Here is a 72,089-nt window from a genome sequence, read left to right as displayed (position 1 = left end):
TTATTAAAGGAATTAGAGCAGTGAAATACAAATTAATGCATTTATCGTCTAGAGGAGACCATTTTTCAGATAGCCAGACACATTTCTCCTACAATAAATTTTAGGTTTCTAGCAGTGAGGATTATGTTCAATGTAATTTTTAAGAATGTGTCTTTCTAAAACGATGTAACTGGCCGCAAACTAGTTCTGGGTGAAGCTTACTAATTATTAATGAACTTATGAAATTCAAACTACTTAGCAGTAATTAAAGCTCCCCATTAAATAGAAAAGAAAAATATTTAAATCCAGCTTTCTCATTCAGTTCTTTCCACCAAGCTAGAATGAGGATTCAATCTCAAATTGATGTTTCAAACCATAGAATTAAATGCCTGACTTCAAAATAACTCTATAAGTTAAGTTGAAATAATATAAATACAACAGCTGATAGTAATTTAAGACTGGCTTATGTCAAAGGATTGCATTTCTACTGAGTTAATTCAATGGTGTGAACTTTCAAATAATTTTTTTTCAATCTTAGGTTTAAAACCATAGGATTCTATAGTACCCAATGCTAGCTGGCTGCAGTTCTCACTAGTTTTTTTAAAAACTGAAATCGTTTGGTCATGTAACCCAATGAGAAGTCAAAAGCTTCAAAGGCAAAAGTCTACAAAGGCACTACGTTTCATTTCATAACTTATTTCTCCAATCCAAAAAAAGCCATCACCTAGTATTTATGGGACACTATCACTACTGCAATATAATACAGGAAAAACCATAACACCAGTGATGCTACGGCATACATCTACAGGCCAATAAAAGCTTTTAAGTGTAAAATCTATACAGCAGCCCCCCTTTATCTGTGGGGGATTTGTTCCAAGACTCCCAGTGGATGCGGGAAACCGCAGATAGTACGGAACCCTATATATACTACGTTTTTTCCTGTACATTCATACCGATGATAAAGTTTAACTTGTAAATTAGGCACAGTAAGAGATTAACAACAATAATAAAATAAAACAATCATAACAATATACTGTAATAAGTTATGTGAATGTGGTTTTTCTCTCTCTCTGATAAGAGATGAGTGGATACACTGGACAAAGGGATGATTCACATCCCAAGTGGGACAAGCTGAGATTTCATTACAGTGTGCAATTTAAAACTTATGAATTCTTTACTTCTGAAATTTAGCATTTAGTATTTTTGAATTATGGTTGACCACAGGTAACTGACACCGTGCAAAGTGAAACCACCGATACTGTAGTAGACCCTGATAGTGGGCTCTGCGTTCAACTTCTGATTTAAACAGTTTCAATTTAGCACAACATTGTTTAAAGTCACTTTTAAGATGAGTTTAAATTAAGTCAAGAAGTATGTGCTTCTGTATTTCAGTATACATTTCACAAGGATGACCTCCTGAGCTCTCACCTACAGAACTTAGAGTAAGACTAAACTGCAGCTACAAATAACTGGTGCAGGAAATCAGAATATTTTACATTCAGATTTTAAATCCAAAATGTGCATTCTGGTTCTTAAATTCAAGGTTTGGAAAGAAATGCCTACAACAAAAATAGTTTTCCTTGTAAGCAGCTAAGATTCTTCAAGTGTTGAAACACAAGACTCAGCTTTAGGTACAATCTCATGCTAGTTCAGCACAAATAGACACATTTTGAAGGTTTGAAATGAAATTACCTCAGTCACTCCACCAGAATGCAACTATGCATTTGCAAAGCTGTTCTGAAGCTACTCCAAATTAAACCGAACTGAAAAGGAGAGATCCTGTATGAAGTAAGCATGCTGTGTAAAATACTTGTTTCACACTGGCCCCCAAGTTAAAAAAAAAAAAAAAAAAAAGTTACATGTCATGACTAGTATTTATTTTGCAAGAATATCAAGAGATGTCTACATAGACAAATGGAGAGACCAACATCACAGACTTCAGGCATCCCATTTTCACAACCTTGAGTTATTAATTTCAGTCGTTATGAAAGTTAGATGAGTTAAGATACAAGGAAAATGCTTAGCACAGTTGGCTTGGCTCATAGCACACACGTAATACTCATTAACAAGTACTAGCTATCTGCGAAAATTTTCAAACACCATCTACAATTAACCACAAATTCCTCTTCAGGCTCGACCTCACGGACAGCAAATTAATGGAGGTGTAAAAAAAAAAAAAAAACACCACTTTTAAACTACCCATCTTGAAGGTACAATAGGTACAATAACAGTCTCTTTTCAGAAATTGAATTGGGCTGTCATGAACACAAATTCAGAACCTAATTAAAAAGCTGGAAAACTTAGCATTCTCTTTAGGCCGGGAGCCAACTAAATCAGGGACAGTTAAAGGTCAAAGGCATCCAAGCCGGTAGCGATTTGCTCCCCTTACACGGTCCCTGCCTCCCACAGAAAACAGGGGACTGAACCAAAGGCGGGCGCGGCCAAAGTGCCAGCGAGGGCACGCCAGGTTAGACATCGCTCTAGGGGGTTCCTTCCAGCAATAAAGACGCTTCTGCCTTGGGCCAAGGGACTCAAAGGCGAGCTGGGATCTCCAGAGTCCTCGCCCCCTGACGGCCTCCCCAACCGCGGGAGCGCACCCTCGGCCCACGAGACCTCTGCCACGCGTGCCCGCCGCGAGAGGCGTGCCTCTCCGCCTTCGGTTCCCCGCCCCCCAGGCCCTGGGCCCGGAGGATGCCGCCCAGGCCCGCAACCCCCCACCCCGACCCCCGCGCCCACGGCCCGGGCAGGATACTGAACACGGTCCGCTCCCAGGGCTCCAGCATGTAGAGCGCCGTGACCAGCAGGTACTGGTAGTACAGCCAGGACATTTGTTTCCAGGCCCGCGCCAGCGCCATCCCGGCCGCGTGCCTCCTGCGTGGCAGCCGAATGTCAGTCTGTCCGGCAGGCCCCGGGATGGTGTCCCAGTGCCCCGACCGCCAGGCCCGCCCGCCAGCCCGCGCCCATTGGCCCGCGCCGCGCGCGCGTCACCCGTGGGCACGCCCAGCCCGGAGACCGCCCGGGCAGCCGGCCCGAGCCCCGCCCGGCCGGAGCTCATTGGCCAGACCGCGGCCTGGCGTCGTCCCCGCCCCCTCCACACTTCCCCCGCCCCGGCCGCGCCCACGCGAGCCGGAGAACTGTCCCCGCGAGAGCACCCGCCGCGCGCAGCACGCCCCGCCCTGCCGCCGCCGGCCGTTGGTGAGCGGGGCGTTGGTGCCCGCTGGGGACCACCCAGGCTGGCCCAGAAACGCTGGTGGAGGAGGTGTCCGTGGAAACCCTGTGATGCCGCAGGCATCCTGCTGGGCAGAGGGATGACAGGAGTGAACAGGAACGCGTGAGGTACCTATCCTCGTGCAGTTTGCAATCTACCGGGGGAGACACGTATTAATGACACGAATTCAAGTAAAGCTGTGATGGGTCCAGAGAGGGAGAATAAGGTGCTCAGAGAGGGTGGACAGGAGAATGTCACCTAGTCAGGGAGGTCAAGGAAAGGCGTCTCTGAAGTGATGCACACGCTGCCTCCTTCCTCCCTCCTTCCCTCCCTCACCCACGCGCGAGCACACAAACACCACACACGAGTCGACCAACATACCCTATACACTCCTTAACCTAAAGACATAAGAGAGATTACCATGAATACGTCTATATGCCCACCTCTTTTAGTGGCTCTACGGACTACGTAAGGTCAAGGCCAGGAGAACGGTACTGATCTGGTGGGTTCTGCAGATGCGCGGATGCTGGAGACCCGTCTGTGGGCTGATAACTCCTGGACATGCATTCTGGAATGTCCAGATTTTCCCACTGGCAAGTGGGCCAGCAACATTGCACTCACCTTCAGGAATGAGATGCATGATTAGCATGTGAAATGACACGACTAAATGGCCTGCTGTTTAAATGTTAAAAGGTTTCTAGGTTAAACAGCTTACTGCTTAAACTTTAAAACTTGCATGGGTGGGACGGCTGGTTTGCTCAGTGGTTAGCGCGCAGTGCTCATAACCCCAGGGTGGTGGGTTGGATTCCCACATGAGCCAGTGAGCTGTGCCCTCCACAATTAGATTGCAAACAACGACTTGACATGGAGCTGATGAGTCCTGGAAAAACACACTGTTCCCCAATATTCCCCCCACAAAATGTGGGGAGGGGGAACTGTCATGATTGATGTTTTATTTATTGCTTTAGAAATATCAAGTGCTGTTCATGAGTTAAACGTTGGGTATAGAAAGCCAGACTAAGATCTGCCTTTATAAGTACCCAGTCTACTGGGGAAGTGAGGCAAGTTAACTGATTTCAATAAGATGTGGTAAAAGGTATTTTTACGTTATATGTAGGATGCCACAATAGTTTAGAGAAAATCAGATTGGGGTTGTAAAAGGCTTCTGGAAAATGATCTTAAATTGAATGTTGAAGGAAAAGTAGAAATGGCAGAATGAGTGGGGTAGGGGTGGGAGGGACACAGATATTCCAAGCACAGGAGCATGAAGGCCTAATGCATTTAAAGGGCTGGAAGAACTTCCTCACGGCTGAAGCAAAAAGAAGGTAAAGAAGGTGTAGACAGGGGTGGCCAGTTAGCTCAGTTGGTTAGAGCGCGGTGCTGGGAGCACCAAGGTTGCCAGTTTGATCCCCACATGGGCCACTGTGAGCTGCGCCCTCCTTAAAAAAACAAAAGAATGTGTAGGCAGTAGCAAGAGGGGGGGCTAGATAGTAAAGAGGGACCGTGTCCTAAAGAACCTTGTGTGAGGAGCTAAGGAATTTTTAACTTGACATCCAGAAGTTAAAAGAGCCCATGGCTTCATAAGATTTGCTTTTTGGACAAGACTTGGGGATAGGCAGTAGCCTGGAGGCTACTGAGGAAAACAGGATCCGGTAGAAGATATGACACAGGTAGAACCTGTCAATGGGACATGTATAACCCACACTTACTCAAGGCCTCCTCACCCTTGAGAGATCCAGGTACACTTGGCCCTCCCACTTCTGAATCTTACTGTGTGAGGCTTCTCCCTGTCGCTGTTCCTCACTGAGCTATCTCTGTTCAGATCTGTTCAGGAACAGGCAAGCTCTGTTCCTTTATATTCAAGAACTTCAAGTACCTGAGCACTTGGTGATACTTAGTTAAGTTAACCCAAGATTGGAAGCATCACGCACAGCTACCCTGCTGTCCCTGGGCAGCTCACTGGGCCGTTCCTACCACACAGTCCTCCCCACGGTACACGGCCCCCACTGTCCACTGCGTCTCTTTGGGAGAGCAGTCCTACCAATCTGCATCCCTCAGCTGCTCTGGGATTCTAGTGAACAAAAATCCATCTTGCTAGACTTGGCAACTGACTGAAAAAATGGTGGGGGAAAGAGGCTGGGATCTTGGATCATGACAATATTCACAAAGAATCCAGGGGGAAAAGTCTGGCTGAAAAGATATGAATTCGGTTAGGAAAAGGCTGAGTTTGAGGTACCTGAGGGACATTTAAGTGGCGGTGTCCAGAGGACAGTTGGTCATAGGGGTCTAGAATTTAGAAGAGAAAGCTGAACAGAAGCCAAAGGCATGAATTTTCAATAAGCCCCTGATAATTGAAGCCCGATTGCAGATGAGGTCGCCTCAGGAAAGCACAGAGTGGGCAGAGTACAGAACAAACCCAGAGACTCTGGCCTTTAAGCGATGAGAGTCTAAAGGGAGCCAGTAAAGCGCACTCAGAAGGAACTGAGATTTGATCGCAAAGAGGAGAGAGATGTTATGGGAGAAGCCAAGGGAGGAAGGAATGGCCAGCAGATCAAATGGATCAGGGAGGACAAGCAAGAGGAAGGGAAGTGCTAGTTTGTCTCGTCCACCTGAGGCTCAAGTGATGACGCACTCACTGGGGCGTGATAAGGACAGAAACTCGATTCAAGAGCGAGTGGGAAGTAAGAAGAGACTTATCTTTGCCGGAAGCTTGCCTTTGAAGGGAAAGAGAGAGAGGATGGTAGCAAGGGTTTTTATTTGGTTTGGTTTTCGGATGGGAAAGATGTGATCAAGTTTATGGGCTTAGAGTAAAGATACGGGTGAAAATGGCGCCATGGGGGATCAGGCCTTAATAAACAGGAGCCAGTAGCTCTTTTCCTAAGAAGGGGAGGATGGAAACGTGGGAATCAGATGGACAAAAACACGGAAGAGTAAGTTAAAGAACTCCCTGCTTTACAGCCTCAGTTTCCTTAGTGAAAAAGAAAGGCCTCTCTAAAGTTAGGCTTTCTGTTGAGAATGAGCAAGATGTTGAGGTAGAGGGTTTGAAAAGGACACAGGGTAGTGAGAGAAGCTCCCTGAAGCTGCTGTAGGTGTTGTCAGACAGAAAAATTCTATACTTTTCACCAGCAATCCACAAGGACCCATAGGTAGAACTGGAGAGGATGAATTAAGGGGCTTGCTCCAAAGTGGAGTCTTGCTGGCTGAGTACAAGGGAGACACAAAGAAGCAAGGAGGTTGATTGGAAGAGAAAAACTGAAATAAGGGCTGTGAGAACTGGGTCAGAGAAGGAAGTAAATGCTAGAACAGAGAAAATGGGGCAGTCAAGAGCTGTGTGAGGTTGGAAACTAGGAGTAGATGAGTGGGAGAGCTTCCATCCTGGAGGATGTAACCACGGATGTGTGTCTGAAGTTCAAGATGACAGCAATGTGCCAGACCTACGCAATGACATGCATAGGTTGTGACCATGGAACAGGCAGCCAAAGTAGAGTGGAAGGAAAGTAAAAGACAGGCTGACCACTCGAAAGCTGAAATTGTCCAGGAGGATGGCAAGACGAGCAGCTGAGAGGAAAAGTCTGCAGATCAAATGTCAGCATCTTCAGGGAACGTGGGGAAAAGCTTAGGAGAGAAGAGGAACAGAGAGGGGTAAAGCCCAGAGGTGTGTGGTTTTGGTTAGGAGGCCACAACGGGGAGCAAGAAGAAGGCCAACCCCACTCACCCCCAGTCCTTTGGTTGGGGGGTGGGAGGGTAGGTTATTTCTCAGGGGAGGGGAATGAGGTGAAGTGTTCACAAAAAGATTGGCAGTAGAGGAAAAAGAGAGTCTGGCACAAGATAGGGTTGGCAGGGAGGGCTCAGTGCAAGGATATGTCTGGAAGAAGGAAATCCCAGAGCAGAGTGAGAAGGTGGGATGTTGGTACCTGAGGGAGGTAGTGCAGATGGCAATGCGGGCCAGGCTGACCTCCAGGTCTCGCTCAGACGGGCATCAGGATGGACACCAGCAGTTGGTGTCTAGGGCTAAGGGGCGACCGCTGATTGCAGTCCAATCCACAAGCCAGGACCTTTGCTCATTCTCAGTCTTTTAATTACATGTTATAAGAAGTAATTTCGTGCTTCAGCAACGCTGAGCCCTGGGGTAGCAGGTCATGCGGGTGATGGAAGTAACCTATAGCCCAGGCCTGACCTCAGGCCTCTGTCCAGGGAGGAGAACGGGAGTAGGAAAGCATGTCAGCCCAAGCATTCCAGCTTCTGAAAAGCGGTTGGGTAAAAGCTGGTGGCACAATTCGTTCTGAGTCAGGTGTGAAAGAAAACAGTGCACACTGCAGAATCTTTGAAAGAGACACACACGGGTGGCCAATGGCTCGATTGGTTAAGAGTGCAAGCTCTTAACAACAAGGTCACCGGTTCGATTCCCACATGGGCCAGTTAGCTGAGCCCTCTATAACTAGATTGAACACAACAAGCTGCCACTGAGCTGCCAGAGGGGCGGCCAGATGGCTCAGTTGGTTAGAGCACAAGCTCTAGGATGGCTTAGTTGGTTAGAGCGCGAGCTCTCAACAACAAGGTTGCTGTTTCAATTCCTGCATGGGATAGTGGGCTGCGCCCCCTGCAACTAAGATTGAAAACGGCAACTGGACTTGGAGCTGAGCTGCGCCTTCCACAACCGGATTGAAGGACAACTTAGAGCTGATGGGCCCTGGAGAAATACACTGTTCCCCAATAAAAAAATTTTTTTCTATAAAACACACACATCCATGCCCAACCATGTAGCTGTACTCACAACTAAGATCAGGGCCTGCCTTACATGTAATAAAAATAACTTAATTCAGCCAGCATTTATTAAGAATCTAGTTTCTATATATTTTTAGATTTGTGTGAAAATTAATGGTTCTTAGTTGAGTATGACAAATGAACATTTGTATTTGCAAATTTGTGTGTGTTTTTTATACCACACCAGCAGTTTCAGAGCTTCTTTTTTTTTTTTTTTCATAAATTTATTTATTTATTAGTTTCAGGTGTACAAAACAAGGTAATACTTAGACGTTCATCATCCATATCCCTCACACTGTGAACCCCCCTCCCCCCATCCACCATCCCTCCGACCCCACACCGAACCATCACATTATATATATAAAATTATAGTTGGCATTCATTAATGTCCAGCCTCTGGTGTCCAATGCCATGATCAGGTATCCACAGCATCCCTGAGGTGGTCTCCCCAACAGGACGCATGCCCATCGGATACCCAACAAAATCTCCACAACATTATAGAATACCTTCCCCAAATTAATTTTCAAAAACAACAACAAAAAAAAAAAAAAAAAAAAAACAAACAAACAAAAAAAAACCCCGAGGCCATCTTGTGGTCGCTGAAGAAAGAAATGAAAGAAGACATAAATAGATGGAAACACATTCCATGTTCATGGATAGGAAGAATTAATATAGTTAAAATGTCCATACTGCCTAAGGCAATATACATATTCAACGCAATTCCTATCAAACTACCAATGACGTTTTTCACAGAAATAGAACATATAATCCTAAAATTTATATGGGACCATAAAAGACCCCGGATAGCCTCAGCAATCTTGAGAAATAAGAACAAAGTGGGAGGTATAACGATACCTGATTTCAAACTATACTATAAGGCTACAGTAATCAAAACAACATGGTACTGGCATAAAAATAGATACATAGACCAATGGAACAGAATAGAGAGTCCAGACGTAAATTCATGCCTATATGCCCATCTAATCTACGACAATGGAAGCAAGAATGTACGATGGGGTAAAGACAGTCTGTTCAATAAGTGGTGTTGGGAAACCTGGACAGACACATGCAAGAAAATGAAGCTGGACCACCTCCTTACACCATATACAAAAACAAATTCAAAATGGCTTAAAGACTTAAATGTAAGATCTGAAACCATAAAATATCTAGAAGAAAATATAGGAAGAAACTTCATGGACATTACCCGGAGTAAGATCTTCACTGATATATCCCCTCGCGCGAGCGAAGTAAGAGAAAATATAAACATGTGGGATTACATCAAACTAAAAAGTTTCTTCACAGCAAAGGAAACCATCAATAAAACAAAAAGGGATCCTACTGTATGGGAAAAGATATTTGCCAATGATATATCTGATAAGGGATTAATATCACAAATCTATAAAAAACTTACTCAACTCAACTCCAAAAAAACAAACAACCCAATTAAAAAATGGGCAGAGGACTTGGGGAGACATTTCTCTAAAAAGGACATACAGAAGGCAAGAAGACATATGAAGAAATGCTCAACCTCACTAACCATCAGAGAAATGCAAATAAAAACCACAATGAGATACCACCTCACTCCAGTCAAAATGGCTATTATCAATAAATCAACAAACAACAAATGCTGGCGCGGATGTGGAGAAAAGGGAACGCTAGTGCACTATTGGTGGGACTGCAGATTAGTGCAGCCACTATGGAAAACAGTATGGAGGTATCTCAGGAATCTGAAAATGGAACTACCCTATGATCCAGTAATTCCACTCCTAGGCATCTACCCGGAGAAATCCAAAACTCCAATTCAAAAATCTGTATGCACTCCTATGTTTATTGCAGCACTTTATACAATAGCCAAGATATGGAAACAACCGAAATGCCCATCGGTAGATGACTGGATTAAGAAGCTGTGGTACATTTATACAATGGAGTATTACGCAGCCATAAAGAAGAAAGAAATCTTATCATTTGCAGCAACATGGATGGATCTAGAGAACATTATGTTAAGTGAAATAAGTCAGAAAGAGAAAGACAAGTACCATATGATCTCACTTATATATGGAATCTAAAGAAAAGACTATGCGAATGAACTAATCAGAGACAGTTTTGGGGACGCGGAGAAAAAACCGACAGAGCTTCTCTTAACTGCCCAACTTCTATGCAGTTCTCTCTCCCTCCGTGCTCATGGGTGGGCCCCCTCCTGCTTGCCCTCTCGGTTGCTCTGTCAATACCCTCCCCCATGCCTTAAGAGTTCTCTCTAATCTGTAAGGCTACTCCCTCCCCTTAGACGGAATGTCCCCCTTTTCACAGCGCCTCAAGAGTCTTCTCTCTCTCCCCCCACACTTCTCTGTACTCTCCAACCATTCTCGGCCATTCTTTCTGCCCCTCTTTTCCCCTTCAAATCCTTTTCAGAATAAAAGCTTTTTTTAAAAAAAAAAAATTGTCAAGCTGTCTTCCTTTGCTGTTAAGCACCTACAGTTGTGGGTGCCACCTCCTCTCTTCCAGAACCTTAACACCGGGTCCCGCCCACCCCTCCAAAATATAGGAAGTCTGGGTTCTTTCTCTACACCCTACTGAAACCACCTACTCGTTTCCCACTTTCAGTGGAGTTTAATCACTCCCTGTTCTCACTCAGCCTTTCGACAGCATTTGACACTGCTGAATAGTACACCTTCTAAAAATTCTCATCTTGGTTTCCACCACTCTGCATGCCCCAGCCTTCTCTTGAGACTTCTCACTACTCTTACTTTCTTCCCCATCCCGAAAGCCTTGCTGGCCCCTCTCTCTCTCCAGTCACACCTGTTTCCTCAGTTGTCTCATCCCTTCCTTTGGATCCCAGATGTCACTTCAAGTGTTTATTCTAACTGCTGGCAGAATATATCTAAACACAATTAAAAGAACAATAAAGGTTCTCATTACCATAATTGTCTAGTCCTTCCCAGCTTTCAAATTTTAAAGTGCTTTTCATCCATCATCTCATCTCCTCAGAAAGAGCAAGTACAACCCCTATTTAATAACTATGGACACTGGAGTTCAGAGACATAGTCAAGTCCAAACTAATCCTGCACCCAAAACTCACTTTTCTTATCTCTGTTGACGAACAAAAGTACCTTGATCTCCAGGCCAGAAACCTTGTGCAAGTTTTAACTCTCCTCCCTCCCCCTGATTTCTGTCCCTGAGTGATATAGAGGCATTCTTCCCAGTATCTCAGGTTTGCCATCTTTGGTAGGTAGGTTTGCACACAAATATATCTCTTATCAAGACAATGAGCTGGCTATTGTCACCCAAACTTGGCTTACTTGCTACCATTAGCTATTGCTGTTGGTTAACCCTGAAAACTTTCACCCTGAAAATACTTTTGGCAGATGAGAAAAGAATGACAGGTTTTCAAAAAAAAACTATCCCATGTTGTTTGCCTCTTTTCAGTTAAAATGACCTAGTAGTTCACCAATCCATTCAACACCCACTGTTGTGTGCTCACAATATGCCAGCTGGCTAGTAACGGGTTACAGGAAGACCAGTGCAGCATATCTTCTGCCCTCAGAGGTTATGGTCTGCTAAGAAACATGTCTGTGTGTCCCATGGAAAGAATGTTATAATGCGCTTTAAAACTGTAGTGAGTGCTTCCTTTTGCCAGGGGCTGTGGAAATGGTAGGGCCAGTCACACGGAGTCAGCCCTTAAAGGGTTAATGGCCCAGAAGAGCCATGAATACACATATCAGCAACCAAACATGGGTTTCATCCTGCCCACAAGGTTTTCAGGATATTCCTGGGCCAGTAACCATAGCAACCTCCAGTTCTAGGCCCAGCCCCTCCTTAAGGGGCTCAACTGGTCCAGGAGCAATGAAGGGACCATTTGTGAATGAAAGTAGAAAAACAAGGTGAGAAGCAGAGGCTCTGGGGACAGCATGAGTGAAAGCTGATTCCCAAGGTAGAGGAGCTGCTAGTCTGGTGGCCTGGTGTGGGGAGGTATGGGGTCACTCCAGGCTAGCCAATGTGCGAATCAACTAAGGAAAACCCTCCAAACATATTGTACGATGTCTCAAAGCACAGTAAATGCTTGGTAAAAATGTGCATTTTTTAATATAGAAAATACAGAATCGCACCAAGAAGAAAATAGAATAACTACCAACATTTCCTTCATAAATAATGTATTCAAATGGATTGTTGCTGTGAAATAAGGACAATTCAGCAAATGTGTGTGCTTCCACATGGGGGTAGAATCAACTTTGGAGTTTCCCTCAGCAATGTTATGTGTAAAGGTACCTACGCCCTAACACTTGGTTAAAAGATGGCTAAATGTGGCAAGTCATTAGAGTCAAAACAAAGGAGCTACAAGAATTCCTTCATCCCTACACACATTTAGCAGATCCTTATTGAACCCTTACTACCTGCCAGGCAGAGGCCTGCTTTGTAATACTCCCATTTTGTTTGGCACCAGGTTACTGCCAGCGACTGCCGAGAATGCCAAGGAGCAGATGAGGGGCCTCTGGGACATGATGTCAGCTGACATGGCGTCCAGATGTCAGTGTTCTCTGATTTCCCAGAAGATGAGCAGCAGCAAGACGGGAGCTTTCCCCACCAAACAAGTTCCTACTGTCAGCACCATCAGTCCCCACTCTAACCTCAGGTGTACACGGAACTGAAAACCTGCTCCCCCTTGCAAAAGACGTGTGAGCGCGTGTGCAGGCGTGCACACACACACACACACACACACAGTCCACAGATCCGGGGGACTGACTAGAAGGGTGGAATGATCTTGCCTTCTCGCAAGAATTTTTAAAAAAAGAGTTCATTCAAATACCCAGGACAACCAAAAAGGGAGGCCGAGGGAAGGAAATCCAGACTGTGAAAGATGACGACTGGGGAGCTTGAGGCTTGAGAAGTCCAAGGCTTAAGATGCAAGGAGGCTGTCGAGGTGGAGAAGGCTGAGGAGGCTGAAGAGGCAGAGGCTCTGATGAGAACTGGAAGGTGGGGAGCCGTGTCTGGCTGGAAAGGTGGGGTCTTGCAGGTAGATCCAAGAGGAAGGGCCAACTGTCCCCTTTCAGATGCCATCAGTTGCAAACCTGTCTGTCTCTAGCAAATGAATGTAAACAAGAGGCCCCATTCAAACACACCTCACGTTAACAGCTCCGGCTTCCTGTAACTCATGCTGTCTAATTTCCAAGTACAAATACAGTAGTGATTTTCATGTTTAGACTCCCTTATGTTACAAATAAATAGGCCACGCCCCATTGTGTCGTTCTTTGTGGCTTCTATAATAACCTCTGAGGGAGCAGAGGTTTAGAATATAAAATAATCTGTCTTAAAACTTTGCTGAGAAAGGTGAATCATGTTGACAGGGAATCATTTAGGTGCTGAACTTTTAAGGTCTAAAATTCACAGGCAGGCGATTTGGCTACCTAAGAGAGATACTGAAACTGATTAGCAGTTCACCTATGACACAGACTTCTACAAAATAATCATTTGGTAAAATAAAATAACTTTTCTGACTCTGAAAATTCTATCAGGTAGGTTTTGGACTGAGTTACGAGTATTGTCAACATAAGAAATGTCCTAATCTGTGGAGAATTTCCAGAAGAGTTTGAGCCAAACTGACAACATATGCCGGGGAGCAAGATCTCAAATGCTCCAGAAAATAAGTTTTGCAGCTTTTTATGTGTTTGAAATTCAGGAGGAGACAGGACAATAAGGAAGATTGGAGAAAGCAAGGCAGAGATTGGATTAGAGGATAGTTAACAAGATGATGTGCACTCTTGAGGGTGGTTACTGATTTCAAAGGTGTGTTAACCCAGGTGCACAGAAACAATGGACAGGGCTTGCTTAAGGCAAAGATAAGCCTTCTACTAAAATCTTACATGCCTGGGGCATGACCACCCACCATGAGCTGCCCAGTTAGGAATTTATGATCCGATCACCCAGTGAGGTTACTTTCCATAGAATCCCTTTTTTCATCCACACTACTTAATCTAGACAAAATTAAATCTATTTAAGGTCTCAAAAGGGCTTGTTCAGAACTTAAGGTAAAGGTGGTTTCTAACTCTTTGCTTAGATTGCACATCTGCTTTTTAACGCTAATTAGTGTTTTCTGTCATTAATGCTAGTATGCTGAGCTTCCTAGTGCTGAATTCCAACCCCACCTGGAACAGATGCCCCCCAGGCCTTGTATCATTATGTCACACTATATGTCATCCCATTAGAATTTTATAAATTATACATACAAGAAAAGCTGGAATATCTGACATTGCCCTAACAAGTACTAGGAATTGGTCTATCTGATACTCTCCCAAAATAAATCTTTATGCTAGTTGACTACTAATACTGAAATTAAACCAGTGTCAATACATGTAAAGACAAGAAAACAAATAAATCTTTTGCCCAAAATTCAAAAATAAGAAAAGCTTCAGAAATTCCTAAGAAATTCTTTTTTAAAAATTTTATTTTGGATACAGGACTGTTGCATTTTGAGCAAAGGACGTGTTCCTAAAGACTTTCTATAACTTAACACATGAATTCAAGACAGAGCCTGACAAAGTGCAGCCTTTATTTTTGCTTATCTACTAAAGAAGAAATGCCATGTAGCAAAACGTAAATGCAGTTAAATTTGCTAACCCCACTAGTGTTAGAATATGGGATTCTTGATTATCTGTAATTTGGAAAGATTTTCATGGTTTCAAACTTTGCTTGGAAAAGTGTGAATACCATTATAATGCTCTATTTCAAATTTAAATAATTGAAAAATATATTAAACATGATTATGTTACATAGAAACTGGAAGAGGTTATAGAAAAGGAAAAGAAACTGGAGAATACTCATTAAAATAATCTGGTTTAGCCATATATAATTTGCTTTCATCAAATGTACAGCATATATGACAAAGAGCCAATATGCTTAATAATATATAAAGAATTCTTACTAGCCAACAATAAAAAAGGTAAACTAGTGACATAAATCTTCCTGACTCTCTACAGAATCTTTAGCAAAACCCACTTTACTACTAAAAAAGAAAAAAGATAAACTGTTGTTTTTAAATGGGCAAAAGAAATGAACAAATGTTTCAAAGAAATACAACCTGTAAACATGAAAAGATGCTAGACATCAGCAATAATTAAAGAAATTCAAATTAAAGCAATTATTAGATGACATTTTCACCCTATCAGATTGGCAAAGGTAAAAAAGACTACTACTCATTGTTGTCCTAGGTGGGGTGGGGATGGGAGAACGACTTTAATCACTATTAATGGGGGTATAAATTGCTATAGCTGCCAAAAGGTGATTTGGCAACCTATTTGAGAACCAGAAATTTCACTTGTGGGAATTTGCCATAAGGAAATAAAGCCATGCCAAGAGGCAGACGTCCATAAGCATTGTTTACAGTACTCAGCATGCGGCTGCTGGGCCCACCCGTGAAGACTGACTTAGGTTCTACCAGCACCAATCTCAACACAAGACTGTCCCTTTGGCTGGCTTCCACCAGGAATCCAGGCACAGGGAGAACACTGGGTTTTTTTTGTTTTTTTTTTGGAAGAAATAAGTCTATAACACTGGGGTTTTTGCAGCTCATCTGAGGTGGGCAAGAAGAGAAGTGGGACGTCACATTTCTGACATTTTACTGGCAAGTCCTCCAAACATCTGCCTCTTCACTTGGGCCTCTGGCCAACCCTGTGGCTCCTCCCAGGTGGCTATTTAGGAAATCTGGTGGCTCATCTTAAAAAGCCAGGCCCAGAGGCTGGCATCCACCCTCTGGGCCTGGCTTTTACCAGACCAGCTCTTCCCAGGAGGCAGAACGCCTCCTACTGGCGGCTGAGAATGTGAAATGCCCCCGTTATTATTACATTTGTAGTGGTGAAAAGCCAGACCACATAAAGGTACACAAATAGGGGATAAGACAAATCATGATACACTCATAAGGACTAGCTTTTGAAAGAAATGAGTTGAGTCCATTTTGGACTAAAATGGAATGATGTCTAAAGAGGTACAGCTGCAGGGAAAAGACTTGTTGAAAAAGAAAATTCAACTGAGTATATTTGAAGATATAATTAGTTTTTCAGTAATTCATAAATCAGGCAGCATTCCATCTAGCAGCTAGAAGGGCGCTCCAGTGAGTCATACAAAATGGAAGGTTTTTATAGGCAGACAGAAGGTGGAACTAAGAACTTAAATAACTATAGAGTGAATTATTCCCCCCTCCCGCCCCCTTACCCCCCACTCCCTCTCACCCACCACCACCAACCCCACCCCACCCCCCAAGGACATCTTCCTTTAGGGGAAGGCAGGGAGTCTTATCAAGCAAATTAGTTCACTAGAGTTGACTAGGAAATTCCAGATTGATTGGTTTAAAATTCCACTCCTGGGAGAGGCTGAAACTGCAATTAGGTTAGCTATTAAGTTTTGATTTGGTGATGTGGCTTAGCAAAAGTGACTCCATTTTGGCCTCTTGTTTCTTTTTTTTTTTCTTCCCCCTTTCTTCTGCTTCCCCCCACCCCCACTCTGGTTCAAGCTGTTGTTTCTCAATCTAGTTGTAGGACGCAGCTCCCTGGCCCATGCTGGTATTGTGAGCCTTGAGCCTTGAGCTCCCCTCCCCCACACCCTCACCCCCGCTGAGGCAGTCGGTTGTCAGTCATCAGTTTGCTGCTTACTGGCAGCTCACCGGCAGCTCTCGCTGGCTACTGGCCGCTCCTGGCGGCACAGGGCAGCACAGCAGCCTGCAGCCGCCCAGCTACCGAAGAGCAGTTGTTCACAATCTTAGCTATAGAGGGCTCAGCTCACAGGCCCATGTGGGAATGGAACCCCCGACCTCCGCGTTAGGAACACGGAGCTCCAACCACCGGAGTCACCAGGTCAGCCCCTTGTTTCTTTTTTCAATAGTATATAGGCCATGATATCATTGTCTGGTCTGTGCGTGGAGGTCACAGTAGGTGCTCAAATATATGTTGAATAGATGATGTACGTAAAGACAAAGATCTAGAAGGCTTATAACATTACTATGTTCTCTGTTGTCTTCCAGAAGCTGGAAAATTATCTGGTGACTCAGATAGTGTCCTTAAAATACAAAACAGTTACAGCTACTAACCCTGAGGGGAGGGAGACTGAAGGAAGAAGAAAAGAGACCACTTTTTATTTTACATAATTCTACATTCTTTAGCTTTTCTCATAAACATGCAATACCGTTGTGACCATTCGTAATAGCAGTGGACAGGAGCAGAAAGCTTGAAGTTCTTAGAAAAGTATGGGTAAAATAAGTTGTGAACAGAAAGGGACTACCTTGGCAAGCTTGACAAGCTCAATAACTAAAAGTAACCACCCAGAATATTTTGATCATTAGAAAAAAAATCCTAACTGACTTATGGTGGGGACTCACATCCTAAGGTGTATGTGACAGATTAATCTCTACTGTGAACAAGCCCTGTGTATTGTTTTTGTGCATCGAGCCGTGTTTCACCAAAAATCAGACATGGCCAGACCATTAGTTCTAATGCGTCTTTTGGAACAAAAATTAATATAAGACCTGGTCTTATTTTACTATAATATAAGACCAGGTCTTATATAATATAATGTAAAACCGGGTCTTTATTAATTTTTGCTCCAAAAGATGCATTAGAGCTGATGGTCTGACTAGGTTTTATTTACAGGGAAACAGTAGAATAACATACTTACAATGTCAAAGTGGTCTCTTCTCCATACCTGGCACAGGGCAAGACAACCTCAACATTCTGTATTATTATCTTTTATCTGCATACCTCTGTCAATATAAGAAATGTCCAAACCTGTAGAGAATTTTTGTAACAGTTTATTTGAGCCAAACTGACAACATATGCCAGGGAACAAGACCTCAAATGCTCAGGAGAATAACTGTTTTGAAGCTTCTTTTATGTATTTGAAATTAAGGAGTGGACAGGACAGTACGGAAGATTGGAGGAAGCAAGGTGGGAATTGGATTACAGGAAAGTTAACAAGACGATGTGCTCTGTTTTTGGGGGTTTTTCTTTTTTTTGTTTTTTTTAATATTTTTTTTTAATAAGGGTTAGATTTTCTTTTCTTTTTTTTTAAATTTTATTTTTGGGGAAGGGAAACAGGACTTTATTGGAGAACTGTGTGTACTTCCAAGACTTTTTCCAAATTTTTGTGGTTTGACTCCCACAAGGGATGGTGGGCTGTGCCTCCTGCAACTGACAACGGCAACTCGACCTGGAGCTGAGCTGTGCCCTCCACAACTAAGATTGAAAAGATGTGCTCTCTTGAAGGTTAATACCCCATTCGAGGGTTATTACTTCTGGTATTTCAAAGGTGTGCCAACCTAGATGCACAAGAACAATGGACAGGGCTGGCTTCAGATCTTTCACTAAATAAGTTATAGGATGGGGGCATGACTACCCATCATGACCTGCCCATTTAGGAATTTATGATCAGATCACCCTGTGAGATTACTTTCCATAAAACCCTTTTTTTTGGTCCACACATCTGTAATCTGGCAACATGCAATTAGATCTTGATTATTTGTGCCAGTGAGGGATAGGAATACATGAGTAAAATTAATGGAATCTAAAATCTCAACTTCAACCTTTTTTTTTTGTAATTAAACACTTAATTTTCTTTTAATTACTAAATAGCAACAAATCTTATAGCAATCTTTCTCTCAGTTCCCTTTCACCCTGATCTGGAAGGGATGACCCTGCTGAGAAGCCATCTACATGGCAGGGGCGGGGGAGGGGGAGATTTTAATAAGGTGCCCCGATAACCTAGAAATTGAGAAATCAACTCCTTAGTAATGTTAATAATGTTAATTATAGCTACCTCTTGTTGTTTCAGGTTAGATCCCCAAAGAATGCTTCAATTTCTAATTATTTTAGCCTTCTAGAATGAGCTTTTAGTACATTTCAATACAAGACTCATGCTAAAATTGAGATGAGAATGACATTGTCTTGCCTGGAGAGGTCTTAGAACAAAAGACCAGACGACAAGTTAAGGGGCTGAATGCAATAAGTCGAACAGTCACAAACAAATGGTGGAAGCACATAGGAGGGAGTAACATGTGATGACTGGGGAAGGAAGTAGATCAGGGAAGGCTTCATGGAGGATGATGAGAGGAAAAGGAAAAGGAAGAACAGTCTGAGTGAAGGAAAAGCAGGAGCAAGACCTTAGTGGCAATTATTTCTCATCAAAATTCTTAACTGGTCAAAGTTTCAATTGAATTTGACAAAAGAATAAAGTCATTTTTACATATTAGTTTCCATACACCCTTTCTCAAGTATTAAAGGATATGCTCGAGCAACAAAAAGAAAAAAAAGAGGGAGTAAGCTAAAAAATGAGTAAGACACAGAATCCAGGAAGAGCCAATGTAGGAGAGAAATAAAGACAATTCCCCACATTATGGCAAAAGGGAAGTCCCAAACAGCAAGGGTACAGCAGAGCTAGAGAGAGTAGAGTAAGATGGAGGACTCCAGCTGGGTGGTTTCTAGGAACACATGGAAGGGATGGATTATCTGATAGGTCTGACCACGTGGAATGACTCATTAAGAAGCAGTTAGAAAATGGGGGAAGACTTGTTTAGCTGTTCAAGAAAATTAAATAAATGAATAAAGGCAATTTTTAACTCCAGGAAAAACAAAATGTAGCAGAAAGGAATTGTAACCCTTACATCACTCAGCCAAAATAGTGTAGTCACTCCATACTGATTTTAAAAAGAAAGTCTGCGCTATATTCATATGGAGAGGAGGCAGGGTACAGGAGAACTCCAGGTCCTTGTGGACCATATGGAAAGTAAACTCTATTCTCTAAAGTTGATGTGTCAAGAACTCATAGTATAAGCATATTATTTAGAGAAAGAAAGTGAATCACAGAAACAAACAACTAAATTGGAAGGAGATGCCTCTGTGTAGCAGCAGCACAGTTGGAGGAGGGAGACACCATATTATTACATTTAAGTCCTATTTTATTCTTAAAACAGTTTATATATTAACTTGATGAAAAATAAAATTAAAAAATTCTAACCTATTTGCCATGATACGTGGCAGTTTTATTCATTACCCAAAGATGAAAATCATTCTTCTCTTCAAGACATATTGGCAAAGAGCACTTTCAGAGCAACTCTGGATCCTCCTTGGAAATCTCTCTTGAGATCTCCAGGTACAAGCTACCGAAGGCACAAGGTATGTTCTGACAGACGCTGACCCTCCTATAAATTATTGATCATGTCATTGTATAGCAGAAAACTGCCTTGGCAACTGGTGTATTATGGTTACACTGTGGATGCAGATGGTTAATAAGTAAGGACCCCTGTATTTAATTCCGTAAAATAATTCTGAACTAGAAGGGGAACACTTACAAGCGGAAGTTACTTTATAAAGCAGCTTACCACAGTAAAAAGAGAAGGAAGTCACTCTGGCCTTAGTGCCTAGAGCCCTGCCACGCTGGCATTTTTGCATGTGATTAAGAATCCTGAGTTAAACACACCGCATCTGGCAATTTAAAAACCCAAGAAAAAGTGACTGGACTTGAGGGCCTTTAAAGTGACTCGTGTTGGCTACTCCTAGGACAACACAGATGGATCACACAACCGTGAAGGTAGTTGAAGAGACTAAGTTTGTTTAAATATGATACTGCTTCTGTTAAACTCTGTGAGTTGAAAAATCTATGACTATTGCTTAGCTCTTTGCATGTTGCTTAAAGGTGTTCGGGAAAAGCATCACCACATTCCCATGGCAGCTATACCAAGACGGGCATTGGTGCCACGCCTCCACAGCTGAAGGAGAAGCCTTGCTTTGAAAGGCTGGGCCAGAGATTCTGCAAGAAGATCAGAACATGGCTTAAGGCTCTGCATGAAGATTCCAGTTAGCAGATTTTGACACATATGCAAATTCCCCCCATCTCCACCCCACCCCCACATTCTTCACTGATTAAGCAACACCAGGAGTCCAAAGCCCTTTTACAGCCTTTGGGATTCTGGGGACAGGTACGCTTTGCCACCCCCACCTTGGATATGTTGAAAGAGTGGCAGATTATAAACACTTACAAATGAGCAACCCTGATGACTCATCTGTGCGTTCCCTCAACATTACATGCTGTACAAATGGAAACTTTGAAAGGCCCAGAAGCTCTCAAGAAGCTCACAGCCCAGCTACATGACAGATGATTGCATACAATGCCATTACCACTGCACATGTCAGCAGGTGATGCAATGCCTGGAGCGAGAGGCCCACCAAGCACAGGCTTTCCTGAGGAGCACTCAACTTCATCAGAACCCTCTGCCTTTTGTCTACAGATCCTTCTTTATTGTAATGTAAGCATTGAAAGAGTCAAAATGTGGTAGGACTGAAAAAATTAAAAACCTGTCTTGCCATTGCCCAGGTTAGGATAACAGGCACAGATGAAGGCAGGGGCAAAATAACAAGAAAAATGTCTCTCCCAGTGCCATAATAAACTATCAAAACAACCCCCTTCTTTGCGTGACTACTGCGTTCTACCGCACAGAAAGCTAGTGTTCTCTAAAATCATAGATCAGAAAGTTTGCTGTTGGAAAATATATCAGGAAAAATGAAACATTCCATTCCTGACTGAAGAATCCAAGTCATTTTGACACCGCGAAGCAGTCTTGATTTACAACCCAGGTGCAAAGCTTCAGAAAAACACTGTTCTGCATTTAAACTTTGTAGATTTCCAAGGAAACAATGCTCTGGGGCCATTTCAGAGTTTAGACCAGACGTTGACCCCTTTACATGAGTCCTGTTCAGCTTTTAGACTGTCCAAATACGGTTTCATTTAAATCTTACCTCCTCCTTCCACCCCAAATCTTATATTAACTCTATCCTTTGGTCCTCTGTGTGTATCGTCTCCCTCGTTGCAATGGGTTAATAAATCCAACTTTGTCGAATTACAGGTCTGTAGAGGGGGTGGACAGCATCAAATCTATGAAAACCTTGCTGATCTCCAAAATGCTATCATAACAATCAAGGGAGTAACTATTTGGGACATGACTAGACGGCTGTGGCAGGGGAAAGATTAGCAAATTTATACCTGAGGTTTAGTTGTTTAGTAAATATAGTCACTTGGAGTTTGAAATTTGATTCTATGCTTAAATTACAATGATTGAAATGTGGAAATAACATATTAAGAGACTTACAATCTATAAAAAAAATTAGGTATATGGAAAATTTGCTTTCAGATGGAAAAAAATTGCCCAAAGAAGAGTTTGATTTAAAAAAGAGTTAACTTCAGAGAGCTGGGTTCCTGGTCAATTCACGCTAATCCTGTAAGACTCAGCTCAAACATTACCTACACCCCAGACCTGTCCCTAGTTCTTCCTCTTTTATACTCTGGTGGCACCTGGTGTTAGATTGGTGCCATGGCACACACCACACAGTATTGTGATTGCGGGGTTACTCGTTTACCCCGTTCATCTCAACTCGTGGAGAGCAGAGTCCCAATCATCGCTCTGTAAATTCCTAGCACCTTGCACCACCACTGGCACGTGGGAGGAGCCCGATGAATGATGAATAGATGAAACAATCAATGAGGGGGAGATTGGGAGCAAGAAAACCAGTTGGCAGGAGTCTGTAATGGTCCACAAGAGATCAAAATGACCTAGAGTCAGTGTGACTAGAAGGAAAAGCTAGATGAGTATGGGACATGTGAAAGGAAGAAGACTTGATAACTAAGTGGAAATGGGAAACAAAGAAAAAGTAATCAAAGGAAAACTTTAAAAATTCAAACCTAGGCAGCTATGAAGTGGATGTCACCGCTGGCATAAAGGAATCCTCGAGTAGCCAATTTGTTCAATTTTAGATAAGCAGATTTTACGAAGTTCTAGGAAAATTCGGACATTCAGAATTAGGGTCAAGGCTCAAAACAGAGTTGGGAACCACTGGCATTGAGGCTGAAACTTTTTAAAAAGGGGATGAATTCTCTGAGGACGAGACTAGGCATTGAGTGGTTGGAGGACTGAAGCTTGGAGAAAGCAAAGGTCTAGAGCAAAAGAAGAAGGAAAAAAGGCAGCAGATTGTGTTCTTCGAGGAGCAAGGCAGTGCAATATCCTGGACACAAATGAAGAAGCATATCCTGTAGGTGAGAGGAGTAAAACTCAAGGGAACTACCTGAAAACTATAGGAATTCAAAGTTCAGCAAGGTGGTGAGTTACAAAATACAGCAATTGCTTGCAACAATCAATGGCTTTCCTCCAACTCTAACCTGTTAGAAAATATAATGGATACAAGATGCCATTTGCAATGGCAAAAAAAAAAAAAAAATCATCTAGGGTTAAATTTGGAAAACGTGGTATTTTTACAAATGTACAAAAACCGACAGAAGATTTTAATAATGAGACGTAGTAAATGGGAAATTATATAAAGATGTCAGTGTTCTCCAAATTTATACATTTAACGCAATTTCAAGCCAAAATAAATTCCAAAGTGGACTAATAGAGATTTATGAAAAAATAAAAAAACAACATAAAAGAAGTATAAAAAAAGAAAATAAAGGCGGGGGCACAATCCCAAAAGCAGGACAATAAAGAAAATGATTGGTAGCTATGATTCTGAACGAACCTGATTCCTACGGCGCAGCTCAGGCCTTTAAAATGTCCTCCTCCATCCTTGGATCTGTGATAAGGCCATTGCAATTTTCTCCCCCTTAGGTCAAGCTCTTTGCATTCCCTGTACAGACAAATCATTGTAGGAATTCATCCATAATCTCCACAATCCCTCTGTGGGTGACTCCACATGGTGTATTCTCACATTCCACAAGCTCTCTCAAAGCCTTGTATACAGCTAGTCCTCAGCCCTGGCTGAGAAATGGATCAAGAGAAAAGCAACAGGCCACAGCCGGCATTGATCGACCGCCAGCTAAAATTCCACACCAGGAGGTGTTTGGGGCTGGGGTTGTTCTGGCTGTAGAAGTGGAAGCAACACACCCCACCTGACCAAAAGCAGGGGGAGGATAGTAGCAGGTGTCTGTATGTAGGATGAATGTTCAAATGTTCCCTGGCTTGCTTTTTCCTTAATATTTTTGTTTTTTAATGGTCTTTTCTATTGGGTCTCAAACTTTAGCATGCATCAGAATCACCAGGAGAGCTTGTTAAAAAGATAGCTGAGGGCAGCCGGTTGGCTCAGTTGGTTAGAGCGCAGTGCTCGTAACACCAAGGTCGCCGGTTTGATTCCCACGTGGGCCAGTGAGCTGCGCCCTCCACAACTAGATTGAAACAACAACTTGACTTGGAGCTGATGGGTCCTGGGGGAAAAAACACACTATTCCCCAATATTCCCCAATAAAATTTTAAAAACAAAATGTTCTTACCTGTACCCAAGAGCCATATTGAATAAAAAGTTTTTTAAAAAAAGATAGCCGAAATATACAGACGATGTATTACAGAATTGTACACTTGAAACATGTAATCTTATTAATGAATATCACCCCAATACATTTAATTTGCAAAAAGATTGCTGAGCCCCACCCACCGAGTTTCTGATTTAGTTGGCTTAGAGTGGAACCTGAAGATTTGCACTTCCAACAAGTTTCCAGTTGATGCTCATTCTGCTGGCGTGGGGACCACACTCTGTAATATTGTGAGATTGAGTATGGACCTGAGAGAAGGGCAAAAAGGAAGCTCTTGACTCTGTTTCCTTTTAACACAGAAGTCCTTGGAGAGAAGCAGCTGAAGACCTCAGCTGCAGAGGGAGGGCTTGACAGACACCATGCGACAGAATTCCTTTCATGTAAATACCCTATCCTAAACCTTAGGAAAGTTACTAAATTCATAAAATGCTTGGTTTGAGTCAAGGTTGTATGTGTGTGTGTGTGTGTGTGTGTGTGTAAAACTGCATAGAGTCAAAACAACAAGACAAAGAAGTGGAAACAAAAACATGGGGCAGTAATGCCAGGAATTCACTGAACAGGGGAAAGACTTCCAACTGTGCAAAGCTGGACCCAGGATAAATTTATTAGCCTCTCCAAGATCAGGTATGTTCCAAGTGGATGTTCCAATTTCCTGATGCTTTATCTTTTTTTGTTTTTTTCATAAATTTTATTGGGGAATATTGGGGAACGGTGTGTTTCTCCAAGCTCCAAGTTGGAACCAGTAACCTTGCGGTTGAGAGCTCGCGCTCTAACCAACTGAGCCATCTGGCCACCCCCTGATACTTTATCTTAATTTGGATTTATATTCTCTGGGCATTGGTGCCCATCATTTTTACCCCCACCATTAACTCTTAATTTGTTCTAATTCTAATCACTATATTTAAAAATTCTTAATCTGAAATATAAGTGCAAAAGATTGCTCTCAAATTTGAAAGAATTGAAACTCTCCTGTATTTCAAACACCATTCCTGTTTGTGTTTTATACCTTAGATTTTCTATAGAGAGTTTCATAAAGCAGCATACATTTCTGAAATTCCTTCATGATGATTATAAATTGTGTCCTCTTTAAAGACATGGAGCCATCAGATCTATTTCTTGACCCCTTACATATTAGACTAAAGTAACACCCTGTCAAGAACTATCCTGCACCATAGAACCAAAGGATGGCTTCATTGAATTTCAACCCATTTTTAAATGGTCTTTCTAATTACATGGGTTTCACATGAAGTATCAACCTAGCACAAATGGAAGAGTCCTCTTACAGTGAATAAAGCATTAGCATATCACATTTCCAAGGTAGGGGATAATTTACTCTTCTAGATAAGGTTTACAAGAGTCATTACAGCTTTCCATTTAGATAAACTGGTAAGTTATTCTAGTAGCCAGTCTCTAAGATGGCCCCAGTGCTCCTTGCTTTCTAATGTTCACATATTTGTATATGTAATGACAGGGGCGGGGGAGGGAGAAGGAGGAGGGACACACGCTAGAATGGGGCTAATGAATTTATTTAGCAAATATCTAGTGAATTTAGCAATATGTAATAGCAAAATACAAAGGCAATTAATAGAATATGTTCATGTCAGCAAGTAAAGGTGGTGAAGACTGAATTATATACATTGATAACAATGTCATGTCAAAGGAGTACACATACACATAAGTTTAAGAGATCTCAACATATGTTTACTGTTGATCAAAAATGACTTGGCTAAATACACAAATAACATCAGTAAGGGGTATCCAAAAACAGTAATAAGCTCTACAGGATAGTAACTATTACAGTAGATGCCAAAAGCTCAACAAACTGGCAGAGAACGACACGGGAAAAGTCATAAATCAAAACCTTGTCACGTCTGTAGCTGAGAGAAACTCAGGCATCTCCCGCACCGCTGCTTGCTAGTTCCCAAGAACGCTGCTGCTGTTGTCTTTGTTGTTGTTGTTGTTGTTGTTGTTAGAAGTCAAGGTGTCGTCTGATGTTATAAGCTGCAAGCTGCATATAAGTTTTCAAGGTGTTAACAATCTGAAGAATGTTGCTGCTGTTGTCATTGCTGTTGTTGTTAGAAGTTAGGACGTCTTCTGATGTAAGCTGCAAGCTGCATACAAGTTTTCTAGATGCTAACAAGTTCTCAAGAAGGCTATCGTGGGGAACAACCCTGGAGAGGCCGGGAACCAGCCAGCGCTCACCAGATTCGTGGCTGAAAGTCAGGACATCCCCTGGTGTTGCAAGCTGCATGTTGCTGGAAGTCTTCAAAATGTTAGAGTGATGAAAAATCACCAATGACAAATGACCAAATGATGAAATAATAATTATTATACTGCCAACTGAAGTCTGTCTTATATATTTCCTCAGAAGTACCGTAGAGCCCTCCAGGAATGGCCAGTTCCGGGAGGGTCCGGCAGTTACTGATATGAATATTGCCCATCGGGCTGAAGGGCCAATTCATCCAGATAAGCAACAAGGCCTGGCAATGTGTCTGTCACGACGTCCTGATATATCTTAGCTACTTCTTTACTTCATCTGCTAATGTGGGCGAAACAGACAGAACAAAGCCGGAATTCTCTCAACCCTTGATCAAGAATTTCTTTAACCCTAACCTAAGCATCACTTCACAACACGGACAGAACAACAAACATCATCTCATATCTCCCCTACAAGAGAGAATGAGACCAAACAGAAAACCTCATCTTATGTCTCCCCTGCTCAGGAGATGAGAACCAGAAAGCAACATCATCTCATATCTCCGCTGCTCGGGAGGATGAGACCAAAGGGGGAATTTACTCAATCCCTGATCACAGCACAGAAATCACCTCACATATAGGAACAGACAAAAGCTAATAGACAAAAGCTCACATCAACCAATGAAGGCAAATTTTTTTCAACATCTTCCCTACAGTATAGTACCTTCCCACTCTGAATCATGGCTGCATTGTATGTCCAATAGAATAAGGCAGAACAGTGTGTCGCTGCTAAGGCTAGGTCATAAAAGATATGGCAGTGTACACTTGGTCTTAGTCTTAAATCACTCATTCCAGTTGAAATCAGCAGTCCTCTAGATGGTCCATATGGCAAGGAACTAAGGCCTTCTGCTAACAGCCAGTAAGTACCAACTTGCCAGCCACGTAAGTAAGCCATCTCGGAAACAGATACTCAAGCCTCAGCCAACATCTTAACTACAACCTGCTGAGAGACCTTATGGCAGAAAAGCCCAACAAAGCCATATCCCCAAATTCCTCAACCACAGAAACCATGAGATAAAACATTTAGTACCCTGAGTTCAGGGGTAATTTGTTATGCAGCAAAATATGCAAAGGGAAAAGGTCCATTCAAGGGCAAGAGTATGAAACATTCATTGATACTATTTTAGATGTCACATTGTATCTAACCTTAAAGAAACTATTATAATACTTGTCAAGTTTTTACCAGAGAATATCAACAATTATCTGAAAAGCTATTAATGTACTCTTTTACAACTAGATATCTGCGTGAGGTGAAATTTTCTTCATATACTTCAACCTAAGTAATAGATTAGTTGCAGAAACAGATATGAGAATCCAGCCATTTTCTATTAAGCTAGACAGTTATAAGAATTTCAAAAATGGTAAAGAATGCCACTAATTTTGTTCTTCAAAATGTTTTTATATAAAATATGTAATATGTAATGAGTGTGTTATTTTAAGTGAATAAATATTTTTAAAATTCTCAGTTTTAATTTCTATTTTCAATATGAATGGATACAACCCACATAGACATGAGATTTTGGTAGTCCTCAAAAAAAATGTTAAAAGTATAAAGTGGTCCTAAGGTCAAAAGCATTGAGAACTAGCTCATAAAGAAAGTCTCGAAACATTTCAGAGAATTAAATCATACTTACAATGCTCTCTGTTCAAAGCAATTAAATTAGAGATCAACAAAAGAAATATATATATATTTTAAAAGCTCCATATGTTTAGAAATTTTAAAAGAATACTTCTAAATGACAGATTATAAAAATCATAATTGAAAATTAATAGTTAAAACTATATTCTTATGATTTTACATATAATTTTTTTGACTACATATCTACCTTGCGGGATGCAGTGAAAAGACAGGAAATTTACAGCCCTAAATGCTAATATTAGGAAAGGAGGAAGGCTGAAAATGAGCTAAGTATTCAACTTAAGAAGTAGGAAAGAAACAACAGAATAAATTCAAGGTAAGTAGAATGGAGACAATAAAGATTAAAAATTAATGAACTATAACGAGACCAAAATTTGGTCAAGAAAAGAGAAAACACAAATATTAGGAATGGAAAAGGAAGACATAACTACATGTCCAGCAGAGATTAAAACATAATAAGGGAAGGCTATGAACAACTTTATACAATAAATTTGAAAACTTAGACAAAATGGACTAATCTCTAGAAAAATTATCATTTCTTAAAATGAACTCAAGGAGAAATAGAAATCCTGAATAGTCCTGTAAGCAAGTTGGTTTAGAGGCTTTAAATCTTCCCACAAAATAAACATCAGGTTCAGAGAGGGTTACAGGTGAGTTTAACCAAACCTGAAAGAACAAATTAGCACACTCTTACACAAATTCTTTCTGAGTACAGAAAAAATAGAGTTCTCCTCACCTCATTCTATAGGAGGAAATAACCTTGATCCTAAAGACAGATGAGAACATCTAAGAAAGTACAGGACAATATCACTTGAGAACATAGGTAGAAAAATAAATAAATATTGACAGTCTGATTCTAAAATTTATATAGAAATGTAAAGGGCCTAGAAGCCAAAACAATCTCAAAAAGAACAAAACTGGAGGGATTATACTACCTGATTTCAAAGGTTTTTATAAATCTACAGTAATCAAGACAATGTGGTATTGGCATAAAGATAGATGTATAGATCAATGAAACAGAATAGAGTTAAGGAACAAACCCATACATATGAGTATATGATCATTTCATTTTCAACCAAGGTGCCAAAGCAATTCAATGGGAAAGAATAATCCTTTCAACAAATGGTGCTGAAACACCATTGGGTAGCTATAAATAATAATAATAATAAATTTCTGCCTTTAACAAAAATTGATTTAAGATGGATCATAGACCTAAGTGTAGGAGCTTAAACTTAAAAAATTGTACAGGAAAACAGGCGAAAATGTTAGTGACCTTGGGTTTTTGCAAAGCTTTCTTAAATATGACACAAAAGGAAAAAGACAAAAATGATAATTTGGACTTCACCCAAATTAAAAACTTTTGCTCTGTTATTAAAATGAAAAGGCAAGCCACAGACTGAAAGAAAATATTTGCAAAATACATATCCAACAAAGTAGACAAACAACCCAATTTTAAAATGGACCGTTCACCAAAGATAGTAAACAAGCAAGATGAGCAGCATCAATTCATTGTTAGGGAAATGCAAATTGAAACCATAATGAGAAATCTCCACATACCCAATAGAATGACTACAAGTAAAAAGACCAACTGTGCCAAATACTGGTGAGGATGTGCAGCGATTGGAACTCTAATACACGCTAGGAGGAATGCAAAGCATTCTGATCACTTTTGAAAACAGTTTGGCAGGTTCTTAAAAATTAAACATATACACACACAAAATTAAACATATACCAACCATAGAGCCTAGCCATCCTACTCCTAGATATTTAACAAAGAGATATGAAGGCATGTGCCCCTATGAAGATTTGTACATGAATGTTTATAGCAGTTTTATTTGTAAATAGCCAATAATTGGAAACAATCCAAATGTCTACAACAGGTTTTGGGTAAACAAATTGTAGTATAATTCATGCAAAGTTCATACAGTAGAATATGACTCAGCAATAACAAGGAACAACTATCCACACATGCAATAACATGGATGAATCTTAAAATAAGTAGGCAAGTGAAAGAAGTCAAACAAAGAATATATACTGTATGATTCTATTTACATAAAATTCTCGAAAATGCACACTTTAGTGACAGATTAGTGGTTACCTCAGGTGAGGGGATGGAGAGAAAGAGATGAATTAACAAGGGGCTTGAGGTAACTATTGGGTAACTATTTGTGCTGATGATTTCATGGGTGTATATATATATCAAAATTAATAAAATTGTACACTTTAATATAATATGCACTTTATTATATATCAGTTATACCTCAATAAAGCTATAAAAGTATTAAAAATATGCAAACCAAATCCAGCAATATATGGATTAATCTGAACCTAAAACTGCTCTAAAAAATAAAGTCTGCTTAAAATAAACCTATAATTGTGTTGGTAGGAGATAAGTTCCCAAGACCACCCTCAGATTCAATAGTTTCTTAGAAACACTCACAGGATTGAGCACACAGTCACACTCATGGCTATGATTTATTACACTGAACGGGTACAAAGCAAAATAAGCAAATGAAAAGGGCACATGGGCAAAGTCCAGAGGAAACCAAACACAAGCTTCCAAGATTCCGTACTCTCCCAGTGGAGTCACTTCATTTCCCCAGGAAAAAGTGATAACACATGTGAAATGTTCTCTACCAGGAAAGTTCATTACAACTTAGTTCCCAGGGGGGCTGGTTAGCTCAGTTGGTCAGAGCACGGTGCTCATAACACCAAGGTTGTGGGTTCGATTTCTGCATGGGCCACTTTGAGCTGCGCCCTCCTTAAAAAAAAACTCGGGGCCGGCTGGGTAGCTCAGGCGGTTGGAGCTCCTTGCTCCTAACTCAGAAGGCTGCTGGTTCCATTCCCACATGGGCCAGTGGGCTCTCAACCACAAGGTTCAACTCCTCGAGTCCCACAAATGATGATGGGCTCTGCCCCATGCAACTAAGATTGAAAACGGTACCTTGAGCTGAACTGCCTCCCGGATGGCTCAGTTGGTTGGAGCGCGTCCTCTCAACCACAAGGTTGCCGGTTGGACTCCCGCAAGGGATGGTGGGCTGCGCCCCCTGCAACTAGCGACGACAACTGGACCTGGAGTTGAGCTGAGCCCTCCACAACTAAGACTGAAAGGACAACAACTTGACTTGGAAAAAAATCCTGGAAGTACACACTGTTCCCCAATAAAGTCCTGTTCCCCTTCCCCAATAAAAAAAAAAATCTTAAAAAGTTCCCCAGGATAATATTGGGGGCTGGTCACACAGGCACCCTCTCCATCTAGCAGCACAAAAATTTCAGACTCCCAAAAGGAAAGCAGGTGTTTAGCATAAACCACATTGTTTGTAGAAATAGTTTAGGCACAGTGAGCCATTCTTACCAGTTAGGGTAGTTAGAACGCTCCCCAAATTCCTAGTTCCCTGATACCAGCCAAGGTCCAAACTTGTAAGCAGGCTTTACAAAGGATGACAGTCAGGCCTGCTGTGTTAGCTCTATTTCACACAATTATATAAACTAGTTGAATTTATCCCAGGAATGCAAGGAGAGTTAATATTTATAAAATCTATAAACAGCATTCCCTGCATTAAAAGAAAACTAATCATTTCAATAAACAGAAAGTATTTAATGAGGGTAAAGGAGATCAAATACATGGTGATGGAAGGAGAACTGACTCTGGGTGGTGAGCACACAATGTGATTTATAGAGGATGTAATACAGAATTGTACACCTGAAATCTATGTAACTTTACTAACAATTGTCACCCCAATAAATTTAATTTAAAAAAGAAAATATTTAATAAAATTCAATACATGGGCCAGCCCGGTGGCTCAAGCAGTTAGAGCTCCGTGCTCCTAACTCCGAAGGCTGCCGGTTCGATTCCCACATGGGCCAGTGGGCTCTCAACCACAAGGTTGCCAGTTCAATTCCTCGAGTCCCACAAGGGATGGTGGGCAGCGCCCCTGCAACTAAGATTGAACACAGCACCTTGAGCTGAGCTGCCACTGAGCTCCCGGATGGCTCAGTTGGTTGGAGCACGTCCTCTCAACCACAAGGTTGCCGGTTTGACTCCCGCAAGGGATGATGGGCTGCGCCCCCTGCAACTAGAAAAAACGGCAACTGGACCTGGAGCTGAGCTGTGCCCTCCACAACTAAGACTGAAAGGACAACAACTTGACAACTAAGATTGAAAGGACAACAACTTGACTTGGAAAAGAAAAAGAAAAAAGTCCTGGAAATACACACTGTTTCCCAATAAAGTCCTGTCCCCTGCCCCAATAAAATCTTTAAAAAATAAAAAAATAAAAATAAATAAAACGACAAAATGACGAGATATTGAATTAAATTCACACATAAACTTCACTAATATTTAAATGTAAAACATGCTTCATTACATTTAAAAATAACTAGTACATTAGATTTTTGCATTTCTCAGGAATTCCCACACATGCATGATTGCTTTAAAAATCATTCAAATCATAAATGAGTCCATACAAATAATTTTTAAAATAAGGCTACATTCAAAAAGCTTTAGAATAAAAATACTCATCACTGGATATGAGTGCATCTCAGTATGTGATAATGCACAGGATAGGGCCTCCCTTTCTCCCTCCATTCCCTAACTGCTTGTCTCTTTCAGTTCCAAACCACTGATAACAGTGCAGAAGAGCCTGAGGCCACGGTTCCTGCAAGGAAGGGCTTGGAGAAGGGGTGGGCGTGGGGGGTAGGAGCAGTTTCTAGGGGTTCAGAGAAGAAACTGAGAAAAGAAGCAAGCTCAAAATAGTCCATGTATGATATACAAGGAAACAGACCACACAAACATAGCTACATCCTGGACCCTGAGAAACAGAAGGGACAGATTTAACAAGCAACAGACTGCTGTGTTTCTACATCTAGAGACAGGAGGCCACATCTAGAGGTAGAGCAGCTCTTATGAGTATGACCAGCAAGAAAACAGCGACCTCAGTCCTATAACCAACCACAAGGATATGAATTCTGAGGGAGCTTGGAGGTGGAATCTTCCCCAGATGAGAATGCCACCTGGCCAACAAATTGATTACAACCTTCTGGAACACTAGTACAGGACACTGCTAAACTGTGCCCACACCTGACTCACAAAAATTATGGGATGATAAATATGTGGCATTTTATGCAAGTAAGTTTGTGGTCATTTGTTACACAGCAATAAAAGCTAATAGTGAGCCAAACTGATCAGGAAAAAGAACAATTAGTTGCAGTGGAATCACCAAATCATAGCTCTTGGCACACGTTATTTTAAACCTCATTTAAATATTAAATAATCTATGTTTCATTTAAAAAGGGAATTGGGGCAGATTAAGGTCACAAGTAATCTTTGAAAGGTTCGTGTGTAGCTGTTTAACACAGAATAAGAGAAAAACATTTACAATCATAAAATGTGAGGAGGCTATGCTGAAAATGTCAATCAGTTTTGACCAAGAATTTCAAGGCAAACAAAAGCTTTCTTTGGAGGTCTCACCAACAGCAATTTGGACACAGATTTGGGTCCAGACTGTGTTCTGAGGGCCAAAAAGACAGAATTTAAAAAGACAGAAAAAGAGGAGCTTTCAAAAAGATTATATAAGGGTGGCCAGTTGGGTCAGTTGGTTAGAGCGCAGGGCTCACAACACCCAGGTCGCCAGTTCGATTCCCACCTGGGCCAGTGAGTTGTGCCCTCCACAACTAGATTGAAAACAGCGTGACTTGGAGCGGATGGGTCCTGGAAAAACAAACTGTTCCCCAATAAAAAAATAAAAGATTATATAAGTTTTGAAAGAGCTGTGACTGGTGCCTGCAAGCAGACTTAAGACTATGCTACATAATTGCTTATGTCTACTGCTAGGTGAAAAAAATATTTAAGAGAATTTAATGATGCAAAGCCTGTTCCAGGACCTGTATCAGGATGTAGACATTTGGTTTAGCCCCGTTCAAAAGTTCACTTTCACACGCAATGGAATGGGGTGAGTAGGCTCAGCTTCCCAGAGGCCGCTCAGCTCTATTTTAGATGGCTCTTGACAACATCAACTCCATTTTACTGCTTTTCTTTCACAAAAGCACCATGGTTATTAAATAATAGGAATGTAATCACATTGTAGGAAGCATCCTAAAACAACAGAAAATATATTCTAAGCTATACATTCAAACTGGTGGAAAAACTGCCGTAGCCCTCTCTGCTTCAAGCCAAAACTGTGTTCACTACCAATTTCCTTAAGTGATATTTCAAGGTTTTTAAGTTAAAGGGACATAAAAAAAAATAGTTGTACATAGGGAGGGGGGAGTTGGTGGGGAAGGTGAAGAGATTAGAAACAGCAAATTAGTAGACACAATGTAGTCATGGGGATATGAAATACAGAATGGGGAATATAGTCAACAATGTTGTAAAGATTATGTGGGGTACCAGATGGGCACTGGACTTAGGGGGATCACTTCATAGACTATGTTGATGCCTGACCAATGCGCTGTACACCTGAAGCTGAAGTTGAATAATATTGTAGGTCAACTGTAAGAAAAAAAAAAAAAAAATATATATATATATATACGTATATATATATATGGTCATAGGAGGTGGAGTATAGTGTAAGGAAGATATTCAATGGTAACAAGTATATGTCAGAGGGGTAGTAGCTTGGGGGAGGAGGATTATCACTTTGTGACGAGTGTAAATGTCTATTATGTTGCTTTGTACACCTGAAACTAATTTAAAAAGTCTTTAAAAAAATAGTTGTACATAGTTTTATAATACTTAAATACAGTCTTGGATCACTTTCAATTTTCTTCTTGTTGAAACATCTTCAGTTACCCTGAGGATTACAACTGTCATCTTAAATTTCTAACAAACTAGTTTGAATTTAACTTCAATAGTACACAAAACTCTGCTTCTATACAGTTCTGTCCCTCCCCTTTATGTTATTATGGTCATAAATTACATCTTTATACATTGTGATTTCCTGCCTCCTTTTTATTACTGAATCTGAGTAGGGCCTAAACAATGTGCCTTTTTAACATCTCCTCCAGATGACCTTTCTGAGAACCTCCCACTGAAGTGCAGATGACAGTGCGATGGAGGGGTGGTTGTGGGATCTGGGAAGAAAGGGTTTGCAATAACAGTAAGAAAGCAATCTTACAAAGCTACAACATGGCAAACACAAAGTTAAAATAAATAGACCAGTGGTGTTATTCTATAATGCATCATATGGCAATCTGTTGAAATATTTAAAGGTATATAGGGGCGGCTGGATGGCTCAGTTGGTTAGAGAGTGAACTCTGAACAACATGGTTGCCAGTTCAATTCCCACATGGGCCAGTGAGCTACGCCCTCCACAACTGGATTGAGGGACAGTGACTTGGAGCTGATGGGCCCTGGAGAAACACACTGTTCCCCCCAAAAATTAAAAAACAAACAAAAATAAATAAAATAAAGGTATATATAAGGCTTCTAATCAGATATCAGGATATCATTCTTTATCATTTTTCTGCCTCCACCCAATGCGTACAAACACCATACCATCACTGGTTCCAGCTCTCCTTAGATGTACCTTTTGGAAAGCGCAGAAGGCAAGACGTTGGGAGACATGCTTTCCTTCTGGACGTCTGATCATTCTCTGAGGGAGTGTGCAGAGGTTCCCTCTCACACTCTGTTGAGCCCTGAGCTCTGTGGGGAATCACCACTCTAGTCCAATTTTTTCATTTTGTAGGTGAGAAAACTGGGGCTCAAAGGAACAGACTGGCCCAAGATTACCATGCTAGAGCCTGAATTAAAACATATTTCTTGATTTCTTTCCACTCTCTCTCATTTCTATTACAGTAACAAGAAGACCCTGAGTTTCCTAATGTTGTCTTTGGAAACAGTTCATATTCTTTTAAAAAGCTAAAATGTACAGATGACTACAATGTAATTTCCTCCAAGCTGCCACTAATGATTTTTATGTTAATAGGAAAAAACAAAAAGCTTGGTTGCTGAAAACAGAAATTCCAGAATAAATAGTGGACACAGGGGCAGCAACAGGATTTTTGGGTCTAAGGCTGGAGGGTGAGGTTGCTCTTCCTCACCACAAATTTCTTTCACTGTGTTAATTCATTCACCAGTTTGGAATACTGGTAAGTACAACCCTTTTAAGGAAAAACCTATATTAGGGCCGGCCCGGTGGCTCAGGCGGTTGGAGCTCCATGCTCCTAACTCCAAAGGCTGCTGGTTCAATTCCCACATGGGCCAGTGGGCTCTCAACCACAAGGCTGCCTGTTTGAGTCCTGCATGAGATGGTGGGGTGCGCCCCCTGCAACTAGCAACGGCAACTGGAGCTGAACTGTGCCCTCCACAACTACAATTGAAAGGACAGTAACTTGACTTGGGAAAAATACTGGAAGTACACACCCAATGTTACCCAATAAAGTCCTGTTCCTTTTCCCCAATAAAATCTTTTTAAAAAAAAACCTTTATTAATTATTCCAGGCACCCAGCAATACTAACTCCATGTCACTATAACAGCTGCTAAATTGCTAAATACTATCACTTCACCCTATGGGGTAGATGGGAAATAAAAATACTCCTTAGCAAAAAAAATACAGACAGAAGTCAGAGAACAGTTTCTAGTTTAATCACACCAAGGGTATGTTTAAAATAAAAAATAAAAATGACACTCTGAAACAAAGATTACTTATAACTCCAGAACATTTTTATTCTAAAGAGTTTTAATAAATAAAAAGCCCAAGTCTCTAAAGTCCATCAAAAAGGGAATGAATGAATAATCAATCCCATGAGAGTGGGAGGAAAATTTTAAGAGAAGAGGAGGGATGAAGGTTGATTAACCATTCTCTTTCAAAAAAATAAAACACTGCTTCCTCAAACAACCACTCAGAATGTCACTTGATGTGAACAGGCAGGAGGAAAATAACTGTCCATATTTGCCTACGTACAGTATCGGGCAATTAAAAGCCAACACAGCTATTTAGGAATGGCTCGCTAAAACGTTGAAAAAATGAAAGACTTCATCCTTGTCATAGACGGCCACCTCGGTGGAACATTCGGTGCACATAACTGGGTGATAGATTTCCTCCGCCTGTGTCTCCGCCTGCTCTGCAGCGTCTTCATGGTCAGACCTCATCTTCTTACGGCCTCGCCTTTTCTTCCTGTTTTCTGGGGTTTTGTATCTTAGGACCTCCTCTTTGTTGACAGAACAATTCATTACAAACATTGCTCTATATTGAGTTTTGTATGATTCATGCCTAAGAGGAAAACGAAATGGAGAATTTGGATTTATGTTCTATTTTAATAGTTACCCATTGAGATAAAATTTGAGAACACCATAAACTTACTGAAATACCAACCAAAGTAAAGACATGGGAACAAAACGGGAAATTTAAAGAAATGTTATTTTAAGAACAGGAAGAAACTTGTTAATAGAAAACAGTACATGCACTGCACATCTGAAGCTGAAGCTGAACAATAATGAATGTCAACTACAATTTTAAATATATATGTGTGTGTGTATATATATATATATACATATATATATATATATATAGTTATAAGAAGCGAAGTACAGCATTAGGAATAGACAGTGGAAATGTAATGGCTGTGTGCGATGTCAGAGGGGTAGTGGATGGGGGGGTTGTCACTGTGTGAGGGATATTAATGATAAATGTCTAACTATTACATTGTTTTGTGCACCTGAAACTAATTTTAAAAATGTTAAATAATAATAATATTTATAAAAATTAAACCATAATTGAAGATGTGAAAAATAAGATATAATTTGCTATCAGTCTAAACAATTAGGAAAGCCAACGGAAATAGAAATTTAGTCTATAATATTGTTCAACATCAGATAAGAATTAATGTTTCTTTGAAATAATTAGAATCTTACATTAGAAATAAAGTAAAATTTCCCTTAAAAAAAAAAAAAGAAAACAGTACAAAGAATGAATATATCCTCTTTTCTACTGCTTTAAAATTAACTTCTGGGGTCGGCCCGGTGGCTCAGGCAGTTAGGGCTCCATGCTCCTAACTCCGAAGGCTGCCGGTTCGATTCCCACATGGGCCAGTGGGCTCTCAACCACAAGGTTGCCTGTTCAACTCCTCGAGTCCCGCAAGGGATGGTGGGCTGCGCCCCCTGCAACTAAGATTGAACACGGCACCTTGAGCTGAGCTGCCGCTGAGCTCCCGGATGGCTCAGTTGGTTGGAGGGCGTCCTCTCAACCACAAGGTTGTCGATTTGACATCCGTAAGGGATGGTGGGCTGTGCCCCCTGCAACTAGCAACGGCAACTGGACCTGGACCTGGAGCTGAGCTGCGCCCTCCACAACTAAGACTGAAAGGACAACAACTTGACTTGGAAAGAAGGCCTGGACGTACACACTGTTCCCCAATAAAGTCCTGTTCCCCTTCCCCAATAAAGTCTTTAAAAAAAATAACTTTTATCTCAGGAAAAATCTTGATTTGCTCTGCAAACTCAGAAAGATAGGAAAAATTGTGGGAAACTTCAGAAGTAATATTGAAATAAATTTTGTGCCTTTTTCTGCTGTGGCCTGAGACTCTGCCCTCTACTTACTACAAGTAGTATGATTCCGATCACCATTTTACTAAAAAGCTACAGTTTTAAAAGCTTAAAGAGCTTCTGACTTCACAATGTCCAATCTTGGCTTTACGCCAGCAGTCTAAAGACTAGAAAATGCTTCCTTTGTGTTCCTCATATACTTCATATTCCCTACTTTCTTCCCCATTTAGTAAGTCGCTTTTATTTTTTTCCCTTTAAACCTCAGGCAACAGAAATGTTTCTGCTACAAACAGTAAACTCCAGTTACGCCTTCATTAGTTCCACATGTTGACCTGCACCACCACCAGCAGTAATTTACACTGTGCAATCTGGTGCTTCTCCAGGTGAGACTATAAAATTTTCATTTACACTCCACTGTATTGAAATCCTGTGTTAACATGGAACAGTTTTTACCGAGGTCAAATTCTACTGTTAGGTCATAAAGCAACTTCTTTTGAGTGTCGGAACCCTGTAACACGGTTTAATATGAAAGAGCAGCAACTTAAGTACAGTCATTTTACTTTTTCTTCATTCCATAAACATATCCTAGGTCAATTTATATACAAAATCTGAAGAGTTCATATGGAAAGTGTATATATTAATTGTTGTAGATCAGAAACCTCAGACTAGTGAGGAAAACTACATCTAACTACTCATTAGTTCCTAGAACAAATCCACCACCACACCACCATTAGTTCCAGTTAACTTGACTCAGAACATGGAGTAAGCTAGCCATTTATAAGGCCACCAGAAAAAAAAGGGAAAGGAAAGGTCAAGAGTATACAGTCAGCCTTCTATATCCATGGGTTTCGCCTCCACAGATTCAACCTATCACAGAAAGAAAACAGTATTTTCAATCTGCCGCTGAGAATCCATAAATGCTGATTCCCACTGTATGCATTGTCCTAAGCCGTTTTATAGTATAAGGGATTTGAGCACTTTGGTATCCACCAGGGGAGAGTGGGGGTGTCCTAGAACAAATCCCTCTTGGATACCAAGAGATGACTATACTTAGATTAACAGAATGAAGGGGTGAAAAAAAAATGATCATCTCAATTGATGCAAGAAAAGCATGTGATAAAAATTCAACACGCTTTCATGATAAAAACACCCAATTAGCTAGGAACAGAACAAAACTTCCTCAATATAATAAATGCCACATATGAAATACCCATAGCTAACATTATACTCAGTAATGAAAGATTGAAAACGTTTCCTCTAAGATCAAGAAAAAGACAAAAGTGCCTGCTTTCTCCATTCCACCACTTCTATTCAACATAGTAGTGGAAGTTCTAATCAGAGCAACTACGTAAGAAGAAAACAAAATAAAAGGCATCTAAACTCGAAAAGGAGAAGTAACATCTTTGTTCACAGATGATGTGATGTAGAAAACTCTAAAGATTACACACACAAAAACTATTAGTGCTAATAAATTAATTCAGCAGAGTTGCAGGGTACAAAATCAACACGCAAAAATCTGTTGCATTTCTGTACGCTAGCAACGAACAATCCAAAAAGAAAAGTGGAATATAGATTATAAGAGGCTGGGGCGTGTGGATGGAGAATGGGGAATTATTGTCTAATGAGTACAGAGTTTCTGTGTGGAATGACAAAAAACTTCTGGAAATGGATAGTGGTGATGACTGCATAATAGCGTGAATGTAATTAATGCCACTGAATTATACACTTAAAATGGTTAAAATAGGAAATAAGAGTGCCACTGTCACCACTCCAATCCAACAGGGTACTGCAAGTCCTAGCCAGAGCAACCAGGCAAGAAAAGAAATAAAAGGTATCCAAATAAGAAAGGAAGAAGTAAAATTGTCTCTGCAGATGACATGATCTTACATATATATAAAACTCCTACAGACTCCACCAAAAAAATGTCAGAATAAATGAATTCAGTCAAGTTACATTATACAAAAATTTGTTGTGTTTCTATGTACTAACAACCAACTACCTGAAAAAGAAATTCAGAGAACAATCCTATTCACAGTAGCATCAAAAATAATAAAATACCGTGTTTCCCTGAAAATAAGACCTGGGTCTGATACTGTATTTCCCCGAAAATAAGACCAGGTCTTATATCATTTTTTGCTGCAAAAAATGTATTAGGGCGTATTTTCAGGGGATGTCTTACTTTTTCATGTACAACAATCTACATTTATTCAAATACAGTCATGTCATCTTCTTCTGGAACATCATCATAACATACTAAATGCATCCGTTCAGCTGAGATCTTAACTGGGGCGTATTTTGGGGGTAGATCTTATTTTTGGGGAAACACAGTACTTAGAAATAAATTTAACCAAGAAGGCAAAAGATCTGTACACTAAAAACTGTAAGACACTGATGAAAGAAACTAAAGAAAACAAATAAATAGAAAGATATCCTGTGTTCATGGACTGAAAGAACTAATATTGTTAAAATGTCCATAATACCCAAAGCCATCTATAAATTCAATGTAATCCCTATCAAAATGCCAATGGAGTTTTTCACAGAAATAGAAAAAAAGAAATCCTAAAATTTGTATGGAACCACAAAAGACCCCAAATAGCTAAAGCAATCTTAAGAAAAAAGAACAAAGCTGGAGCCATCACACTTCCTGATTTCAAACTGTTACAAGGCTATAGTAATCAAAACAGTATGGGATTGGCAGAAAAACACTCATAGATCAATGGAACAGAACCGAGAGCCCAGAAATAAACCCACACATATAATGTCAACTAATATTTGACAACAGAGCCGAGAATATGCAATGGGTAAAAGATAGTCTCTTCAGTAAACAGCATTGGGAAAACTGGATGTTCACATACAAAAAAATTAATTTGGACCCTATCACACACCACTCACAAAAATTAACATTAAATGGATTAAAGACCTTAATATAAGACCTAAAATTGTAAAACTTTGACACTGGTCTTGGCAATGATTTTTTTCACATGACACCAAAAGCACAAGCAACAAAAGCAAAAATAAACAAGTGGGACTACATCAAACTAAAAAGCTTCTGCACAGCAAAGAAACAATCAACAAAATAAAAATGGGAGAACTTATTTACAAATCATACACTATCTGATAAGTGGTTAATATCAAAAATATATATTAGGAATTTATACAATTCAATAGCAAAAAACCAAACAATCTAATTAAAAATAGGCAAAGGACCTGAATAGACATTTTTCCAAAGACATACAAATGGTCAACAGGTACATGGTGCTCAGAATCACCAATCATCAGGGAAATGCAAATCAAAACAAGATATTACCTCATACCTGTCAGAATGGCTATTATCAAAAAGACAAGCGATAACAAAAGTGAACCCTTGTGCACTGTTAGTGGGAATGTAAATTGGTACAACCACTAACAGAAAGCAGTACAGAAGTTCCTCAAAAAATTAAAAATTGAACCACCATATGATCCACAGGAAAAATGTCTACTCAGGTCCTTTGCCCATTTTTTAATTGTATTGTTTGGGTTTTTTTGCCATTGAGTTGTATGAGTTCCTAATATACACTTTTGATATTAACCACTTATCAGATAGTATACAATTTGCAAATAATTTCTCCCATTTTATAGGTTGCCTTTTTATTTCGTTGATTATTTCTTTGCAATCCCCCTTCTGGGCATACCGTGTTTCCCCGAAAATAAGACGTAGCCGGACCATCAGCTCTAATGCGTCTTTTGGAGCAAAAAATAATATAAGACCCAGTCTTATAATACCAGGTCTTACATTAATTTTTGCTCCAAAAGACGCATTAGAGCTGATGGTCCGGCTAGGTCTTATTTTCGGGGAAACACGGTATATCCAAAAGAAATAAAATCACTATCTCAAAGAGGTATCTGTACCCTCACCACAACCAGGTAGGTGATCAAGGCCAACATTGTCATAAATCACATTGATAAATTGTGCCCTTGATATGTGATGAAAATGGCGCTTTACCTCAGTGGTCTTCCTCCCAAAAACCTACTGCAACATGATTTACAATAGCCAAGATATGGAAACAACCTAAGTATCCATCAACAGCTCATTCAGCTATAAAGAAAATATGGTACATATATACAGTGGAATATTATTTAGCCATTAAGAGAAGGAAATCCTACCACTTGTGACAACATAGAAGAACCTGGAGGGCATTACACTAAGTGAAAGAAGTCAGAGAGAGACAAATACTGTGTGATCTCACTTATATGTGGAATCTAAAAAACCAAAAATCAAAAACTGAACTCATAGAAACAGTAGATTGGTAGTTGGTGGGGGAGGGTGGATGGGTGAAAGTGACAGAGGGTACAAACTTCTGGTTATAAGATGAGTCAATTCTGGGGATGCAATGTACACCATGATGACTACAGTTAACAATACTGTATTCCATGCTTGAAAGTTGCTAAGAGTGGATCTTAAAAGTTCTCACTACAAAAAAAAAAAAGGTAACTATGTGAGGTATGGATGTGTTAACTAACCTTATTGTGGTAATCATTTTGCAATATATTTGGATATCAAATAATCATGTTGTACACCTTAAACTTACACAATGTTATATGTCAATCATATCTCAATAAAGCAGGGAAAAGACTTTTATAAATTTTTAAATGGTCTACTTGAAAATAAATTGAATACTCAAAGTACTCTTCAACAGCAAATCTTTAAAAATGTTTTTTTAAATTTCATGTTACATGTTATCACAAAAATAAAGTGTATTTGAGAGATTGTATCATTCTACAACATACACATAGTTTCACTGAATCCTTGTCAGTACTGGTTAAGTGCTTTATTTTAGTATATGTGCTGCCGAAGCGAGCACAAGTGCTTTATTTTAAACTAGTTGTGACAGAACTATGCATAAACAAAATTATTTATTAAAAAATTAGTCATGTCGCCCCAAGGATATATGAAGACAGAACCTTATCAGAATTCCTAAATACCTTAAAAATGTACTTCTGATTTTTAAAAAGGCCCACCAAGTTATTTTTTTTGTTTTGTACTCATGTGTGTGTTATCCTTCATCTGTTACCTTTGGCAATCAAGACACAGCGTGGTCATGCAGGCGGGGCAATTCAAGACAGCATCGCTACTCGGAACAGGCTGCTGCTGACGTGGCCTCTGTCTTCCCAACCCATGGTAGCTAGAACCAAAAAAGAAGGCGGAGCACATTAAAGCCACATTTCTAATGCCACTCTCCAATGAAAATAACCAGTAGTCCTCCGAAAAATGGTTGATTCAGGGAATGGGGCATACACAATCAACCTGGAGCATCTTGTAGTGCCAGAAAGTAAGCAAGTGCTAAAACCAACCAAGCAACCAACAATACAGCAGGTATGTCAAAGGGGCATAGGAGCCACTGAAAACGCTCACATTGGCCAAAGCTGAAACAATTAGATCAACAAAATCAAGTATTGGATTATAACCCAAAGTATAAATAAATGTTCGAGTCCATGCTCAGATAAATGACTGAATGAATAAATAAATAAATTGGGGAGAATAGACAAATCTCCCGTACAGAAGAATTACAGATAATTTAGGAAGATACTCTCTCCTCATAACTCCCCACTCCTTTAGTCTGGGCTGCCCATAGTGACTTCCTTGCAAAAAGTACAGTATGGATGGGGGAAAAAAGAGTAACTTTACAGTAGAGAAACCTGACAAACACTGCCTCACCAAGGTGATCAGTCAAGATGAACAGTTATAAGTCACATTTATGATACATGTGCCCTTGATATTATGTGATGAAAATGGCACTTCACTTGTTTAGTCTTCCTCCCAAAACCTACAATCCCAATCTAATCGTGAGAAACACTCAGTTCCAATGAGAGGACCCGCCTACAACGTACAGTCATGCCCCGCATAGCGATGATTCAGTCAACGATGGACCACACATACAATGGTGATCCCATAAGATGACAATGGAGCTGAAAAATTCCTATCGCTGAGTGATGTCGTAGCCATGGTTACATCGTGGGGCAAAGCTTTACTCACTTGTTTGTGGTGATGCTGCTGTAAACAAACCGACTGCACTGCCGGTCATATGAAAGTATATTACATACAATTATATACAGTGCATACTTGAGAATTGTAATAAATGACTGTTACTGGAATATGTATTTCCTATATATACTTTTTATCATTATTTTACAGTGTACTCTTTCTACTTATAAAAAGTTTGCTGTAAAATAGTGTCGTGTCATGCCAGCAGCAACACCATACATCATGTTTACCAAGTCTCGTGACTGCATCATTTTCTCTTGTGCTTGATTTAATCTCGTGTTGTTTTGTAAGTTTAGTGTAGCCTAAGTGTTCAGTGTTTATAAAGCCTACAGTAGTGTACAATAACGTCGTAGGCTTCACATCTACTCACCACTCACTCCCTGACTCACCCAGAGCAACTTCCAGTCCTGCAAGCTCCATTCGGGCTAAGTGCTCTATACAGGTGTACCTCTTTTTATCTTTTATACCACATTCAGTAGCCAGTACAGTAACACATTGTACAGGAGTGTAGCCTAGAAGCAAGAGCTACACCATCTAGCCTAGGTGTACAGAAGGCTGTACCATCTAGGTTTGTGGTAAGCATCATAGCACTTCAAATGTTCATTCCAGAATGTGGGTGATTGAAAAATATTCATTAAATGAAAGCAAGGGGCAGTCCAGGGAGTGGTGCATGGGTGAAACTGGGAGAGGAAAAAAACAACAAAGTGTGAGGGTGGAGGCTACAAGATCCACACAGTATCAAAATCCTTCTGACTTGAAAAACATAGATTCCAAGCCCCCACTTTGTTGAATCAAAACTTCCTAGAGTAGGATTCAAAGGCTTTTCATTCTTCCCAGGTGACTCTGAAGCACAGCCAGGTTAGGGAAGCACTGGGTAATAGTGGTAAGTTGCCTAGCTTTTAGTTTTCCGACATTGGCCTTCATCGAATCACATCTGAAAATGAGTACAGAGTTTCCTCTTGGGTGATGAAAATGGTTTGAAATTAAATAGAAGTGGTGGTCGCACAGCATCATGAATATACTAAATGCCACTAAATTGTTCACTCTAAAATGGTTAATTTTATTTTATGTGAATTTCACCTCAATTTTGAAAAATCCAATTGTAAACAGTTAAAAAGAACAATTCAGATGCAAAATATAACATCCACTCTTCATCCACATAAATTCTTAATGTCTAACTAGTTGTTTGTTTGTTTTTAGGGGGCGTGAGTTTAAATGCATTTTATTTTTAGACGATCTACATGATGTTTTTCCCTCCACTCCAAATCAATCAAGGTCAAGATAAACGAAGAGCTCAAGGTAACATCCATTACATCTGTCCTAGTCCTGGTGTGTGGATGAAAAGCAGCTGCCAGTTATGATGACAGGTGATGGATCCCCATGGCCACTGTGTTAACATTTTTCCATGTCTAAACCATCCTTAAAGAAAATCATCTCTGGGGTCACAGCATCCTCACAGTCCAGCAGAGCAACCGTGCCATCTGGATTCAGGTTTTCACCAATAAAGAACCGATAGTTTTTTGAAATTAGCAAGGATATTCATGATGCGTTCTGCAGCCCGTCGTCATAAAAGTTTTACTCTTGCTGGTCTCTGTTCTTCCCGTTTCCCTTTGACTGATTTCACGTAATCTTTGATGTACTTCTTGTAGGCTTCTCTTGTGAAGCTGGCTTCCTGCAAATGATGGTTCATGCCAATATCAACACCAGTGACGACTGTGCTTTCGGTACCTTTGCCCTCGGGGCCTTCAGCAGAGGCATTTCCATCCATGAATCAATGTGACTCTCTGTCCTACTGACCATCTTCCCCTCCATCTCCACCGTGATCTCCCGGATCTTGTACATGTCGGAGAACATCTCATCATGGCTGATGAGGCCTGGGTGGATGATCACAATGGCGGCTGGAAGGAGACGACAGCTGCGCTGGCATAGCAGGAGCTCAGCCAGGACCATGCAGCAGGAGGAGCAGCACTCGGGGGCAGGGCGGAGTGGGCGGAAAAGGAATATCCAACTAATTTTAAGTTGGGTTTATTTTAAAAATTCAGCTTTGTTTCTTGGAGAGACTGACTACAGCAGTGTGAGTTCAATAGTTTTTTAGAAATCAACTGAAACTAGCTAGTTATTTTCAAATTAAACTGTTGTTTTTTTCAATTACTTTGTTTATGTGTGTCTGTATAAACGTACACGCAAATACATACATTCAAAATGTGAATGCAGTGAAAATCTTCTTTTAATCATTTTCTCTAAAGATTCTAAACATTAAATTTAAGTTCTTACCCTCTTCTCCGTGCATCGACCCAGGCCTGATCTCTGTTATCTTTTTCAGGATCATATAGTAATTCATCATTTGTTGGAATCCTGTGTCGTTTCTTCTTTTTCTTCTTGGTCACCTGTGCTAATTTTGAAATGTTAAGGATATGACTAAGTATCTGTCTAAAATTCATAGAGCCTTAATACAGAATGAAGAATATCGTTTCCTAGACTACATATTTTTTCTATTTATATATTCTTTAAAATATTTTTAACTATTCTTCCAAGTAAAGTTCTTGTCCAATTAACAAGGCACTAAACTGAAAGTGACAGAAGAGGCAAAAACTGTTTCTTCACTGAAAACTGGTACCTGAAGAGCTTAAATACTGAAAATTCAGAGTCCAAAAAGGCCACTCAAAGCATACCAAGAATAGAAACTATTTTGGATGTCTAAATTTTCCACAAGTTTCCATATATAAATGCTACTGAAATCAGAAGAAAAATATTTCAAAAATGAGTGAAAAAAGAACTATGGCTATCCACATACGCTAGACTATTAAAATATACTTGAGCAGGTCAATATTTAGGTAATAATATATAAAAATATTAAATTATTCCTTTACCATATAAATTTGTTATCTGTGCATTCCAGTGTAACTACTGATATAATTAAATTAGTTTTAGGTCCTGTCATTACGTTCAACTTTGCTCAAATTTTATACAAAATCAATTCCAAAAAATAGAGAGGCTGATGGAAAAAAAGCAACAAGTTAGGGAAAATTCTCCAAGAGGGTAAAAATATAAAAAGTATTTCCAGGTGTGAAAACAAATACTACTGTGCTAAGGAGCCCCGAGGAAGGAGTGACTGAGTCAGGATATACTCTTCCTCTCCCCAGGTGTGCCTCTGCAATGCCACTGTTGGTCCTATGTCTTCACATGTGTGTATTCCCATCTGTTCTTTTTCTTTTCTTGTAGTAAAACTGGCACAGGTTTGATTCTGGGGGTACCAAAAAAAATATACAAGAGGACACTTTGGTCAATGTTGCTCAAACAGTAGTTCGCCATAATCAGAAGTATATGGACACTGATGGTAACCACTTTGAGCACCTCTTGTAATTATAGAAGTCAAATATGACTTGTATTCATCTTTTCTATTACAATTTTAATACAGCTTTCCTTTCTTAAAATGTGCATACATTTCTTTTGGCACCCTCTGTATATATTTCAGGTGTATGACATTATAATTGATATTTGTATGTACATTTGTTCTTAGTCATCGATCCTGCTTTTGTTTTCACATCAACTGCCTGCAATTTTTTTTTAACTTTTATTTAAGTGTGTTTTTCCAGGACCTTTCAGCTCCAAGTCAAGTAGTTGTTTCAATCTAGTTGTGAAGGGTGAAGCTCACAGTGACCATGTGGGGATCAAACTGGCAACTTTGTTAAGAGCTCTGCACTCTAACCAACTGAGCTAACCGGGCTGCCCCCTGCCTGTAATTTCTTAAAAGATCAAACTCAGAAGGAAATCCTAATATCAAATAATTGCTAGGTGAAAAAAGGTGAACCTTTTTCATAAAATATAAGTGCTTAACCTGGTAAGCATTTTACTTACCCGTTTTGTCTTCATCCTCGGAATCAGAGTCAAAATATATATCATCATAGTACTTTGTCAGAGCTGTTCCAACATTCCCATTTCCTGAGGAAGACCCTGTTCAAACCGTAACAGAAGTTTACAGACTTAACTATCCATAACTGACAAGCAAAAAACTCCCTATATTCTTCTATCACCTCAAAATAATATCAACTCCTCCCAATCTCATTCAGATGGAAAAATACTTTCACATCACTGACTTAACTGCATTTGTGTCCTGTGCAATTACAGCGAACTGCCCCTCCTTGAGTAAATGTTCCAAATCATGAGATTATTTTTGTCTCCCTTCCCACAAATCTAATTAAATAAAATAGCCACAGTTTCAGATTGCCAGCATACATATCTCTGCCTTTCAGTCATGCAGTATACTGTGGAGCACAGGGAATAACCATCTTGTTTTAAAGGGACTTTAGGGAAAAGAGGCTAAGAGCCGTAAGAGAGGCAGGGAAATGAGTCAAGGACATATGTTTCCTGTCCTCAGTTGTGCCAGGTGCCCTGACATTACCTGTACTTATGTCATCATGTACCTGCATCCCTAATTCTCCCTCTTAATTAACATCCGCTTTTGATTTTATTATCACACATGCTTTCTTTTTTTTTTAAAGCATTTCTTACATTTATTAAGATTTACTTTTTTTTTTTCTTTTTACACATGCTTTCATTCTTAACAGTTAATACATAGCCTATCAATGTGGAAACCAATGCTAAGGAATCCTACTTTCACAAATCAGTTTTCAGGTTGGGTACCTTTTACATAAACACCAAGTATCAAAATGAAGTATATTTCGTTACTTACTAAAATGAGACAGAAATTTGTGGTGACACATTATTTAATCTGCCATATCAGTGCTCTAGAATCCTAAAAATACTTCTATAAGCCTGTCTTTTTTTTAATCCTGGAGTAAAAATTACAAAGAAAAACCATGCAAATAAACAGCACTAAATATCTTTCCAACAACACAGGAAACTTCTTCACTAGTCATCAAAGAAAACTATGCTCAGGTTGCCAAACACATTTATTCATTCACTCAATAAACATTTATTGAGCACTGAAGGTGCAGGGAACACAACAGAGCACAGATAAGGTTCTTGCCAATATGGAGCTTTACAAAATATCTATGTGAAAATCTAAGTGAAAGTTTACCTCTTTCCAGAGATGATAACTTGTCCTGCATTGTTTTTATGGTGGAATTTAATTCAGCTTCCATTTCTTTTTCAAATTCATCTTCACTAGATGATTCACTTTCTCCAGTAAGACATTCTCTGATGAGTTTTCGTTTTTGTTCAGGAGTTCCATGTAAAAGCACATCCACTTCATCTTCAGAACTAGTATACATTTAAATCATAAAGAACATGAATTCTTTATGTTTAAGAACATGAAGAGTTAAAATAACTTACAACTCACATCATCTCACTGCCCAATAATTTTAAGTTTTACAAGGTTGCATTTGACTTATTACAAACATTTTTCTAACTTCTTGAATGATCACACTGCTTCCCAGAAGTATTGCACCAATTGCTAACTCCATCAACAATGAAAAGTTTACTCCACAGAACTGGGAGTTTTTTAAAACTCTGGACATTTTAATTAAACTTCATATATAACAAATATATCACTAATATATCCACATAAAAAGTTAATAGATAACAACTGAATATTAGTTTAAAAGGCACAGTGCTAGACAGAAAGCTAAATTAAATTCCAAATTCTCCTAAGCAACTCTGCCAATTTATTTGGCCTTCTTTGCCATCAATAGTAGTATGACAGAATTAAACCAGGTGTCAGCAGGAATATCTGAAATGCTTAAGACATTTCTAATACAATCAACAGTATGCTCAATGACCCACGGTCAGATGAATAATTACAGACTATTCTTGGTTTTTGCTTCTCTATCTTTCTCTTCTAGAATAATGCTTCTGAACCTCCAGGAGAAGGTAAATCAGAAAAATACAATTCACAACTATCAGTTTTGCTAGTGACAGAGGCCTTGGCCAGATTCTAATCCCAAGAAAACTCTCTGACATTCCTCATCCTGACCAGCATGCTCCCTCTTTCTCCATTACCACTATATTCACTCGGATCTTCTTAAATGTACACCATATCCTAACAATCTCCAGGCCTCCAAACTCTTCTGTTTCATTCCACCCTTAATCCTGCTCCCAGAATGTTACTGTCACATCACTACCCAGATCCAAAAGAAATCAGCCATGGCCAAACCTCTCAGCACAGCATTCAAAAGAGCGTTCCACAACCTGGTTTCAACTGATAATTTCAACCCTGAACTATTTCAGTGGTCTTCAACTTGGAGCAATTTTGTCCCCCAAGGGACATTTAGCATAGCTAGAGACATTTTTGATTGTCACAACGGAAGGCCAGAGGAGGGGCTACTGGCATCTAGTAAATAACACTGAATAACACTAAATAACACCTATTAAATAACACTGGAGCCATTGCTGGTGGGAATATAAAATGGTACAGCCACTATGGAAAACAGCTTGGCAATTTCTTATCAAATTAAACATGTAATTACCATACAACCCAGTAATTGAACTTCTGGGCATTTATCCCAGAGAAATGAAAACTTATATGCACACAAAAACCTATACATCAATGTTTATAGCAGTTTTATTCACAATGGTCAACACTGGAAATAACCAGATGCCCTCCACTGAATGAATGATTAAACGTGGACTACTGCTCAGCAATAAAAAAGGAATGAACTATTGATACCTACAAAAAAATCTCCAGAGAATTATGCTGAGTGAAAAGAGCCAATCCCAAAAGGTTACAGACTACATGATTCCACTTATATGTTTTTTTAAAATGACACAATTATAGAAATGGAGAACAGATTAGTGGTTACCCGAGGTTAAGCAGGGCACGGGGGCAGGAAGTGGGGAATAGAAGGGATCCTTGTGGTGATGAAAATGTTCTGTATTGACTGTATTAGTGTCACTATCCCAGATGTGATATCGTACTAGTTTTGCAATATGTTAACACTGGGGGAAACCAAATAAAGGTGACACAGAATCTCTGAATTATTTCTTACAACTGCATGTGAATCTACCTCAAAATAAAAAGTTTAATTTTTTTAAAAATTGAATGACAAGGCAAGAGAGTTATTCTTTTTTTTTTTTGGGGGGGGGTTGTTTTTTTTTTGTTGTTGAGAGCCCACTGGCCCATGTGGGAATCGAACCGGCAGCCTTCGGAGTTAGGAGCATGGAGCTCCAACCGCCTGCGCCACCCGGCCGGCCCCGAGAGTCATTCTTTTTGTATATTTTCTTCAAGCCTAGTGATTATTTCAAGAGAAGTCTCAGCATTTAGCACTGCTGGGTGAGGCAATACATCATGGGTGCTGCAAATTCTTGTTGATATGCCAAGAATGCAAGGTTCTCACCAGTCTTTACCTAGGCCATTTTTCAGAATTGTGTTTGCAGTTAAAAACAAAACAAAACAAAACAAAAAACCAACAACAACAACAACAAAAAACCTAGAGGGATGAAGTAATGTCCCTTTCCAGGACAAAGAGCAGGTTTATTTACTGCCTGCTATAAAAGAGGTGGATTCTTCAGGCTCACGTGGTCCTCAGCCACAGTGCCAACTCACTGAATGTGTAGCATCCATCTGGGTCTCTCACCATGTAACCCCTGTAGAAGTTGGGACATAAGAGTAACCAGTAAGAACGTAATGCTCATGCTGCCTGCTGTGCTGTGAGCTGTCTGACCCAGAAATCTCAGATCTTCTGCCAGCTTCCATGAAACAGTAACAGTTATAAAATATTAGATTACACCTGGGGTAAAACCAAATCCTGACAGACTCCTCTCAAGCACCTCTCTAAAACCAATTTCCCTTTTTAAAACAAGCATTGGATTCAGAGCCTTGAGCAGGCAATACCGTCTAATAATATTGTTTTGTTTTCATAGTATTTTTAATTACTTTACCAGAGGCAATTGTCACAGGATTATAAAGCTTCTTTTAAGAAATTAAACTACAAAAATGTAAACAGACTTAAAGAAAAATATTAAAGAAATACTAACAGTTTTATATAGAAATGGCAATGGCAGAATAACTCAAGTACAGGAAACACTGCTATATTCCAATCAAACTGAATTACTAATTGAGGCCTACATATACCTCCTTTCACAGACCTGACCCATTAACTGAAACTCTTGTTTCACAGGCCACCCTCATTCCCCACAATAGAAATCTTCACAGCAGTCTGATCTCCCGTGCCTACAACCCCTCCCCAGTATGTGAAGAAACATTGTGACTGGAGGTAGGACAGTTTTACAAAAAGCTCAGTCCAAAAAGTTCAGTTGGACAGAATGTTTTCAAGTTTATAAGTGGGATCTGCTGACAGCTTTAAAAAATGGCTAAATTTGCCTGGAAATCTCTTGCCAACGTATCTGCAAGTTTCCCCCAGGTAGGGTTAATCCCTTCTGGAAATTCCCACGGAACTTCATCTGTGCCTATCTCGTCGTTTTCCAAAATGCTCTTCCAAGATACATACTTACTTCCAAAATACATACCTCCTGAGATATACAGAGAGTGCCCCAAAACAATGTATACACATTTTAAGGAAAACTGTATTAAAATTATAATACTCAATATATACCGATTACCAAAGATGAATACAAGTCACGTTTGACTTCTGCAAGTACAAGAAGTGGTTACCATCAGCGTCCAGACACTTCTGATTACCACGAACTACTGCTTGAGCAACGCTGACCAAAATGTCCACTTGTGTACATTATTTGGGCACCCCTGGTATATATTATTTCCCCTACTATACAGTAAGATTTGTCGAAGGCAAAAATCTTATGATCGACCTGTGTAGCCCAGAGCAAGCAAATACTCTCTCTCTCTCTGAAAATAAGACCTAGCCAGACAATCAGCTCTAACGCATCTTTTGGAGCAAAAAATTAATATAAGACCCAGTCTTATATTATATTGTATAATACATTTATAATATAAGACTCCGTCTTATATTGTATAATACATTGTATAATATTTAAGACCCCGTCTTATATTATATTGTATAATATATTAAATAAGACCGGGTCTTATATTAATTTTTGCTCCAAAAGATGCATTGGAGCTGATTGTCCGGTTAGGTCTTATTTTCGGGGAAACACGGTAATAGATGCTCAAAAACGTCTGTTAATCATTCCCTTAGTTTCTGTTTATGGCATATGAGTCTTCAACATGGTCATTTCCCATTAAGTCCCACGAGCCTTACACATACTTACGATACAGGTATTGTATTTCCTACTTTATAGATGAGAAACAAGGTAAGTGACTTGCCTTCGGTCACACTGCTAGGAAGCTGAAGAGGCAGGACTCGACCTCAATGCTTTTGAAGACTTACGCGTGGTTCCAGAATAGCCCCCCATTCCCGGCGCTGGTATTGACCCTGCCTCCCCCGTGGCTGCAAGACCTCACCAGAACTCCCCTCGGGGTCCCACAGGCGACAGCGGGGCGCGACCGGTGCCGGAACCGCTGGGCCGAGGGTCCGCACAGGCCCAGCAGGCGCAGCGAACAGAGGACGCGAAGGCCCGAAGGATAGAGAGCCTCGGAGGGACAGGGACCCACCTGCTTAAAGCCGGCTCCTCGTCGCTAGGCTCTTCAACAGCGTAGGGATCGTAGTCATCTCCGAGCCGGCTCATGGTGGCCTGCACCCTTGGAAACCGTCTACAGGCGCAAGCCTAGTACCTGTTTACCCCGCCGGTCCCTCCCCTAAAGCGTTCCGGACTCCACTTCCGGCCGCACAGCCTCGCCCTCCCTGCGCGCCTGCGCAGATCGTCCCAGTGGAGAGGGGCGAGAGGAAGAGGGGAAAGGGGGAGGAGATGGATGCCAGTGTCCCGCCACGTCTCTCCGCGGCTTCCGCTTACGTGAAAACAGCTGGTTTATTACTAGAAATAGTAATTGGCACCCTCATAAGTGACGGTCTCTGAGGTGAACACTCCACGCACAGTGTCTCGTGTGGTAACGTGAAGAAGCAGGTATCTAGATGCTGAGGGACGTGCAGCCTGTAGGTCCTCAGACCCTAGGACCCGACGTCCTTCCCACCTGCTCGCCACGAGCCTTTCTACCTTCCCGCCGCGCGCGGCCGCCTCGTGTTCACACTATTCGTTCCGCAGGCCGACTGCGGCTCTGACCGGCCTCCCAACAGTTGCTAGACTGTCACCAGTTACTTTACTTCCCAGTTGCCTTTTCTTGGCCTCTTCTCAGTCCCAACCTTGGCTCAGCCCTTATCCGATTCCACTCAGTACTTGAGACGCGGTAGATGACAACCTCTTCTTGGTTGTAACACCACGTCTCCCGTTTCTGTACCAGCCTATACTCAAGTTCCTGTCTCCTTCCGGGACAACTCACCCCTCTTCATGATTACATTCAGATGACTACCGCGTCTCATGTTGGTCCTTGCCGTCTCCTCCGTACTAGTATGTCAGATTTCCAATTGCCTGGCTGGACATCTCCGCCTGCTGCACCACTGGCAATCCAAAGTCAATATAGCTCAAACCCAACTCAGTGTCTTACAACCCCATTCCTATACCTCAGCTGCTTTTGACTCTTGATTTGTCCCTTCCTTCATCCTTACAACTGCTACAGGCTGAAAGTCTTGGACTCTTGTTTGACTCTTTTCGCAGTCCCTCCATGAGCCCTCAATTCCCAAGTCCTGTTGATCTCTTAGCAACATCTCTCTCATCCACATTTCATCTCCCTACCCCTCACCTTGACTATTGATTGATCTACGCTCCTAATTGACAGCCTTGTTTTGCTAGTCTACTTGGCAGAGTGACCTTCCAGCACAGCTTTGCTCTGGATGATTGATTTCCTTCCCAAAAAGTCCTACTATTTCCCCTTTACCTGCTGATCTGTTCACCTTATCCTGCAGTATTCTTGGCCCTCAACAATATGGTTCAATCCATCACGCCAAACTGATTTCCCTACACATACCAGCACAATTTGCTGATTCCAGAATATGTGTTATCCCTTCTACTACTGGCCTTTCCTTAAGCTATTCCCTGGAGCACCCTCTCCTACTTTTAATTCCACCATCCAAACCCTACCTGTCGTTCAAGATACATCTGCAAGTAATGGATGGGTCGGTAACTAGACAGAATGATCCTTAAGGATACCTTTCAGCCATGAGATGCTATAGTTATGGGAACTCACATTGTACCTTTTCTATGATGCCTTTTCAGATTTTCCCTCTATATGGGATCTTTCTCTGCTTTGAACTCTTGTAGGATAATGTACCTCTCACATGCCATGTATTTCTCTGGTTTTCAACTATTGTTCCCCCGAACTCTTCTGAGAGGTAAAATACTCTCCCATGTGTCACAGTGATGTGAAGGAAATCCCTGTTGGGGAACCTGTTTTTTCCTTTTCTAGGAATTGTGGCCCTCCTCAGGGATATGCCCTTACATCCATGTTCATTCTGTTCCACAAAAGTTGGACTCATTTACTTTGATAAACTTAAAAATGAAGTTAGAAATTTTTTAAGGTGAGGCTGTGGTCTTAGGATTTGTTACCAGACAAGTAAATTCAGGGGCTCAGGCTGACATTTTGGGGTGGCTGTTTGAGGGTTGTAGGTGCTGATGGTGAGCAAGCAAATAAAAACAGGAGTGTGTAGCAAGCAGAAGTAAGCAGAGAGGCTTTCCCCGACACTTTGTCTAAAACTAAAGCCCTCAATCCAACCCCTTCTCTCCATTCCATCTTCTCTATCCCTTAATCCATTTTCCCCACTTCTAATTCACATAACTTATTTGGTTGCTTACTTCCTGTCTACCTGTTCCATTTCTCTATTGCTGCACAAAAACACAACCTCCAAAATTTAAGAGCTTTGAAACAAAAACAATCATCTATTTTGATCACAAATCTGCAATTTTGGCAGGGATTACTCTGTTCCCTAATGTCTGGGGTCCCAGATTGGGACTGAAACCACTGGGGACTAGCTGAGCATCTCTCTTTCCATGTATCTTTCTCCACAAAGCCTTTGGCTTCCTCACAACATGACAGCTCCAGAGTAGTCAGTCTTCTTACAAAGTTCCCAGAGACCCAGATGGAAGCTGCAAGGCTTCTTCTGACCAAGCCCAGAATTCCCTGAGCATCACATCTACCACATTCTATTGGTCAAGCCAGTCACCAAGTCCAGATTTCAGGTAAGAGATAGACTCCACCTCTCATGGGCAGAATAGCAGAGATATAAAGGATATAGATTACTGTCTAAAAAATGGTTTGGCTTACTGTCTAAAAACAAAATTAGAATTGAACAACTCAACACAAAAACAAAAAAAACTCAATTAAAAAACAGGCGGAGGACATGGAGACATTTCTCTAAAGAGGACACACAGATGGCCAATACACATATGAAAAAAATGTTCAATTTTGTACACCTGAAACTAATAAAATTAAAAAAGCTTGTAGCAATTTAAAAAAAAAGCTCAACCTCACTAACCATCAGAGAAATGCAAATAAAAACCACAATGAGATACCACCTCACTCCGGTCAGAATGGCTAACATCAATAAATCAACAAACAAGTGTTGGTGAGAATATGGAGAAAAAGGAACCCTCGTGCACTGCTGGAGGGATTGCAAATTGGTACAAACACAATGGAAAACAGTACGGGGGTACCTCAAAAAAATTGAAAATGGAACTACCTTATGACCCAGCAATTCCACTCCTGGGTATCTATCCAAATAAATCCAAAACACTAATTCAAAAAAAATATACGCACCCCTATGTTTATTGCAGCGCTATTCACAATAGCCAAGATATGAAAACAACCAAAATGCCCATTGATAAGACTGGATAAAGAAACTGTGGCACATTTATACAATGGAGTATTGCTTGCCCATAAAAAGGAATGGAATCTTACCATTTGCAACAACATGGATGGACCTAGAGAATACTATGCTAAGCAAAATAAGTCAGACTGAGAAAGACAAATACCATCTGACATCACTTATATGTGGAATTTAAACAACAGAATAAACGAACAAACAAAACAGAAATAGACTCAGAGATATAGGGGGAAAAAAACTGATGGCTACTAGATGGGAGGGGGAGTGAATGGGGGGAGAAGGTGAAAGGATTAGAAAGTACAAATTAGTCGTCACAGTATTATCACGGGGATATGAAATACAGTGTGGAGAATATAATCAATAATGTAAAGATTATGTAAGGTGCCAGATGGGCACTAGACTTATCGGGGAGATCACTTCACAGACTGTGTAGATACTAGACGCCTGACCACTGCGCTATACACCTAAAGCTGAAATTGAATAATATTGAATGTCCATTATAATTAAATATACATTACATATATAGTCATGGGATGTGGAGTACAGCATAGGTAATATAGCTATATACGATGTCAGAGGGTATTAGATTGTGGGGGGGCTATCATTTTGTAAGGGGTGTAAATGTCTATTATATTGCTTTGTACACCTGAAACTAATAAAAAAGAAACTGAGTTTACAGTTTGAAAGGAATCACTAAATAGCAGAAAAAAATATTGCAAAAAAATTAAGGCCTTGCATCATATGTTAAATGCACAGTGCTGCTCTAAAATAGAATTGACAAAGGATGGCCTGTGAGCTAAATCAGGCCCACTACCTGCTTTTATAAATAAAGCGTTATTGCAGCTCAAAAAAAAAGCATTTTTTAAAATTAGACTTGAACAGATAAAATTGACTATTATGATATGGACTACAAAACAAAATAGTGTATTTACAATTTTCTTCAAGTATTTTAAAATATATACTTTCTATTGCTATTATATACTCGATCACTGCAAAATTTGCAGTGGATGTTCACACTTTGTCCTGGTTTTATGTATTCCAGGTTGAAATGTTGACTCTTACCCCTTTTAGGTTTGACTAGGTTTAGTCGTATATGTTGAACCCGTTCACCTCTTGCTGTAGTTTAAGACAAACTCAAAAAGACACCAGGAAAAAACGACCCCTGTTAAGTAAGTAGGGGGGAATCCGAACTTCAAAATTTAATGGACGTTACGAAACTCCCTCATAATAATAATGCCATCTAGTAAGGAAAGATGAGTTTTAATAGGATGGCGGAAACAACAAAAGCTGAAACATTCTTTGAAGCAAGCAAGCCAGAAAGTGGGAACGGCTGCAACAACGTTGTGAAGAAACAACAGAGGGACACGATAAAGTTTGTGCCATGCGAATGGACAACAAAACGAAAAAAAAAATTTCCTATTTTTAGGACCGGAAAATGCCAGGGGAGAGCGCGAACGCAGTCCCCCACTACCACAAATTATGCAGTCGAGTTTCCCACATTTGGGGAAATCGCAGGGGTCAGCACATCCGGAGTGCAATGGATAAGCCTCGCCCTGGGAAAACCACCTTCGTGATCATGGTATCTCCCCTGCCAGGTAAGTATGAGTTGCTGCGCCCGCAGCGGCCCCGACCCTCGCGCTCGCCTCGCCCTTCACGCACGGTCACTGCCCTCGCGCCGCCTCCGCGCCCTCGCGGCCTCGGGGCCCCTCGCCCCAACCTCGCCCATCCGGAAAGCAACCTCGGGAGCACGTGGATCTCGGACGCGCGGGACGTGGGGGCGCGGGCTGAGCACGACCGGCAGCCTCTGCGCGCCTGCTCATCCACATACGCCACGCCCTTGTCGTGACGTCCCCGGCGTTCTTTCTTTTCCCTACGGGGGCGACGGAAGTACAGTCACATCTGCTCCGACTCTTGTGGTTCCGCGGAGCATTCGTTTGTAGCTTAAAGTTACATCGAGGGGTTCGGTCTTCTCACCGTCTTTTCCTAATCTTTTCCCTAGCGGGAAGTAACAGTTAGGCTTGTCAGCCCTGCCTTTGTGGCTGCATTCCTTCCCGCAATCTGCTTGGGAAGAGATTCAATGGTGCAATAACATCAGTTCTCCATCTATCCATTTCAGTAAGTTTCAGCATAAAGCTTTTGTCTCTTGGGGAGGTACATCCTGAAATTGACGATCCAGCAGTTTGCAGGCAAGGGTAATTAGTTCAAGTCAGTTTCTTAGTATAATGTGTGAAATTCACAGACCTTGGAGAAAACAATGTTGCTTTCTTGTGTGTGCATCAATAAAAGCCAGAAGGCCGCCCAGGATTGGATTCGGATTCGGGGCTCTCAGTCCTTTGAGGCTGTGAGACCCTTGGCCCGTTTCATAACTTTCTTGATTTCTGTTCCTTACTTTTTTAACCCTTCGCCGCCCCTTCTCGTTCGCTCACTACCTGTGTTGCGCTGGACGCCACAGGGAAGGAAGGAAAATTCTTCCTTACAATTGAACACCAACTAACAAATATAGAATGAATGATAGAATTAGAAAAATCAACGTTTGGCAATCGTAATGCAAGAGTCATCAACGGATACTAGAAACTTGTTAAAGTTTGACAAGGAACAGGATATTTACATATCTTCAAATCACCGCCACACAAATTGCGTAATAATCACAAAGGGCAAGCCTGGCGAACACCTCCAGGGGCAGATGGTTGCAGTACCGGCCCCACGTGCACCGTGTGCTTCTGTAGTACCCTCTCATATTGACTCTGGACTTGGCTATGTGACTTGCTTTGGCTAGTGGAACATTAGCAAATGTGATGCAAGCAGGAGATTTTTTGAAAAGCATTTTCTCATTGGGACTTGCTCTCACTTGCTGTCCTGAGACCACCATGAGATGAAGCCTGGGTTAGCCTGGTGGAGGCTAACCTGCAGGAGGTTAGCCTGTTGGAGGAAGCCTGGGTTGGTGAAGATGAACCGTGTCGGCGGAGGTCCCTTAGACGGACCAGGCCCCAACTGACTGTAGCCATACGGGTGAACCCACTTGAGACCTGAAGAACTGCCCAACTGAACCCAGAATTGCTGATCCAAAGAGTTGCGAGCAAATAAAATGGTCATTAATTTAAATCAGTGTTTTAGGGTGATGTGTTACCCAGCAATGGATAACTGATACACCACCTTTAGCGGGTAATTGATGTCAACACCACCAATAATGGAACAAACTGACTTCACGTGCCTCCAAATGTGATGCCCAGAGGAGGACAATATATTAATTTGCTAGGGCAGCCGTGATAAAGTACAGGCAAGCTTCATTGTATTGTGCCTCAGTTTCGTGCACCTCACAGATGTTGCAAGGTGGTGGACAGGCAAGTCTATCCACCGGCACAAAGATCACGACTCGCTTTTTGTGATACTCATTTTATTATCGTGGTCTGACACCGTAATTGTAGTATTATCTCCAAGGTATGGCTGTGCCACCGACTGGGTGGCTTGAAACAACCGATACCTATTCTCTCATTGTTCTGGAAGCTAGAAGTCTAAAACCAGGTGTCGGCAGGGCCACACTCGCTCTAAGACTCTTAAGTGGAGTCTTCTCTTGCCTCTTCCCAGCTTCCGGTGGTGACAGTCAATCCCTGGCTTGGCGGTTACATCACCCCAATCTCTGCTTCTGTCATCACATGGCGTTCTCCACATCTCTGTCTTTACATGGCGTTTCCTATTAGAAGGAGATCAGTCATATTGGATTAGGGCCCGCTCTAGCAACCTCTCCTTAACTTGATTGTAACTGCAAAGATCCTATTTCCAAATAAGGTACCAGGGGTTAGGACTTCAACATATTTTTTGGAGGGAACAGTCACGAAATCGTTTACGTAGTCTTTGTTTCAGAAATGCATACCTGAACGTGATTATTGGGCAACCCCCAAGTTGAAATATATTCTACAAAATAACTGGCCTGTCGTCTTCAAAATTGCCTACGTAATGAAATACAAAGAACAACTTGGAACTACTTCAGATTAAAGTAGGTTAAGAGACATGACAGCCGACTGCAACACCTGGTTTTGTGGGTGTATTGTTTGTTTGTTTGTTGACATTTTAGCTATAAGCTCTATTTTAAATTTAAAGAAAAACTGAAAATAAATATTTTTTACGAATTATATCAACACTTAAAACATAATTTGGGAATGTTAAACATTAATTCTTAATCCAAAACAATGACACTCATGGAATACATCCTGGTGTTGGCCGATATGAAGTTTGTTTAAATCTGGTATTTTATATAAGCTGAACTATTAATCCTTCCTAACATTCAATGATTATGATTCAACTTCATAAAGTTAAACAAGTCTTCTATGTAAACCCCATATAACTTTTTCACATATGAAACATTTACACAAGCAAGGAAATTATAAAGCATATAAGTTATACGGGGCTTGATCCAAAGGCTGCTGATAGATGCACTTCCCCTTAGAAGGCGCACACACACACACACACACACACACACACACACACGCACACACACAGAACACTTAATCGCATATAGATGCCGTTATATTCTTACAGTTATGTTACATAGTAAACTGCATGCACGATTATAAATGTCATTCTATTATGTATGAACTGAAAAATACGTATATTAAAAAAAAGGTCCTTGAAGACACAGGGGGACGGAATGTGCCTGCGTTAAGTGCAGAAACGCAGAGGCTTTTTTACAGGACAGCAAGGAACTGCCTGTCTCCAGCTGGCTCCCAGGCACCGCTGCAAACAGTCACCACTCTCAGAAAGACAAGATGGTCTTGTTAATGATTTCCACGGCCTCGCGAACCTCGTCCTCCTTGATCACAAGTGGAGGTGCAAATCGGATGGTGTCGCCGTGGGTTGGCTTGGCCAGAAGTCCATTATCTCGAAGTCGCAGACACACCTTCCAGCATCATAATCTTTGGTTTCTCTGATAACAAAACAGCATTTAATAATCCTTTTCCTCTTACAGCGGTTACGATATCAGAAGGTAGCTTCATGAGTTCATTTCTCAAGATGGTACCCATTTTATCCGCATTTTCAACAAGGTTTTCTTCTTCTAAAACCTCAAGGGCTGCAATGGCCACTCGGCAGCCCAGCGGATTGCCACCGTAGGTTGACCCGTGCTCCCCCGGTTTAATGGTCAGCATTATGTCATCAGCACACAATACCGCACACACAGGGTATTAGCCACCGGAAAGTGCCCTTCCAAGAAGGACGAAGTCGGGTCTGATATTTTCCTGGTCAATAGCCAGCCATCTACCAGTTCTCGCCAATCCTGTCTGTATTTCATCAGCTATCAACAGAACCCGGTGCTGGGTGCACAGTTCTCGCACGCCCCTCATGTAGCCTGGATCCGGAACGATAACGCCCGCTTCGCCCTGAATCGGTTCTACCATGAACGCGGCAACGTTTGGATCCTGTAGAGCACGCTCCAGAGCAGGCAGATCATTATATGGAATGATTTCGAAAGCGGGCATAAATGGTCCAAAACCATCATAACGGCTTGGGTCTGTAGAACTGGAGATGGCAGACACAGTTCTACCCCAAAAGTTTCCAGCTGCAAAAACAATCTTTGCTTTGTACTTCGGAATACCCTTAACAGTACATCCCCATTTACGAGCGAGTTTGCAAGCTGTCTCTCCAGCCTCCACTGCTGTATTCATAGGAAGAACTTTGTGGTAGTTGAAAAGTTTAGTAATATACTCTTTGTATTCACCAAGGACGTTATCACAGAAAGCCCTAGATGTTAAGGTCAGTCTGTCTGCTTGACTTTTCAGAGCATTCACAATCTTTGGATGACAGTGCCCCTGGTTGACAGCAGTGTAAGGCACTCAGGAAGTCAAAATATTTCCTGCCTTCTACATCCCATACGTAAATACCTTTTCCTCTCTCCAGGGCTACAGGTAAAGGATGGTAGTTGTGTGCCCCATACTTAGATTCCCGTTCAAAAATGTAATCAGAGGATGGAGGGCCTTGGACTGTCCTTTTAGTCGCAACAGAGGTAGCAGAAGCCACCGAAGAGTGAACTCCTGGACGAAGCACAACGACAGTCTGGCAACGCGCTAGTTTGGAAAACATCGTGTCTTTCGAGTAGGAACACCACCGACGGTTCTATCAGTCGTTCACTTCACTAGGTTTAATGGCCTTCGAAAGTCAAACTCTCTTGTACCAGTGTAACCATTCCAGGCTGGCGTCATGCATTTTAACCAAGGCCCACACTCAGGTCCCGTCTGCGCGTCAGAGGTTGGCCTGGGACACGCGGCGTCGGCTGAGCTGGAACCCGCCAACACCTCGTTGTAAATTTTCCTTTGGTATAAAGGAGATTATTGGGACCATTGATGTGATTTGAATAACATCTGCAGAGTAAATCATATCGTGTCTATGTCAATTTCTTGACTTTGACCATTGTCATGGGGTTAGGTAAAAGGATCGTTTGTTTTTAGGAAATACACACTAAGAAAGGAAACTTCCCGAAACAACCACCAATCAAAAAGGATGCTGCAATACGTCTCCTCGGGTCTCTCCGCAGCGAGAACCTCAGGTAAGCCTTCCCTGACCCTTAGAGGCCGAGTCCCGTCTCTTGCCTTGCTTGGCGCCGCAGCACTGACCGCTCACGAGAACACCACAGCTGAATCATTTTGCTCCCACGTGGGGGAGCTGCACCTTTCGCCTCCGCACTTGATCTCAGGACTTTTCCTGGATGGAAGTGAAAAAGACCAACGGGACAACCTGAAAGAGGCCACCGAACGTCCCAGGACGGAAATGTGACGTTTCTGGTTCGTTTGATTTTCAGAGGCGACGTGTCACCCCCCGCGGCCCACGCGTCTACCTCGTGAACCGACGCCTCGCCCACATTCTCAGCTCAAGTTTTCCTTTCACTGTTGCAAGGTTAGGTCACTACATAATCTGGAAGAAAGCTCATGAATGAGAATGAAAACAGTTTCACATCAACTTGGTGTGGAAACTCTGATCTTAGTATTTAACGTTTAATTGACACTGTGTCATTTTCGCTGAAACGGTGGTGAGACCAACCCCGAGCCCTGACCCCCCCCCCCCGTGGGGCCTAACCGCTGGGCGCCCGCGCGGGGAGATCCGCTCCTCTCCGGGGACCCCACCCCCGCCCGAGGTCATCCCCGCGCGCCCGCCTGCGCCCGCCCCGGGGCGCCCGCGAGACACCGGCGGATCCGAGCCGGCGACAGGACCCGGGACGTCACGACAAGGGCGTGGCGTATGTGGATGAGCAGGCGCGCAGAGGCTGCCGGTCGTGCTCAGCCCGCGCCCCCACGTCCCGCGCGTCCGAGATCCACATGCTCCCGAGGTTGCTTTCCCGATGGGCGAGGTTGGGGCGAGGGGCCCCGAGGCCGCGAGGGCGCGGAGGCCGCGCGAGGGCAGTGACCGTGCGTGAAGGGCGAGGCGAGCGCGAGGGTCGGGGCCGCTGCGGGCGCAGCAACTCATACTTACCTGGCAGGGGAGATACCATGATCACGAAGGTGGTTTTCCCAGGGCGAGGCTTATCCATTGCACTCCGGATGTGCTGACCCCTGCGATTTCCCCAAATGTGGGAAACTCGACTGCATAATTTGTGGTAGTGGGGGACTGCGTTCGCGCTCTCCCCTGAGTCTTTTCGGGTCTCAAAAATTAGATTCCGACTGTCGGCTAGAGTTAGGGCTTCAGCGACCCCTGGCCATGAACCAAAGCTGTCCGGAGCAGCGAACGACCTGATGTTCTAACTTCTGACGTTCGCTACTACGATGTTTATGTCTGTGTGTGTGCTTTTATTTTCTCCGAGCTGGTTTTTGTTTCCATACGGTTGGAAACCAAGCGGTGAGAATCTTGCCAAAGGTTTCTGCTCCGGCTGGCAGGCCCAAAAATCTTCTCCGAGAGCTACAGAATCGGAATTAACATTTCAACAAGATTCCCAGTTGATTTCATGCACATGAAAGTTTGAGACACACTGATCTAACACACTACACGTATTAGTTTTATAAGTCTGACTTTACCCGTCGGAATGTAAATTCCAGGTCAGGGGTCCTTGACTCTTGTTGACTGCTTCCTCCGTGGTTGGCTAGAATAGTACATGGCTGGCTGTATGTAGGCTTTTAATATACTTACTGGATTAATTCCTGGATCTCAGGCTTCAGAGAGAGACAGAGACAGAGAGAAGTTTCCCAGCAGGTTCCCAGGTTCTACCTCTGAGTCCCCGTTTAATAATAGTGACCTTCCTACAGATTAAATAGTAGTGACCTTCCTACAGAGAAATCACAGAATTGGAAACTGTTCAGCTTCATCAGTAACGTCTCTGAACACCACCTGCTTGAAGCAGCCCCTAGGTGAGAGCTATTGAAAAAAACAAAAAAATCGGTCCCTGATCCCAGGGAGAGGATCCTCCAGTCCACACCGTCAGCCTCCAGCCTAACCTCCTTCAGCCCCCTCTCACTTTAGGACAACGTGATCATTGTAGAGACATCAGGAAAAAGCAGGTCAAGGGTAAGCACCTTATTTTTCTCACACACCTGCCCCTTCTGGTCATCCACTGCGCCACCCTGGTTCAAGCTGCAGGGGAGTCAAAATTTTACTTTTACCCTTTTAGGGTATCTGACAGGGCCCGAGAATCAAAAGGACGTGAAACAGATTAACCGGAAGAAAGCATACAGATTTTTTACACGTACACGGCAGCCCCCACAGGAAAATGACAACGCAGAGAAGTGAGGCTAGTCAGGTCTCCAAGCAGCCCTGGTTCCTTCCATTGGAGAACAGTATCTGGAGTACAAGATCTAGTGCTTAGTGCTTACCGATACTGGTGTGTCATTGTTGTTAGGCCCTGTACCTATTTTATTCAATGGGTTATGATCGTTTACTAATATTATTATTATTATTATTATTATTATTATTATTATTATCATCTTGATTTGGCCAGTGGGAACTCTTTCAAACCGGCTCCTGTGTGCTTGACATGTCCCACCCCGACCCCCATCAGTCCCTGTACGTTTCTTTACTTTTTATCAGAGCTACATGTTCCAGGCTCAGCTCCGATATTCCCGGCCTAAGAGCCTGGCCTATCCCGGGTGCTGATGTGCCCCTCCACCCTCCAGCCCACAATGAGCTAGGCTCACTTTTCTGCGCAGTCTGGCTTACTGGGAAGCGACGGAGAAAGGATATCGGCCTATGCGGGGAGACCACGTCCAGGCAGATAGATACCAAGCCCGCCGCGGTGGCCAGTCTGGGGGCTTGGCTCCCCTCCTCTGCCCACTCGCCCGGATTCCTTTGGCAGAGACAGCTGCTTCCTGAAATAGATCAAGGTTCTGTGGCTTCCTGGAGAGGCACTGGAGTCCAAGGGGGAGGGACAGAAAACACGGGTGTCCCGGTTGGACTCCTCGTCCCGGCTGCATGTATTTTACAAACGTTTCGGATCCCATCTGGTGTGTGTCCACCACCCAAGACCGCTCTCTCACTTCGCGAATGTCCCACAGGAGCACAGCAAGCCACACCGAAGTGGCCTTCCCTCGATCGACTGAGTGTGTCGCCACCCCCCACCCCCCCCACCCCCCCACCCTCCGACTGGGCGGCGGGCACCTCCGCACCTTCGGATGAGGCGCGGTGGTGCCTCGGAGGCCCCCCGCTACTCTCAGTGACACCTCAGACAGGAAGAGTCGGCCATCCTGGAGCTCACACTCGCGTGCGCCGGTCACCCAAACCCACTGTCCCCCACCCACCTCACTCCATTCCCGTGAAGCACCGAAGCTAGGTTCACACCTCCGGCATCCCTCGGGGGCCGTATCTAATGACGGTCTAAGGTTCTGTCTTTGGTCCCTGTCCCGCTGGTCTCCGCCGACGCTGGTGACACTCGAGGCTGGGGGCTCTCTGTAGCTGCAGAGCGATGGACTCTTCCTGAAGGTCCCCTGTCAGGCTGCAACGGCACAGCCTCAGGCTCACTCAGCCAGGCTCACTCAGCCCGCCTCAGCCGTGGGTCAGCGGGGAAGGCTGGCGCTGCAGGGCGCGGACCCGGAGCAGCTCCAGCTCTCCGGGAGAGTAGGACGTGCCGGGAAACGCAGTCTCCAGTACCGGAGCCGAGAAGAGCTGGTGGGCTCAGGGCTCCGGGCTCCGGGCTCAGGGGAGGGCGGCAGCTGGGCCCCCGAGGCTTCAGAGAGCCACCACACGCCAGTCATCGCGCTTCCACCGCTGAGTCCTCTCCGGGATGCGGTCCGTCCGGCTGTGTATGGAGTCTCCGGAGTTTTCTACCCACAGGGGGGAAGAGAGCAAAGGACCACTCCCCTGGCCTTCTTCTCTGCACCCACACTCCCTCGCCCCACCCGGCTTCGTCCCCACGGGGAAGCCGGCTCCTTCTTGGCTAAAGCCCAGCCCCTTTCCTCCCGGGTGCTCCCTGGCTGGGCCCCCGCATCCTCCCCCTCCTCTTCAGGCCCTGCCGATTTAGCCGTAAGAGCCCAGGCGCCAACATCTGGTCAGAACCCACAGGCCTTTGCGGACGCAGGTGGGGCTGGGACGCCAGGCGGCGGTGCCCTCCCTGGTGGCGCAAAAGCGTCAGGCACTTCCTTCGAGCCGGAGTCGAACCAGCGACCTAAGGATGTCCGTACAGGTCTAGCCTACAGTCCTCCGCTCTACCAGCTGAGCTATCGAAGGGCGCACGCTGCCAGGGCCGGGTCATTACTTTTTCTTGAGATGACAGACGCCAAGACGCGGGAGTTCCCGAGGTCCAACACGCCTTGTTTGAAGAGAGCGGAGCCCACGCTGCCACCGCTCCCGCTCCGCGCCGGCGGAGCGAATCCTCAGCGCGTGGCTGCTCCCGGGGCTTAGCGGTGGCCCGGAGCCCCGACTAGGATTTTCAGGATGCCTGGGCCCCAGCTCTCACCAGTTGCCTCATTTACCCTCCCGTGCCCCTTTCTGCAGTGGGGGACGACAGCAGCGCGTGGCCAGAAAGCGGGGAAGGGGAGCGTTGGCGAAACGGCCGCTTGGGGCCGGTGGGGGGGGGGCCTCCCGGGGGAAAGGAGGAGGACCCACCGGAACGCGCAGCGGGTAGGCGGCTGCGAACCGCCTACCTGTTGGTTTTCAAGTGCCTTTAGTTCAAAATTATCCTTACGCCAAAATGCATTTTGGGTGTGGCGTATTCTGCCACCATTCAAAGCCAACATCATCTTGCCCAGATCATGCAAGTCTCCTGGTTGGTTTCCCTGCTGTGGTCCTTGCCACCCTTGCAGCCAGTGATTTTTTTTCCGGGGAGGGGGTAGGGGGGAGTAGGAGGGGTCAGCTCAAGCCATTCCTCTGCTCAAAACCTTCAGGTTCCCTGAGATTTAAGGCCTTATAATGGTCTACAAGACCCTCATGATCTTACGCCCACCCAGTCACCTCTCTGACTTAATTTTGTACAACACTTTAATTTTGCTCGGGGCACGGGGCCTCCTCCGTGCTGGTCTCTAAACACAGTCCCTACCTAGGCCTTTGCTCCTGTTGATCTTTGTCGTTTTTCACTTCTCTGACTCTATTGCGCCCCCTTCCTCTCGTTCTCCCTTTAAAGCGCCCAAATCACCTCTGCACAGACGGGAATAGAGCTCAGCTTTTCCCTTACTGTCAGTAGTTACTGAATAAAATGTACTTCACCACTTTCACTGCAGTCTGCTGTGGTTATCCTTGACAGAGTCCCAGTCAGAAAGGACCAGAGGGCACTTTGTGGGGCCACCCTCTGTGCGTGCTGGGGCAGTACGAGGGGAGAAGGTTGCAGGGCGCCTGACCCTGACCACTGGAGCTCCCGGGAGACCCGCGCCTGGATGCGATGGAAGGGGACCGCTCAGCGCTTTAACCGGGTTTTCTTTCTACAAAACTTAGAATCCTGGGTGTTCGGTCCAGCGTTCTTAGGTTAGAGCTACTACACATTCTGAAGCACGTTGTGTCACTTTGACTCAGGAAGACCCCATGTATAAAACATAAGCACGATTTCTTATTAAGCGGCTTAGCGCTATTAGCCGGCACAAAGGCCTTTGCTGAATTTTCGATGACTTGAAGATGAGATCGAGCAGGCGAGGACAAAAATGGGCTGAAATTTTCTTCCGCTGAGAGGAAGATGAGACCAACCCCGAACCCTGACCCCCCCCCCCCGCCCCTCGGTGGGGCCTAACCGCTGGGCGCCGGCGCGGCGAGATACGCCCCCTCCCCTCCTCCCCCCGCCCCGAGGTCCCGGACTCGTCCCCGCGCGCCCGCCTGCGCCCGCCCCGGGGCGCCCGCGAGACACCGGCGGATCCGAGCCGGCGACAGGACCGGGGACGTCACGACAAGGGCGTGGCGTATGTGGATGAGCAGGCGCGCAGAGGCTGCCGGTCGTGCTCAGCCCGCGCCCCCACGTCCCGCGCGTCCGAGATCCACATGCTCCCGAGGTTGCTTTCCCGATGGGCGAGGTTGGGGCGAGGGGCCCCGAGGCAGCGAGGGTGCGGAGGCCGCACGAGGGAAGTGACCGTGCGTGAAGGGCGAGGCGAGCGCGAGGGTCGGGGCCGCTGCGGGCGCAGCAACTCATACTTACCTGGCAGGGGAGATACCATGATCACGAAGGTGGTTTTCCCAGGGCGAGGCTTATCCATTGCACTCCGGATGTGCTGACCCCTGCGATTTCCCCAAATGTGGGAAACTCGACTGCATAATTTGTGGTAGTGGGGGACTGCGTTCGCGCTCTCCCCTGGTAATCGCTGGTATGAAAGTAAGAGTGCTTATGTTTTGCCGTTCTCGTCCAAAGTGGCGCGCTTAGCGAGCCAAGTGGGAGGTTCTTGTCGCGTGTCGCCTACTACTGTCACTATCCAAGTCGATTCAGTGTTCTTTGCAGAATAACCGCTTCCGCGCTAACGTTCACCTCGTTTCACGTCGTTTCGCTTAACGAAACACCTCTCTGCGGCACGGCCCGGTGGCTCAGGAGGTTAGAGCTCCCTGCTCGTAACTCTGAAGGCTGCCGGTCGATTCCCACAATTGCCAGTTCGATTTCTCAGCTCCCAGACTCCCGCAAGGGACGATGGGCTGTGCCCCCTGCAACTGGAAAAAACGGCAACTTGACTTGGAAAAAAAGCCCCGGAAGTACACACACTGTTCCCCGATGAAGAAAACCGGCACTCTGTGCTTTCAAATCGTGCAGATATTTCTCCAGGGTTTCTTACAGTGACGAAACCGGATTGATTCCATTTCCAGGGCCCTTTAATTTTTGAGGACGTCTATATTGTAATGCCAAACACACAATGTCAAAACCGGATGATCCTCCCTTCTTGGCTGCAGTTTGGAGGATTTACCATCACTACCGTTAAAACATTCCATTTACAAGCCCTGTAAGTTCCGAACTCGGCAACTTTTAGTTATCTTGACTACTACAATCATCTGGTCTCTCAACTAGTTATTCTGTGTTCTGCTTTGTTTTTCTGTCCCTCTATTACACATTAGACTGCGTAACAGCTGTAAGTTTTTGTATTGTCTCAAACTCCTGCCATAATCACATCATTACTTTGGTATTATGATAAAAAAAACCGTAAAGACGATGGGTCCTGCCTTTTTGTTCTGCCATTAATCAACTAAAGTGCTGAAGTTGAATCCTAACTAATACATCACTAGTCCACCCGTTGTCCTAATTGGTTTTATATATAAATATTATAGACCCCTCTTGTGGGACATATTCCTGTAAGCAAAGCAGAACTTACAGGGCTTTGCTTTTCTGTCCCTCTAGTGGATGAGTCTAAATATTATTTAATTATGGGGTACTGTATTTATGGGAAAGGATTCCTAAAGAGCTTCAGGACGCTATTTAGCAAGAAAACTTACAGGAATATGTCCCACAAGAGGGGTCTATAATATTTATATATAAAACCAATTAGGACAACGGGTGGACTAGTGATGTATTAGTTAGGATTCAACTTCAGCACTTTAGTTGATTAATGGCAGAACAAAAAGGCAGGACCCATCGTCTTTACGGTTTTTTTTATCATAATACCAAAGTAATGATGTGATTATGGCAGGAGTTTGAGACAATACAAAAACTTACAGCTGTTACGCAGTCTAATGTGTAATAGAGGGACAGAAAAACAAAGCAGAACACAGAATAACTAGTTGAGAGACCAGATGATTGTAGTAGTCAAGATAACTAAAAGTTGCCGAGTTCGGAACTTACAGGGCTTGTAAATGGAATGTTTTAACGGTAGTGATGGTAAATCCTCCAAACTGCAGCCAAGAAGGGAGGATCATCCGGTTTTGACATTGTGTGTTTGGCATTACAATATAGACGTCCTCAAAAATTAAAGGGCCCTGGAAATGGAATCAATCCGGTTTCGTCACTGTAAGAAACCCTGGAGAAATATCTGCACGATTTGAAAGCACAGAGTGCCGGTTTTCTTCATCGGGGAACAGTGTGTGTACTTCCGGGGCTTTTTTTCCAAGTCAAGTTGCCGTTTTTTCCAGTTGCAGGGGGCACAGCCCATCGTCCCTTGCGGGAGTCTGGGAGCTGAGAAATCGAACTGGCAATTGTGGGAATCGACCGGCAGCCTTCAGAGTTACGAGCAGGGAGCTCTAACCTCCTGAGCCACCGGGCCGTGCCGCAGAGAGGTGTTTCGTTAAGCGAAACGACGTGAAACGAGGTGAACGTTAGCGCGGAAGCGGTTATTCTGCAAAGAACACTGAATCGACTTGGATAGTGACAGTAGTAGGCGACACGCGACAAGAACCTCCCACTTGGCTC

General features: G+C 42.4%; 2 protein-coding genes and 2 pseudogenes across 4 annotated transcripts in view; all 4 read right to left on the bottom strand.

Moving 5' to 3' along the window:
* The window catches only part of SPTSSA (serine palmitoyltransferase small subunit A), an 18,557-nt gene extending 15,627 nt beyond the window's left edge, over positions 1–2,930 (bottom strand). The window contains exon 1 of the mRNA XM_081048689.1: positions 2,732–2,930. Coding sequence (XP_080904815.1) covers positions 2,732–2,834 — 103 coding nt within the window. The 5' untranslated portion in view covers positions 2,835–2,930. The remainder of the gene's footprint in view (positions 1–2,731) is intronic.
* A 33,880-nt stretch (positions 2,931–36,810) lies between these two features.
* EAPP (E2F associated phosphoprotein) lies at positions 36,811–56,611 on the bottom strand. Its single transcript, XM_081049458.1, has 6 exons — positions 54,166–56,611; positions 49,717–49,898; positions 48,534–48,629; positions 46,950–47,067; positions 43,705–43,815; positions 36,811–37,382 (listed from the first exon to the last, which is right to left on the bottom strand). The coding sequence occupies exons 1-6, from the start codon at positions 54,237–54,239 to the stop codon at positions 37,106–37,108; spliced, it is 858 nt and encodes a 285-aa protein (XP_080905584.1). The 5' UTR covers positions 54,240–56,611; the 3' UTR covers positions 36,811–37,105.
* LOC308497468 (translationally-controlled tumor protein-like) lies at positions 46,068–46,556 on the bottom strand (annotated as a pseudogene). Its single transcript has one exon. The product of its transcript is annotated as a translationally-controlled tumor protein-like (transcript).
* A 5,231-nt stretch (positions 56,612–61,842) lies between the features above and the next one.
* Positions 61,843–63,720, bottom strand: LOC308497630 (ornithine aminotransferase, mitochondrial-like; annotated as a pseudogene). The gene has a single exon. The product of its transcript is annotated as an ornithine aminotransferase, mitochondrial-like (transcript).
* Between the last annotated feature and the right edge of the window lie 8,369 nt (positions 63,721–72,089).

The sequence above is a fragment of the Rhinolophus hipposideros genome (assembly GCF_964194185.1).
Source record: "Rhinolophus hipposideros genome assembly, chromosome: 5".
Classification (NCBI taxonomy): domain Eukaryota; kingdom Metazoa; phylum Chordata; class Mammalia; order Chiroptera; family Rhinolophidae; genus Rhinolophus; species Rhinolophus hipposideros.
This window is presented reverse-complemented; position numbering and strand designations above follow the sequence as displayed.

Coding starts and splice junctions, on each gene's coding strand:
- EAPP (XM_081049458.1), bottom strand. CDS start 54,239: ATGAGCCGGCTCGGAGATGACTACGATCCCTACGCTGTTGAAGAGCCT. Junction 47,068..48,533: donor CGAGGATGAAGACAAAACGG/GTAAGTAAAATG, acceptor TTTCAAAATTAG/CACAGGTGACCAAGAAGAAA. Junction 37,383..43,704: donor CTGTGTCTTGATTGCCAAAG/GTAACAGATGAA, acceptor TTTTCCTCTTAG/GCATGAATCATACAAAACTC.